General features: G+C 39.9%; 1 protein-coding gene and 1 pseudogene across 2 annotated transcripts; one reads left to right on the top strand and one right to left on the bottom strand.

Moving 5' to 3' along the window:
* LOC148015114 (V-type proton ATPase subunit D pseudogene) overlaps window positions 1–148 on the top strand; it is a 542-nt pseudogene extending 394 nt beyond the window's left edge.
* A 29,866-nt stretch (window positions 149–30,014) lies between these two features.
* LOC148015115 (uncharacterized) lies at window positions 30,015–59,581 on the bottom strand. Of its 2 annotated transcripts, XM_087665524.1 has the most exons (5): window positions 59,059–59,581; window positions 58,849–58,897; window positions 54,746–54,913; window positions 30,515–30,601; window positions 30,015–30,430 (listed from the first exon to the last, which is right to left on the bottom strand). In XM_087665524.1, exons 1-5 carry the CDS (start codon window positions 59,380–59,382, stop codon window positions 30,123–30,125), a joined length of 936 nt encoding a protein of 311 aa, XP_087521650.1. In that variant the 5' UTR covers window positions 59,383–59,581; the 3' UTR covers window positions 30,015–30,122. The 2 variants fall into 2 exon arrangements, with proteins under 2 accessions (XP_087521650.1, XP_087521651.1); XM_087665525.1 differs by lacking the exon at window positions 30,515–30,601.
* Window positions 59,582–72,089: the final 12,508 nt, after the last annotated feature.

Raw genomic sequence — 72,089 nt, forward strand, 5'->3', positions numbered from 1 at the left:
ACACCAAATCTAGCTATGTAGATCCTCCTTCATTAGAGCTGTTGAGGTTCTTGTTGAACTCGCCTCCCTGCAGATTTCCTTCCTCAACTTGGATGAAGCTATCAAATTTACAAATCGCAGGGTATACCCAGCATGGACATGGTTTTGAAGCTCTCAGTTGTTTTGAGCAGATGCAATGCCAGGGCTATTCTCTTGATGTTTTTTTCTCCTTTGCCAATGATGACTTTATTTCTATGGCCATTGAAAAAATGAGTGGGAAGATGGCATTTATCAGAGGCAAAATGAAAATCAGGGATAGCATGAGTGTCTCACCCCTCAGATTTTTTCCAAAAGCTTCAAAATTGTGAAGACTTTTGGATTGAGTTTAATGGCTTAAGCCTTTCAAGTCAATGGGGGACTTTATTTTTGCGAGCTTTTATTTTCATTCTTTTGCAATCAATCCTTTTTTTTTTAGTTGTTTCGTGCAATGTACCGATTCTATATATAAATTTCTCTATGCAATATACCCCCATGCTTTGAATTTACATGAATGCACATCAAGAAAACAAAACCAACATGGCATATTCTCAATATAACCAACCAAAAATTAGTAAAATATGCATACCATATAGTCACAAGGTACTCTCTCTAGCACAAATCAAATATCCTAATGCATGCAATCACTTAGGCAAAGTCTTCTTAGTGCTAGCAAACATTTTTCAACATGATATATCAACCACCCTCACTTGGCCTTCCACATGGAATTCAAGGCAAAGTAATGATACAGAAAGAAAAAAATATATAATCACACGCCAACCACATCATTATGGGGACTTAATGTTTCAATCTTTTGCAATTATTTAGTTTTTTTCAAGCTTTTAAAAAAAAGAAAAACAAATATAATCACACGCCAGCCACATCATTATGGGAACTTAATGTTTTAAGCTTTTGCAATTATTTATTTTTTTTCAAGATTTAAAAAAAAGATTCCATATGTAAATCTTTTGGTTAGCTTGTATCAAACAAATGTAAATTGAGTCATCGCAAACTCTCATTGGGTGAAGGAATAGAAGTAATTGTGAAGGTGATATTCTTGAGCTTTTTGCAAATCTTAATTTTGGTGAAATACCCAAAGATATAACAAAGTATTATTGGATGAAAGTGAAGGATAATTTTTGTGCTAAATTTACAGAATAAGTGGTGTTTTTTGAAGCATATCAAGAGCTTGCCATGCACATTTGGCAAAAAATGTTTAAGACTACTTTCTATGCAAAACTTAGAACTTCATGTGATATCAGAGTGTCCATACAAAAAAGAGAAATCTTTCCACACAAAACCATAGCTATAGTGACATTACTCTCATAAGATAAATATCTAAAATATAGTGAAAGGCCTCAAGTCACATCTCCAAGGATAGAAGTGTTACTCATAAATTAGGACCTTTCTCCACATGTGATGTTTGAGAGGAACTCTTGTGTAGCAGGCCATTAATCTCCATGGAAAGGAAATGGCAACCGTCCTCAGCATTGACCTACACAAGGCCACCACATCCCACAATCACATCCAAGACATAATCACATCATGATGAAGATAGAGAGTGGGAATCAAGATGAGGCCGACTTAGAGGCAAATCTGACTACCTCATGAGGAATCAGGTGACACAATGGAATTGAAGGTGGGGGAGTTCTCCTCTTTGCATAAAAGTGACTAAGTGTAGCTTGCATTAGCCCTAGAGGCACTTTCCTTCCTATTTGTTTGAAGTGTTTAGATTTTTTCCCTATCTTCCTTGTCATTTTCACCACTATTAGCATTGTTAGTTTTTAGAGGATCACTAGTGATATCATGCTCAACCTTTGTCCCTGAAAAGAAGCAAGCATTTAACTTAACTAAATTATAAGGAGACAAGTATGCAAAGAGAATAGATTAAGAATAGCATACATGTAGCCTTTGTCTTATCATTCAAGTTGTTGGAATTCTTTTCAACTTATGCCTCAACACCAACAAAGTTTTTGGAGTCCTCTTCACCTTGTGGGCAATCAGTGAAACATTTTGTTACTTCTTAGCTACACCTTGTTTAGTAGCAACAAAAGACTCCATTATAGAGGTGTACCCAAAAAATCATATAGGCCCAATAAAAATGGATTTTAGCTAGTAATAACTATAGAAATCTCTTTTATATCTCAACATCTACCGATCATGATAAAAATAATATGAAACAAGAGATGGTCACCTCTTATACGATTTAGACTTATAAATAGAGCCTCTTTTTAGCACATGTCTACAAACTTTTAAATACATGATATGAATCATAAGCTACAATTTCTTAGATGTAGGGATGATCTCTATTTTGATATTGTATATAGCATCAAAGCATCATATATGTAAACATAAGTATATCATAATATCTAGCACTAGGTGAGATATTCTTAGGTGTGGTAGATAAGATATTTGAAGGAGCATATCATAATATCTAGTGCTAGGTGAGATATTCTTAGGTAGTAAATAAGATATTCAATGGTAACTCTATGTGTGTGTGTGCATACATGCCTTAACTCAAACACAAGAGTAGACTTATCATTCTTATACTAGTCTATCTCATTATTAACTCCCATTGCAATTTTCACCACATGTTTTACAAATCCTCATCCATTACAACATTGGAGCCAAACCTATATTGATAAGTTATTAGATGCATCTTAAATTACATATCAATTGGTTGTTACATTTTTTAGTTGGTGTTAGCTTGATAGATTGTCATTGGAGAAAAATTCACCTACATTTTGGTTTTGATTTCTTGAGTCTTGCATTGAGTTAGTGAGAGACTTTCTTCATCACAAAGCTATGCATCATCAAGCGCTCCTAGAAGGATCTTTATTAGGGATATTCTATATCTCAAGGAGGCTTAATTCAACTACGTCAAGCTTTATCAAAATATTATTTGACTACTTTCCATCTCAAGAAGAGTTCTATAAAGGAAAAATCTATATTGACATTGAAGTATGTAATTATTGTGTTAATATCATTGTTCTTTCCAAAGTAACTATGTTGAGAAATTTACCATATTTGATAAATTTACTCTTGGAAACTCTACCATTAGATTTCCTAAATTGAAAGTTTGACTTGAATTTTCACCTAGCCCCATTTGGCATTGCACTAAAAAGCAAGTAGTATTCTAAATAATCATGGAGTATATTATGGAGCATTGTCGATCCATGCATTTATGCCTATTTGGTTTCTCTATCAATTTGGGGACATATTGTTAATTTCTATGTACTATTGATGATGCCAGGAGGCATATTCCACAGTGGATTCCGTAAAATTTTATTATCACCGGGGCTCATACACAAAGTGGATTCTTTGTGCGAGAAGTCGATGGGGACACCTATCCTTTTCGGGTGTTTTGTTAATTTTATGTGTACATGGGTGATTCCATAGCGGATGATTCTGCAAAATACATATTTAAATTAATAAATGTTTATGAGCTTAGAGTGCGCACTCGTAATAAATTAAGGTTAGGATTGATTTCTAACCAATTTATTTATGTAGCTGAAGACTACTAGGTATTCACTTTTGTCGGTTTAATTGTATTATTTTTCTAACAATTGTGAATGCTTCAGTTGATATGTAGAGCAAGCAGTGGTGGCAGTGGGAAGCATTGGAGGATAGCGTGTATTCAAATTTATCATCAATTTTTTATGGGCGCGTATCTTAGGCATGGCGCCTATATTTTGTCGCGCTTATTTATTAAAGTGCTTGATATTTATTTATTATTTTTGTATGCACATGGGCGCACGATTTAAATACTTGTATTTTTTTCTCCGACAAGCTTCTCTAACTGCCTCACAACTAACAAGAACTCCTAGAACAATTGCCTAGCAGACTAGCAGAATAGGGTCACTAGGATTGCTTTCTAAAACAGGTCTTTCGATGCCTGGCAATGTCTTTATAGGAGGCAATGACTACTCAGCCCTCCCTCAGATAGTACCTAACCTAAACCTTGGACTTCATGCCTTGGACGCCGGTCCCCAACAAGAAAAGAAAATCCCCTGCAAGTACACATACACATATAGCATAAAAACACAGTACTCGTAAAGGAGAGATATAACCTGGATAGGGCCACGAGAAGTCTCCGCGCGACATAGGCTTCTTCCAGGCTCTTCTTTAAACCTGTCTAGCACAGGACTAAAACAAGGAACCATTAACCAAACCCCTACTAAACAGACAACTGGCCCTCTTGGCCTAATGAAATAAAGCATTTCACTACAAAAACTGATCGGTCCTCTTGGCCCAATGAAATAAAACATTCAAAACCTTGCAAAACTGGCCCTCTTGGCCTAACGAGATCAAATAGAATAGCACCTACACATCCCTCCCTGAAATAGTATAGATATACAATAATATGCTCCTTTCCAAGAGGGAAAAATAGGGCTCGCAGCCCTAAGCTAAATGCATAAGATTATGACCCATCCCTCTTGCATATATAGCAAGAGGCGTACGCATAACATGTTGTCTAATCAGCCTATGGGTCCAGGATAACAACGGTAGATGGTTCTTGGCTACTCTTTGCATCACCCATATCAACCATCGCCTGCCATATATTGCATGCTTTGATAGCATTCCCCACAAGCGACCGGGTCCTATCTCATTATTGATAGCAATATCCAAACTAGGACCACAGTTGAAGAAAATGTCTTCTTCATAAGTAAGGTTTGCCAGTGAATCCGCAAACTGATTCCAGTAACGTGGAATCAGCTGAAGAGACACTCTCTCAAACTCCTCAAGTAGGGTCATGGTAGTTCGATGATACATACAAAGGATGGGATTCCACACTGTGTATGTCCCATCTAGCTTATTCAAGATCAACTGGGAATCCCCTTTTACTAACAACCGCCGAATATCACCTTGCTTAGCAATATACAGTCCCATAATCAAGGCTTTATACTCTGCCATGTTGTTAGTGAATCCTACCCCGAGATAAGTAGCTAACTTCATCATAACTCTACGTCGAGGATCTCGGATTACTACTCCAACACTCCCTTTTTTATTAGGGCCCCTGGATGCTCCGTCAAAATATAATGTGTACGTCCACAATGGGTTTACACAGCCTGCCATCATGAACTCCTCTATTCGTAATTATGATAGTTAAAATTTGGCATGTTTAGAGGATGAACTGACGGCTCCATCCCACCTTCTTCATTAAACTCAACAGGGATACTTGTCAACATTCGTAAGCAGTGATGGCAGAAGACTTTGATCTCCCATACAAAGGTTCCGCCTTCTTGCTCAATCACTTTGTATCCTTTGTTCCACCAGATAAGTTTCCCATGATGGTATCTCTGCTCCATATATGGGTGCTCCAAATAAGGAATTAACCGCCCCATCAACCAGCTTTAAGCTCTTTTGTAGGTCTCAAATCAGCCCCAGCATGGACCTGCAATGCATTTTTCCTTGTTAGTGTACTTAGAAATAATAAGGTTTAATCTTAATAAGATTAACCTTATTTTTAAATTCTACTCCCTGCAGATCAGCTAGTAGAGCCGAAGACTTTAAAAATAATCTGCCTCCGTACACTTCCATTGCCTCCCATGGATTGCTCTTAACATTGATTTATTATCGTTAACCTTATTTTGTATCGTTCTTAACCCACGGAAGTGTGTCTTTGGAGTGCCTTATGGGCTATTGCTAGGCCATGTAGTTAGTTCAGTAGGGATCACAAAAATTGACCCTGAAAAGATCAATGTTATAGTCGCTATGAGTCCACCACGCACTCCGAAAGAGGTACATAGCTTTTTGTCATCGGTAGGGTATTGTCGGAGGTTATTGCTAGGCTATGTAGTCAGTTCAGTAGGGATCGCAACTGACCCTGAAAAGATCAAGGTTATAGTCTTCATGAGTCCACCATGCACTTCGAAAGAGGTACATAGCTTAGCCTCTTTCGGAGTGCGTGGTAAACCTCCGATAGTACCCTACCGATGACAGAAAGCTGCTATGTACCTCTTTCGGAGTGCGTGGTAAACCTCCGATAGTACCCTACCGATGACAGAAAACTATGCACCTCTTTCAGAGTGCGTGGTGGACTCATAGCGACTATAATGTTGATCTTTTCAGGGTCAGTTGTTGCAATCCCTACTGAACTGACTACATGGCCTAGCAATAGCCCATAAGGCACTCCAAAGACACACTTCCATGGGTTAAGAGCGATAAAAAATAAGGTTAATGATAATAAATAAATGTTAAGAGCGATCCATGGGAGGCAACAGAAGTGTACGGAGGAGGATTATTTTTAAAGTCTATGGCTCTACTAGCTGATCTGCAGGGAGTAGAATTTAAAAATAAGGTTAATCTTAATAAGATTAAACCTTATTATTTCTAAGTACGCTAACATGGAAAAATGCATTGCAGTTCCATGCTGGGGCTGATTTGAGACCTACAAAAGAGATTAAAGCTAGTTGATGGGGCGGTTAATTCCTTGTTTGAAGCACCCATATCTGGAGCAAAGATATCATCAGGGGAAACTTATCTAGTGGAACAAAGGATACAAAGTGATTGAGCAAGAAGATGGAACCTTTGTGTGGGAGATCAAAGTCTTCTACCATCATTTCTTACGAATGTTGACAAGTATCCCTGTTGAGTTTAATGAAGAAGGTGGAGCCATCAGTTCATCCTCTAAACATGCTAAATTTTGACTATCATAATTATGAATAGAGGAGTTCGTGATGGCAGACTGTGTAAACCCATTGTGGACGTACACATTATATTTTCACGAAGTGTCCAGGGACCCTAATAAAAAAGGGAGTGTTGGAGTAGTAATCCGAGATCCCCGACATAGAGTTACGATGAAGTTAGCTGCTTATCTTGGGGTAGGATTCACTAACAACATGGCAGAGTATAAAGCCTTGATTATGGGACTATATATTTCCAAGTAAGGTGGTATTCGGCGATTGTTAGTAAAAGGGGATTCGCAGTTGATCTTGAATCAGCTAGATGGGACATACACAGTGCAGAATCCCATCCTTTGTATGTATCATCGAACTGCCATGACCCTACTTGAGGAGTTTGAGAGAGTGTCTCTTCAGCAGATTCCACGTTACTGGAATTAGTTTGCGGATTCACTGGTAAACCTTACTTATGAAGAAGACCTTTTCTTCAACCATGGTCCTAGTTTGGATATTGCTATCAATAATGAGACAGGACCCGGTCGCTTGTGGGGAATCTTATCAGAGCATGCAATATATGGCAGGCGATGGTTGATATGGGTGATGCAAAGAGTAGCCGAGACCCATCTACCATTGTTATCCTGGACCCATAGGCTGATTAGACAACATGTTATGCGTACGCCTCTTGCTATATATGCAGGAGGGATGGGTCAGAATCTTATGCATTTAGCTTAGGGCTGCGAGCCCTATTTTTCCTTCTTTGAAAGGAGTATATTGTTGTATATCTGTACTATTTCGGGGAGGGATGTGCAGGTGCTATTCTGTTTGATCTGGTTAGGCCAAGAGGGCCAATCGTCTGTTTAGTAGGGGTGTGGTTAATGGTTTCTTGTTTTAGGCCTAAGCTAGACAGGTTCAAAGAAGAGCTTGGAAGGAGCCTATGTCGCACGGAGACTTCTCGTGGCCCTATCCAGGTGATATCTCTCCTTTATGAGTACCGTGTTTTTATGCTATATGTGTCTGTGTACTTGTAGGGGATTTTCTTTTCTTGTTGGGGATCGACGTCCAAGGCATGAAGTCCCAGGTTTAGGTTAGGTCTGTCTGAGGGAGGGCTGAGTAGTCGTTGCCTCCTGTAAAGACATTGCCAGGCATCGAAAGACCTGTTTTAGAAAGCATTCATAGTGACCTTGTTCTGCTAGCCTGCTAGGCAGCCGTTCTAGGAGTTCTTGTTAGTTGTGAGGCAGTTAGAGAAACCTGTCGAAGGAAAAAAATGATGATGATAGGGGGAAAAAAAACCCCCGAATATCTCAATGAAAATAAATATATACAAAGGTGTGTAAAAAGGGGTTCTAACCCCTATAAAAATGGAATAGAAAAGAAAGGAAATTTTATAAGCAGTTACTCATCGCCTTGTGAAGGCCTGATAGGTTCCTAGAGACGAGTCAGACCCGCAGCTGATACCTTGTCTTCCTAGGGGTGGCGTCTCGCTGGAAAAGAAGAAAGTAAGGAAGGTTGGAGCGAAAATAAAAGTGAGCGTCAGAAAAAGATTGAGTGTCGCCTCGCGAGGGCTTGGTAGGTTCTTGGGTACCGAGACAGGACCCGAGGCCGATGCCCTATTCTCCTTGGGTCACTACGCTCAGCTCCCTCCTTTTTACACGCCCGAGTATGTGGAAATAAAAACCTAAAAGAAGAAATGTGCTAAAAGAAAATACTTCTTGATCAGGCTATAAGAGTCCTCACCTAGTAGGAGCTGTTTCCATGATTTCCAATCCCCTATGGAAACAACTATGCCAATTCCTTCAGGACAGGTTCATGCCTGCAAAATCCCCATCTCATTATCTTTCCAAGGAGTTGTTTACAGCTTCACGAATGATTTTGAAAGGCATAACTATTGATTGGAGTACCTACCTCCTCTCCAAGATGGGTCACCACTTTATCCAAGCTACTCGAGGAAATGTGACTAATGTTACATTTGGGTCCTTCCTCTATGTCTTCTTACTACATGCTGCCCCTGCAAAGGAAGTTCCTTTACCTCCAATTGATCCTCCAGAAGTTCCTCCTCCGCCTCATAATGAAGATGATGATGTGATAATTGAGGATGATGATTATCCTCCTCCCCTAGTCATTCAGAGAAAACGCCTCAAGAGGGTGCTCCTCCTCCAGTTCCAATGACAGTTCCTGCCCAGTCTTGCAGCACCTTGCCTGCATTCCTTCAAACGCCAAATCTTTTAAGAGCCCATAGAGACGGGATGCTCGAACTTACTATTCCTTCTATTCACCGCATGGTAACAGGAGATGCTATTCCGTTCCTATGCAAGGATATCTGGAGTTCTATTGAACTTTCGATGACTGCCTGTATCCAGCAATTATATTCTTCATTTTATGATGAAGTTCAGCAGTCTAAGGAGGAACTGAATAAGACAAATACTGAGTTAGCCTCTACTCAGGAGAAATTCTTTGACCTTTGTACGCAAATGGAGCAGCAGAGTAAGCTCATGGATATTCAGACAGATGAAATCTCTAAGTTGAAAGCTGAGTTGGCAGAAGCTAGGTCTCAAGTGGTTGCTGTAACAGAGGAGAGGGATAAGTTATAGAAGGAGAGTTAAGAGATGAAGGAGGTGATGGCTGCCCAATCAGAGAAGTTTAAATCCACCATAGCTATCTTAGACCAGAGCAATGCTTAAATCCAGCAACTCAAAGATCAGTTGGCTCAGTCTCGGTCTAATACACAGAGTCCTATGTAACCAATTTCTCTTTTATCCCTTGCAGACTTGGCAGCTCTTCAGAGACAGGCTACATTATGTCCCTTATTTTAGGCCAAGGTGGAAAGATTGCAATCTCGCATGGATTTATTATGGTCTTCTTTTGAGCAGTATCAAGAATATGTTCCACCAGATCATTCCTTTTTTGTCCATTATCAACAACAGAAGTTGGCCTTCTATATAAAATTTCCACGATGGATTTACTTATTCCAGAGGATGGATGGAGTGGGGCCTGGTCATCTGATTTGCTGATAGAAGTAGTGAGGATGGTTTTTGAAGACTCTGTCACTCCAGATACGATGCTTCTATCCTATATATATTTGAGGGGCGATTTACTGATTCCAGATGATGAAGATCTGGCTTGGTATGTTGGAGATGTGATATTGCAAGCTTCTTTGTATGTCCGATATTTGGAGTTGAGGATTGATGAGATGTTCCAGGGATATTCTTCAAAGGTGACTGAGTGTCCTGAGTTTTCATGGCACACTATGGTTGATGCTGTCATTTTGAATCACCGTCAAGTCAAAGCTTCAGCTCATGCCCAGAACATTAACCAACTGAGGGTGGATCTTTTAGCCTATCTCTCCAACCAACCCCCATTTGATAATTCTTTCTTTGAAGCCTATCATCGTAGATCAGCTTTAGGTCCGTCCTTACCATGCTTAACTCATTATCAACAAATGGCTCATAGGTATGATGCTTATATTTTCCTTTTTCAATCTAACCCAAAGGTCATTTTACCCCTTCTTTTTCAACCTCAAGGATCTCCTCAAATTCTTATATTTACCCATTGTTCTTTTATTGAAGATCGAGTACTCCTGATCCTTGTCCTTCCCCATCCCCTGACATTCTATCAACTTTTCCTGCTTATCTTTTAACGCCTTTCTTAACCGAATCTCCTCAATTTTCAGCAAATCCATTTTTAATCCATTCTTCATTTTATGATTTTGCCTATCCATCGCTTCATCCTCTTTCATTAGTCCCTCTTTTGTCTCCTAACACTTCTATTCCTAATCCTCCTCAGTTGATTAGTGGGTATCAAGGTTTTGATCAGAAGATTCTTCGAAGAAGAGGCTAGAGTTCAAATGATTCCCTTACTGGGCCTCAAATCAATTGGCCATTGATCCCAGGAGAATGGATAAGTGCTAGTCAGGCTTATCAAAATTATCTACATTTTGCTCAGCAATATTCTCAGTTTGCAGATCCTTATGTGCGCTTAACTGCTCATTTTACTTGGTACCTGGCATATATGCATAGGCATTCTCATAATGATTCAAAACCTATTCCAAAGTTGTGCATGAATGTCAATGTGAGCATTGATTCCCAGGAACTGGATGTCTTGTACTTTCATGCCCCCTGTTTGCCTAGCAGATACCTTGTCTTGTTGGAAAGGATGTGCTGCCTTCAATTTTTTCAAAATCCTCCCAAGACATTTGTAGATGAATCCTTGTCCATGGATCATTTTTGAAATCACCAAGCCTTCAAACGATCATCTTCATTGATACCTTTGCAATGTACTGTGGATGAAATTTAATGATAAATCTCTCTTTTTGGAGGAGTCATTCAGATGGTTGTGTTGTGTGTAGTGTTTGTGTTGTGGGTTAATTTATGTGATAAAATCGTGGTGGTTGCCTATTCGATTTGCTTTCGTGCGAGCTACATTTTTGGAGCATTGCGGTGATGGTGTTGCTGGTTGGATAGTTGAAGATGATGATGCAGAAGAAGAAACCTCTTATATCTTTTACAAGTTTGTTGTGATTTCCAGTTTGATAAGAAGTGTTAATGTATAAAGGATTTTCCTTTCGTTGTATTCTTTATATCAAATGCAGGTTATAAGTTGGGGTCGTGGTTGGATGGACTGTTTTTAAAGATTTATTGAAGATCAAAGTTGAGCTCTTGAATGAACTTATATTCTCTTTTTCCTGGGTCGCGAAGACGCTTCCTTATTAAGTGTGGGGATATGTTGAGTGTTAAAATGACCTATTTTTTGGCTAATTTTTGTTGTTTTTGAGAGCTGAATGGTTGATTTTATGAGATGATTGATTGGTTTGGAAGTGGTTTGAGAGTGTTTTGGATAGGTTGGAATGGTTTTATTAAGCTCATGATATTTATTAGTAGAGATGTGAAGTTCTGTTGATGTTCTGATATGTTCTGTTTAGTCCTGCTAGCTTTTGTTGAGCTTCTGTTTTGTTATGTTTTCTCTCTGTATGGAAGGATGGAGTATTGATTGATAGGGTTTGAGATTGTTTGAAAGCTTATTGAGTGATTTTTGATGGTTTGAAATGGTTTTGGAATGAGTTATTTGGTTCTGATGCTTTCTGTTGACCTTCTGTAACTCTCTATTGAGCTTCTGTGAGCCTCTGATGCTTTCTGTAGACCTTCTGTATGCTTCTATATGTGTTCTGTTGGATGAGAGTGTAGCTTGGGAAAGTTTTCTAGTCTTGGAAAGAGGTGAATATAAGTGCAAAAGAGCTAAAAGAAGTCAAAGAAGTAGCTGCTGAAGACTCAAGTAAAGACTGGAGTGAAGTGACAGTGGTGAGCTATGAAAAGACACTGTAGTGGCTCTGGTGCCTCTTCATATTAGACATACCTCTTGGGAGGTGCATCCACGACCTAAGAAGGATTATTGAGAGTGATTATTGAGTGATTGTAGTGAGGATATGATGTACTATTGATGGAGAGAGAGAGAGTCAGAGATAGTCAAATCTATCAAAACAGTGTGATTGTATGTGAGAGATTGAGAAAGAAAACCATGAAGATATTGAAGATGAATACTATGTGATGTATTTCCATTCAAAGATGGTGTATTCCTTTGCTTTCTTTGTTCTATTGATGGATTTTGTAAAGATGTTGGGGAATATGGTTGATTCTATCAAATCCGTGGGAGATCTACATGATGCTACATGAAGATTTGTTATGCCTGGTGTTCTTTTCTTCATTGTGATAATATAAACCCTAATAAAAAAAGCTTGTTGATGTTACAAGATAGATTTTCTTGCAAGAGAATTCCCTTTTCCTTGGTGTTCCTCTTGGGGCTCCAGGAGTGTGTTGAGACCAAACATTGCTAGAGCTATGTCAAAAAGGTAATCAAGGCTATTATTAGTCTTCAACATGAAAGTGGATAAAAACAAGCCATTATAGGAGATAAGGATAACATGAGTGAAGGAACTTTCAAGATTTGGGCTATGATCAATGCTTTGATGTTGAGTTATGCTCCTAATTGTTAATAGCTTGTAATATTGACCTCATGTGTTTCTCTTCTTTAAGAAAAGTGCAGTGCTCAATGCCAAAGCACATTAATATAATCTCTATTAACCTTTAATAAGGACTTAATGCCATATCTCCACATTGCATGAACTCACGCAAATGGGAGTATGGTGACTTGCTTAGAACATTTTGAGTAAGATGAATGAAGTAGATGAGGAGATGCAGGATTGTGCGAATGGAGGGGAGCTCTTCATCAAGCACTGGAAGCTTGGTTGTGCTCCCAATGCATAAGAGGAAAATGAATGGTGAAGGAGTTGATAGTGGAGAAGACATTAGTGAGGCTGGCGAAGAAGAAAGCAAGAAAAAGCCCCGCCTCAAGAGAAGCCTCACTTAGCACACAAAAGGACTTCTGGCCTCACTTGGAAGCGAAGCCATAGGTCATCTTAGATATACTTGTTGTGGTCCTCAACAAGAATATGGAGGATAGGAAAGGGGGTAGCACTAAGTGTGTCACCCTAAACATTTTTGGGGGGTAAAGGTGTCTCTGCCTAGCTGCCCGTGTATTACTACACTGACAGCCACCGCCACTGCACACTGCAGGTGGCGGGCGCCCATCACCGTCACTTTATTCTTTATTCTTTTAGTGACAATTTGAATAAAGGAAGGCCTGGTCACACATTATGACAGTTGGAGTTCCTATTTCTAGTCTCTCCCTTTCTTGCTCTTTCTCTCCTGCCATAGCTCTCGAGTCCAACCTTCGATCCGTCGCTCCCTTTCAACTGGTATCAGAGCTTTGCTTTCCGACTCTTGAGCTTGGTTCGTGGCATTCTCAGCATCCCATCGACTCCCTACTTGCATTGGGTCTCCTTCTCGGCAGCCATATCCGACTCCTTCGAGCTCCCGTCACTCCCCAGCTTCCCGAGCACCTTCCCACCATTTTTGGGCACCTTCAGGGCATTACATCAGAGGTATTTGATCATTTTCTTCAGAGTTTACTTCAGTTCTCAGGTCTCACAGGTTGTAAACAAGTTGTGGGCAGCCATAGCTTACACCTCTTGGAGCTTCCTTCACCTGGATCTTGCTTCCAACCTAGCAAGGCTTGGTAAGGCTTGGTGTAGGACTTCTTTGGCCCTCATTTGTGCCCCCTTCATTGTTGGCACGTGGGACAGCAGACCCCCCCAACCAGCTCACGTTTTTTTTGCACCTGTTTCAAAATCTGGCCCAAAAATCACTCTTTTTGTCATATCTCGGGCATTCAGAACCCGATTCACACAATGTAAGAGTCTAAGTTAGGGTTTTGGTATGCTCTGGACGCGATGGTGATGTTGGATTTGCCAAATTCCAATGATAGAATCTTCTGCAATAGATTTTAGGTCTGAGACAGCATGTATTTGTATGCCTATGCTTGTTTGGGCATGACTACATAACCGGTTTGATGCCTATTGCATCCCGATTGATTGGGAGATTGAAGCTACATGTAATGCTATGATTTTGGCCTGATTTTGGTGCTGAAATTCTTTGTTTTGAACAGTAAATCATTGCTGTACACAATTGGGCTGAAGTCATTTTACTCATGTATACTTATGCCTATGCTTTTCAGGCTATGTTTCGGGCATATATGATGATGTATTGACACTTGGGGCTCGACATAGAGCTTGGTTTTGATTTGGGATCATTGGTTGAGCTTAAGCTCGCTTTGCAAAGCATTTGGATGCTCCATCTTGGTTGTACTTATGGCATGTATGTTGCTTATGTCTGACCTGTCTTGACATACTTAGCCTATGCCATTACTACATACTAGTTACATTGTTTGGAGCCTATTGCTACTAGAGCTCGGTCTTGGCTTGACCTTGGATTCTGGGAGCTTACTTGAGCTATTTATTGGCTTGCCAGAGTTGTATCTTGGGATGTACTTGATGTCTTACATGCTTATGGATGCTATATACGGATGCTCTACCGCCTACATGTTCAGGATGTACTATTGATGTATTGTCTTGGACTTATGTTGTTGGCATTGTGTCTTGCCTTGGTTTGAGCTCTTGAGCTCGTACATATGGCTTTTGTGCCAGTGGAAGCATTCTTGATACTTATCAAACATTGAGCAGGCAGTGCCTTTATGTATTGAGCAGTTACATGCTATTGAGTAGTTACAGACACTTGAGACTTCGGGATTTCTTACCATTTGGGAGGATACATTATATGTCTTGGTTCATTGTATGCTTATGAGCTGAGTCTTAGATTTGGATCTGTATCTTTGTGAACTGACACCTACTTGTGTCAAGTTTTGGTAGTGGCAAAAACATTTGCCCCATTGCCTAGGGGTGTGCCTACTCACTGGCAAATGTTTGTATGACATACTTGGGTGTTGGATACATGCTTATTGACCGCCATATGCTTATGCTATGCCCGCATGATGCCAGCTTTGGTCTTGGCAGTATCTGATTGCCTTGGGATCCGATTTTGGCACTGTTAGCTCTCTTTTACTGAAATCTGAAATTTATTACAGCAAGCATATATGTATGGACTGACATGGATTTTTCATACTAAAACACTCTGAAATGATGTACTTTCACTAGTACTTGGTGGGCAGCAGCTTTGGTTCCACTTTCTTCGCCATTTTTCCTCGATTTTGGTGATTTTTTGGTGATTTTCTGCAGTAAACACAGCAAGCAGTTTTCTACAGTCTTCCAGCCTGCATTATAGCGAGTTCGTCCCACTGATCATGCTATTTTCAACATCACTAAGCTTGATGGTACAAATTACTCTTATTGGAAGAGCCAAATTTGACAAGTGTTGGTGCAGAAATCGTAGATCAAACCTTTGAGGTTAAGTGGGCATCCGCCTGCAACTATGCCAGATGAGGAATGGCTTGAGCTTGATGAGTTATGCAAGTCCACTATTGTATTGTCTCTCACAGAACAGGTTCACTATAATGTCTTTGAGGAAGAACAGAGTGCATGGCAGTTGTGGGAAAAGATAAAAAATCTCTATGACAAGAAAAGTCCAGCGAGTCAGATGTATTGGCTAAAGCAGCTTATGGATCTGCATATGAAGGAGAATGTGTATGTCTGCTCACTTGAGCCAATTCCATGCTATACTCAAGAACTTGACTTCGTAGGACATCACTTTTGCAGAGGATGTCACTTCTCTTTTCTTGCTTTGTACTCTCAATGAGTCATGGGATGTATTTCGCACTGCATTATGTGCCTCTACTGCTACCTTGAAATTATTTGATGTTGAGAGTGCTCTTTTGCAGGAAGAGGTTAACCGTAAGAATTTGGATGCCTCTCGTGTGTCTCATGCTATGACAGTTAGAGGCAGGAATGATGGATATGGAAAGCATGGCAGTGGTAGTGGCCGGGACGGGATTCTCAGAAATCTTGGTCCGTCTCGTGGGAAGTCACGTAGCAAATCCCATGGTAGGAATGTAAATGTTACTTGTCACCATTATGGGAAAAAGGGCCATATTAGGCCACAATGCCATGAATTGCGCAATGAAAGGCGCAAATATAAGGGAAAAGACAAAGTGCAGGATAAGTCTTCTGATCACAGCATAGTACCTGCAAAGTCCAGTGTTAAAATTAAAGAGATCAATGTTATGCAGCCTGAGAATGTTGATGATGATGATTATATCCTAGCAACTTCTTCTAGTGCTTCGCAGATGACAGAGATACACTCTATGTGTGCACAGTGTTGGCTCTTGGACTCAGGTGCGTCCTTTCATGTTACACTTTGCCGAGAGTGGTTTCATTCATACCGTACTGTTTCGGGTTCAGTGTGCTTGGGTGATGACAGCTCTCTTGATATTGTGGGCATTGGTGATGTTAGGCTGCAGTTTCCTTTTGGTAGCATTTTTGTTATGCAGGATGTACGTCATATACCTACTTTGACACGAAGTCTCATGTCAGCTGGACAGCTTGATGATCCAGGATATCATGTATGTTTTGGAGACTCTGCATGGAAGATCACTCGTGGTAGACTTGTGATTGCGAGAGGTGCCAAGGTTGGTAGTCTTTACCCCTTGATTGTATTAGCTTCTTCCCTAGATCATGTTTTGTCTGTGGGTTCTATCCCATATGTATCTCTTTGGCATGCCCGTTTGGGCCATATGTCTTTGAAGGGAATGAAAATGCTTTCTGGTTTGCAGTACTTATCGCCCCTTGATTATGCATGTTTTGATTCATGTGAGCATTGTCTTTATGGCAAGCAGACTAGGTCTACGCATAAGAAATCTGGTAGGCCACGCATGAGTGAGCCCTTGGCATTGGTACATTCAGATGTCAATGGGCCCATGCCTTGTCAGTCTATGGGCGGTGCAAAGTATTTTGTTACCTTCATAAATTATTTTTCACGGAAAGTTTGGGCTTATCCCATTAAGCTGAAATCCTATGTCTTGGCTGTGTTTCAGAGATGGCTTGCATTGGTTGAGAACTAGTCTGGGTATAGGATAAAATGCCTAAGGACAGATAATGGGGGTGAGTATGTCTCACATTCTTTTGAGCAGTTATGTGATGAGAGGGGTATTAAGCGTCAGTTGACTGCTCCCTACACCCCCCCCAGAATGGTTTGGCTGAGCGGATGAATAGAACCATCCAGGAGCGTGTACGCAGTATGCTTAGCCATGCAGGCCTACCACAGAGCTTTTGGGCTGAGACAGTTAGTACAATTGTGCATGTCATAAACAGATCACCCTCTAGTGGTTTGGATTTCCAGGTTGCAGAGGAGGTATGGACTGGAAAACCTCCCTCTTATGCGCATCTCCGTGTCTTTGGATGTGAGGCATTTTGCAATGTTCCCAAGGACAAGAGAAGTAAGCTGGATCCCAAGAGTTTCAAATGCATTTTCCTTGGTTATGGGATGCAGGCGAGATGGGTTATCATCTCTGGGATCCACAGGCGCGGAAAGTCATCCGCAGTCATGATGTAGTCTTCCATGAAGACAAAATGCATAAGCAGCCTGAGAGAGTTGTTGAGATCCGTAGGGTCATATTTGAGGAGGAGCTGAGAGCTCCCGCACAGCTAGTTGGACAGCCTACAGCTGCAACAGATGCTCATGATCAAGGTGTTGGATAGGCAGTTGGGCAGGCAGTAGAGCCTGCCGTGAGACGGTCTACTAGAGACAGACATCCACATGATAGATTTCATCCCTTGATGCATTATGTCTTGGTTACAGATGCAGGAGTTCCTTTCACCTATGATGAGGCTATGCGCAGGGGTGACAGTCACTCCTGGGAGAGGGCTATGCAGTCTGAGATAGACTCCTTGCATAAGAATGACACCTGGGATTTGGTATGGGCAAGAAGGCTTTGCCATGCAAGTGGGTGTACAAGCTAAAAAGTACCCTTGGACACCCCAAGCCGGCATACAAGGTTAGATTGGTAGCAAAGGGTTTTAAGCAAGAGCATGGTGTGGATTTTGACAAGGTCTTTTCTCGTGTGGTTAAGATGATCACCCTACACTTAGTCTTGGCTTTGGTTGCTCAGCTTGACTTGGATTTATACCAGATGGATGTCAAGACGGCTTTCTTACATGGGGACTTGCATGATGAGATTTATATGGAGCAGTCTAAGGGCTTTGCAGAACCTGGCAGGGAGCACCTAGTGTGCAAATTGAAGAAAAGTCTTTATGGCTTGAAACAAATACCTAGGGAGTGGTATCATAAGTTTGATGCCTTTATGCAATCACAGGGCTACAGCAGGAGTGCTATGGATTCGTGTCTTTACAAGAAGAAAGCCCGTGATGGTTCTTTATTGATTTTGGTCCTCTATGTGGATGATATGCTGATAGCAGGGAAAGCTCATGATGAGCTAGATGCTCTTAAGGCTCAGGTCAAGAAGAGCTTTGAGATGAAAGATCTGGGACATGCCGCTCACATACTTGGTATGCGCATTAGACGCGACAAGCATCAGGGACTCCTCTACTTGTCACAGAGGGAGTACATTCATAAAGTCCTTGAGCACTTCCGCATGCAGGACGTAAAGCTTATTGGCTATCCATTGCCTTCTTATGTGAAGGTATCACAGGCTGATTGTCCGCAGACAGATGAGCAGAGGGCCGAGATGTCCAAGATTCCCTATGCATCTGCACTGTGAAGTCTTATGTATGCCATGATAGCCACTCGTCCAGATATTGCCTTTGCAGTTGGTGTTGTGGCACGCTACATGGCTACACCTGGCAAGAAGCATTGGGATGTCATGAAGGGTATCATGAGGTACTTGAAGGGCACTGCAGATATGTGCATATGCTATGGCAGCTAGGATGTAGGAGTCATGGGGTACACTGACTCTGATTATGCAGGACATGCAGATAGTAGGAAGTCCACTTCCGGCTATGTATTCACCTATGCTAGAGGTGCTGTTTCTTGGATGTCCAGGGTGCAGAAATGCACGGCCCTTTCTATTACAGAGGCCGAGTATGTTGCAGCCCCACTGAGGCTTGTAAGGAAGCCATTTGATTGGGTTGTTTAGTTGCTGACCGTGGTATTGCTGCTATCCCTACATTGCATTCGGATTCTATGAGTGCTATTCAGTTAGCCAAGAATCCGGTCTTCCATGCGAAGACGAAACACATTGAGGTGAGGTATCACTTCATATGTGGGGTCGTTGAGAACAAGTCTGTTGATCTTGTCAAGATCTCAGCTGACCAGAATCCTGCAGATCTGCTCATGAAAAGCCTCTCTACAGAGCGCTTTGCCTTCCTCAGGAGGTTGATGGGCGTGGGATGAGATGACGTCTTTCCTCACCCTGTTGTACATGTGTACATGTTGTACTATCACTACAAGGATTTGACCTGGTAGCGACGGTGATTAGCGACGGCGGGTATCGACGTCGCTATTTGCGTCACTTTATAAAACGCGAAATAAAGTTGTGCTTAGTTTCGGCCCACTTTTTTTCCTATGGACCGTTGCTATTTGCGTCGCTTTTTGCATCGCAAAATAAAGCTGCGCTCGATTTTGGCCCGCTTTTTTCCCTATGGGCCGTTGCTATTTACGGTCCATAGGGAAAAAAGCGGGCCGAAACCAAGCGCAGCTTTATTTCGCGTTTTCGCGTTTTGTGATTTGAGAGCGAGAGCAAGGGAGAGAGCGGCCGTCGTGAGAGAAGGAGAGGAAGAAGACTTGCCGCCGCCGCCGTTGTTCGCGAAGGAGAGGAGGAGCCTTCATCGTAAAGAGGAGCCACCCCACACTCACCATATCTCATCGGTGAGTCTCCCTCTCTCCTTCTTTTGCTTGTTTAAGGTTTAAATCACTTTCTCTTTTGCTTGTTTAGGAGAGAAAATGAGAGAGAAAGAGAGGGAGAGGGAGAGAGAGGGAGAGAAAGAGAAAGAGAGGGAGAGGGAGAGGAAGGGGGAGAAAATGAGAGAGGGAGAGAAAGAGAAAGAGAGGGAGAGGGAGAGGGAGGGAGAGTGCATTCTCTCTCCCTCTCCCTTTTTCTTGTTTAAGGTTTAAATCACTTTCTCTTTTGCTTGTTTAGGAGAGAAAATAAGAGAGAGAGAGAGAGGGGGGAGAGGGAGAGGGAGAGGGAGAGAGAGGGAGAGGGAGGGAGAGTGCATTCTCTCTCTCCCTCTCCCTTTTGCTTGTTTAAGGTTTAAATCACTTTGTCTTTTGCTTGTGTAGGAGAGGAAATGAGAGAGAAAGAGAGGGAGAGGGAGAGGGAGAGAGAGGGAGAGAAAGAGAAAGAGAAAGAGAGGGAGAGGGAGAGGGAGGGGGAGGAAATGAGAGAGGTAGAGAAAGAGAAAGAGAGGGAGAGGGAGAGGGAGAGGGAGGAAGAGTGCATTCTCTCTCTCCCTCTCCCTTTTGCTTTTGGAGAGTGTTAGGATATATTGTGAGAGGGAGAGGAAATGCAAGAGAAAGAGAGGGAGAGGGAGAGAGAGGGAGAGAAAGAGAAAGAGATCTATACTCAAATGGATAGCTTTATGGAGATGTATGTCTACTCAAATGGACAGCTTTTGCCTACTCAAGATGTAGTCCACCTATGTGTGTATATATTGGAACGATAACATATCCATGATTATGGTAATGGTATGCACTTTGCTTTTTTTATGGGTACCATTACATCGATTCCTTAAGAGGGCTAAAAATTAGTCATACACTTTATAAAGTCTAATTAGGAGATTTAAGATGCACGATAATAGACTTATCGATAATGGTATGCAATGTGCTTTGCCATGGGCCACGTACATTGGTGACTCTTTAAGATGGCTTAAAATTGGTCATATCCTTCATAATGTCCAAATAGGGGGATCTAATTGTGATATTCATAATTCATTGTTTTTGTATTAACTTTATAGGCATAACAAATTAGAAATCATGCCAACTAGTCAACGGAAGGACTAAAAGAAAATGATACCCTAGCTAATGGTCATTATGGTACTTCATCAAAATGAACCCAAAAGTATTGCTATAGAAGAAGAATCCCTTAAATTGAGCATAGGATATTTTCTTCAAATGTTATGACTATGAGTAGAATTGATTGAAACAAATTTTATTACTATAGTTGATAAATTTCATAGATGGCATTAATTTTTATACATGGACCTAGGATTTAAAAAACCACATTTTTAAGATGCTTTTTGTTGAGACTAATTTATTATTAGACTAAGAGATCCTCAATGATGCTCATAAATGGATTACTTATACTCAAAGCCCTCTAGTACAGTTGTATAAGTAATCCTAGTAGAGCCCCTCTAAGATACTCAAAGTACATAACCTAGAGACCGTAGCTAGGTATATAAGGTATAATGGTTGTACAAGAAGACGCCTCAATAATTGATTGATCACCACTAAATCCCAAAGAAGAATTGTGTTCCATCCCCTTCAACTCTATATTCACCTCGTGAAGAACTTCATTAATCATAGCATCCTTGTCACCAATCTTTTTGTTGCAATGATGAAGTAACATATTCATCACTTTTCCTTTTAGCATCTAAGGCATTATCCAATCTTTTAGTCAAGTCTAAACATTTAGTCTTCGACTCATGAACCTTATAAACCAATGCTTTTTTTTTTACAATAATGAATAATTATCTACCGGGACAAACAAATCCTTGAGCATGGTATATGGCCGAGATATAACATCAATAAATCTCTCAACTACTATGTCCAATGCATTCTTTACATCAATCAGTAAAGCCTTTCTTATATCTTGAAGTTTAAATTTCAACACCATGGATGCATCAATATCAACCTCAATGTTTTACAAAATTTGCTTCTCAAGCTCTTGCAGAGACTAAAACCTCTCAAGCAAGAGCTTATGGTCAACTTGCAACTTGACATACATCTCCATAAAGCTATCCATTTGAGCCTTGTTTGTTATAATGTAGATAAGATGGAAAACGAAGAAGGTCTTATTGTTCAAGATCACGAGGCGTATCTTAATCAGCGTGTCCCATGTCCTTGCTCTCAATGCAAGTTGGCAATTAGACGAAAACACCGATTGTCTATAGAACATGTACGACAATTTGGTGAGTTTCAATCTGAGATCATTGATCAGGCAATTGCGGATTTTCAGCAAATGGTAATTTGAAGTTAATATTAATCATGCATTGTACTCACAAGCTAATTGAAAACCATACACAATAAGATTGGGTCTTGTTGAAAATTTTTCTATCCAGGGAGGTGATGTCTCGTCCCAAGGGGGAGTGCACCCTTTGCGACCAATCAGAAGAGTTTGCGGGCGTGCAATGGATGGAGTGCAAGAGCCAATCCACCACTCGCAAGGCCAATCTATACCGTCAATGCCAGAGGAGACAGACAACCTTCCAGACCTACCTACAATCTTGGAGCCTGAGATGGAGGCAATGATCGATGCATTGATTCCCATGGATGTCGAGACATCTGATCCGCTTAGAGAGGAAGCATCCATACCATTATATGATGGGTGCCGAGGATCTCGATTGAAGACATTGCTTGCACTCTTAAGTGTGCAAGCAAAATACGGGTGGAGCGATACGAGTGTGACCGAGTTATTCAGGTACCTTGCACATAGGCTTCATTGATTTTTTTTTGACACTATTATTACAAACATTTGTGCTTTTTCAAGGTGTTTTATGATTTTTTTCAGGTTATTGAAATATCATATATTACCACCTGCAAATATCATGCCTGAGTCTCGTGATGATGCACGACATGTTTTACGGAAGCTTGGCATGGACTACAATAACATCCATGCATGTATCAACGATTGCATACTGTTTCGAGAAAAATACGAGACTACGGAGACATGTCCAAAGTGTGGTGCTCATAGGTATCGACAGGACTTGCAAGGGCAAACCATCCCTCAAAAAGTTCTCAGATACTTTCTACTCATCCCTCGCATAAACCACATGTTTCGTACGTCTGGCATGGCGAGCTTGACAACGTGGCATGTGCAGAATAGGTCCACGGATGGAGTTCAACGAATATCAGGGGATTCGCGCGCATGGAGCCACATTGACTCTACCTTCCCAGGCTTTGCGTGAGAGCCAAGGAATCTTCGGTTTGGTCTCGCAATGGATGGCGTGAACCCATTCAGTCTGCGCTCAACTTCTTACAGTGTGTGGCCTATAGTCCTTGTCAACTACAACATCCCTCCATGGCTTTCTACGAAGAAAGGACATCTCATCCTTAGCTTGCTCGTCCCAGGCCGCTACAAAGTAAAAAATATGGACGTGTATCTTCGTCCATTAGTCGATGAGCTTAAGATTTTGTGGGAGGAGGGGATCACTGTGCAAGATATGAGCAGGCGCGATGGTCGGCGGTCAGCCAATGGACGCCCTTGCTTATTGCCCTTGTATCACACGCATAGTAGTACCTTGTAGCCTTCCCTCCTTGTTTCTCCATTGTTTTTTAGGACAAAAACTTCATGAGACAGGATGGTTTGTAACGAACCGGCCATACGGGAAAATACCAATTACACTGACGATATAAAAGATGTAAGAGGGATTCCTCAAGCATCACGGAATTATCAAGAAATCTCTCTTCCACCTCTCTTCAGCCCTCATGGCTTCTCCTTCTTCTTCTTCTTCTCTCTCTCTCTCTCTCTCTCTCTCTCTCTCTCTCCTTCCTGTCTTTCTCTCTCCTCTTCTTCTTCTCCTGTAGTCTTTCTCTCTCTTCTCTCTCTTAGTTATGCTAGCTAGGTCTCCTTCATTACTGAAAAGCATGAAATAAGAGATGTGTGAGAAATGCGGGATCTAGAGCATGGCAAAAATGGAAGCTATGGAGGATGGAAAAAGAAGTGTAGACTCATGATGGAAAGGACACTGTTTGTTACACAAGTGAATTAGGTTCCAAGATTGAGACTTGGACTCATAAACACAATCTTGTGTATGTGGACAATGGCATTGACACTTTACTGAAATGAAAAGAGTACTATCATTTCATTAAGAAAGGAAGCAAGTACAATGCTTTATAGGAAAGTAGGAAACTGCAGTAGGCACCATTGTGCATATGGGATAAGTTAGCCTGCATATCCTTGACCCTGAGATTCCATACAAAGAGGCTGTTTGAGTGTGATTGCTGATTCTCAACACCCCTCCTGAATCACAACTAGAAAAGGCACAAAGTGTGTAGAGGCTGTAATGAGAACCACCTGCAAAGTGTGGGCATACCACAGACATGGCAAAACACCAGAGGCTGTCGCAGAAAAAGCTAAGTGTGGGTACCATAAACATGGTGGACATCCAGAGGCTCTAACAGGGGCCTCACAAAGTGTACAGGGACTGTAATGCCAAGTTACATAAGGAGTTTACAAAGCTTATGGCAGGAAGCATTAGGGCAAGGAAAATACAAGGCTATTAAAACAGTCTATCAGAATTATGAGAGTACAAGGACTGATGAGTCTTGTCCTTCCGATCCTGGTGGTCTTCATCTTCATCTTCTTCTTCCTTTGCTGCATTTTCTTCTTCTTCTTTGACTGCGACTAGATAGGCCTTTTGGGATCTCTTTCTTGCGTGGAAAAACTTCTCGGTGTGTCCGGTCCTTTTGCAGAAGTCACAGAAGAGCTGATCCTTCTTGCCTTTGTACCTGTTGCCAATATATAATGCATGCTCATCTCTAGAGGTACTTGGTTCTTCTTTAGTTTTTAGCTTCTTTTCTTCTTCTAACAGTGATGCCTGGATATCAACAAGTTTAGGATTTGGCATGTTGATTAAAGTTGTTGATACATTATTATATTCAGGAGGCAAACTCTTAAGTAGAACACCGATGCAAACATCTTCATCCATTTTAATGTTGATTCCTGCAAGTTGGGTTAGGAGTCCTTCCATGTAATTAAGATGTGTGGCAAGTGATGTGCTGGACTTCATTTCAAGCCTGAAGAATTCAATTAGGAGACCATACTTTGATGATTTAGATTGTGCACCGAACAGGGTGTCAAGTCTTTTCCATGTATCCTGTGAGGTCTCACAGTTATCCACATGGTGGATATAACTGTCGTCTAGCTCCAGTTTGATAATGGCATGAGCTCTGTCATCATTTTTTTGCCAAGTAGTTGCAAGGTCCGCGTCCCGAGGTTTCTTCTCTTTGCCATTTGTGATGGCCCAGAGACCCTTTTTCATCAAGATGAGCTTGATGCGGGTTTGCCAGGTGTGAAACCCGACTCCTTTGAATCGAGCATTTGGAGAGTCTTTGCCCATGTTAGATTTACGAGAACAGTAGCAAATCAACTTCAGACTTATTAGATTTGAGCAACAGAAGAATTGGTTGAGAGATACAAGTGCTAAAAAACACTAACTGAGTGTCAATGAATACCAGATGTGCAAAAGTCTTTTACTCTTTTAAAATCCAAGTGATCTTCCCCTTCTTGATTTGATGCTGATGCCTTCAGATCTGAGTGACAGTACTTTAATGAACTTCAAAGAGTATTGCTCAGTGATTAAAATCACTGTTGATAACTTCAGTGAGAGAAACAGTGAAAAATGTCAGAATTTCGAAGCTTTGGCTATGGTGGAATTAGGGTTTCTGAGACAGGGGCCTGGTTTTTTGCTGATTGCAGGAGCTACAGTGGATCATTTTCAAAAAATTTTATATGCCTAGGAAGCTGATTTCATGGGCTACCAAAGCCCTATCATAATCGTCAAAATCGTGGACAGTATGCAGCACGTAGGGGGCGCGAACAGAATCGGCGCAGTCTGGGGCAGCGACGTCGAATTTGTGCAATGCCAGAGCTGTAGCTTGCCAATGTGGTTATTTGTTGTGCCAGGATAAAGCACCTTGAGCAGAGGAACAACTCCCTAGAAGAAATTGTGGGCTGAAATGGCCTGGTTGAAGAGTTATGGAAGCTCCAAGTAAGGTAGGTCCTGTCTGGCTATGGCAGACACAGAGCAGAGATTGAGGATTTTCACAATGCTGAGCTCCAGATGGTCCAATCTCCTGGATTGATGTGATACAGGGAAGCTTTGTGAGTTGGGGAATACTTTTCCAGAAGGAAGCTCCAAGAGATTTGACCTGTGGAGTGAGATATAAGCAGCTCAATCTGACAGGGTGCTGCTGGCTATGGCTGCCATGGAAGCTTCAGTGAGAGTAGAGTTGGGAGATGAAGTCATGAGCTGACATTGAGCTAGACTGAGGTTGAAAGGAATCAAGAGAGGCTAGACAAGCAATGCCATGCCCAACTGGGCTCTGATACCATGTGAGAAATGCGGGATCTAGAGCATGGCAAAAACGGAAGCTATGGAGGATGGAAAAAGAAGTGTAGACTCATGATGGAAAGGACACTGTTTGTTACACAAGTGAATTAGGTTCCAAGATTGAGACTTGGACTCATAAACACAATCTTGTGTATGTGGACAATGACATTGACACTTTACTAAAATGAAAAGAGTACTATCATTTCATTAAGAAAGGAAGCAAGTACAATGCTTTATAGGAAAGTAGGAAACTGCAGTAGGCACCATTGTGCATATGGGATAAGTTAGCCTGCATATCCTTGACCCTGAGATTCCATACAAAGAGGTTGTTTGAGTGTGATTGCTGATTCTCAACAAGATGACCAGTCTTTTATCCCAAAAGATGGGCCAGATGGCCAAGAGGGATGGACAAAATATAACTCTAAAAAAGTGTGTAAAAAGGATGAGAATGAATTGAGCAAGCTATTCATGTGTGTGAAAACTTTGTGCACTTTCCTTCTTGCTTTCTTTATTAGAGAGGATGTGAGGGTGAGAGTGAGAGATTGAAAGAAAGAGAGTGAGAGTGAGGGACAAAGAGGATAAAGCTCTACTATTCTTCTCTCCAAGCACTCTCTCTTGCCATGCCGATGCTCAAACTTTTGCACGTGGAGGTCGTAGAGGGTTGGCGGTCGAAGGAGCATTCACTTGAGTTGTGGCGCTTGCATGTGCATCCATCATGGTTGGTGGTATGCTACACAATGCTCACTACAAAATAGGTTTCAATCCACATGCGAGTGTCTAGGTAAGATATAGCCCAAGGATTTTGTGTGCTGAGGCTCTTGAAGTAATCAGAGTGTGTCCAATGGTCCCAAGGCTTTGAGTGCCAGTTGCCCAACACATATGTGCATAATCAAGTGCGAGTCTCCCATAGACTCAAGAGTATAAGCTCTGTAATAAAAAATATCAAAGTTCTCCCATGAAAGTGAATCTAGAATGGTCAAGAGCCAAGCAAAGCTCAATATTTAAACCTCATAACATCCTAGTGCCCAATGACATGAATCAATACATTCGGGAGCATGTACCTACAAATAAGCCTTCAAGCCCATAATCAATAAAAATTAAATGTAGGTGGACATTGCCCAAATGCAATCAAACCAGCTCAAATCTAAGATGCAAAGCTCAACATAAACATATTTGGGAATAAGAATCAATGCCAAACATCAATACATACATGCACCATCCCTGAAGCATGTGTAGGTATGAATAGCATAAACCTTCACTATGAATTCTTATTATCCAAAACTTGTTAGAGTAGTAAACCCTACAATAATTGAGCTAATAAAGCTCTAATATATGCAAAAGTAAATTTTAAGTATTAATGCATCATTTGAGGGGGAAAAAAAGTGCCCCATAAACATCAATAGATCATAAAACAAGTAAATGCTTGTTGTCCAAACAATGAACAACATACATGCCTTGAACCATTGGTCAATGGTTGACCTTAAAACCCTTCAAGAAGTGTTTAAAAACCCATAAATTCCGAGGAGGATGCTAAGCAAATAACTGATGCCAAAGTAAGTTAAGAGCTAGAGCAAGTTAGAAATGATTGAGGGCAACTAATTTGGAGCAACTAGGACAACTAGTGTAAATCATGCTAGCTATCCTAGAGGCTTCTACTGGTGCTACCACTAACCACAATAGGTATTTTTTGGAGCTCAACTTAGTGTTGGGAAGGTCCTACGCAAGGCTAAAACAAACCTTCAAGAATGGAAGCTCAATGGGATTGATTCATGCCTTGTTTTGTGGCTACCATGAAAGCTTCATGTTAAGCTCTCTTCCTAGGCTGACTCTATTGTGGATGAAGCTCCTTGAATGCTCACTTTGATACCAGTTAAAAGATGGATCAACACTGAAAGTAGAAGAGGAAGTAAGAGCTATGGAGGTTTAAGCAAGAGGAGAGAGCAAGAAAATGTGTGCAAACTCCAACATCACAATGTGTAACCTACCTTCCCTTATTTTATCATCATAGAAATAATAAAGAATAGCATGACAGTGATGGGTAGCCACCACTTGCAATGTACATGTGTGTAGAGAATAAGTAGTAAATGTAGGGAGCTAGGCATATGTGGCCTTTCACCCCTAATATAATATGTATGCAACTTTAAGTAAATTGATTCCACATCACTTGAGGATACTCTAGTGTGACGGAAATTGATGTGATTTTTTTGGTAGAGGAGACTTTCATACAATCTATTCTTACAATGCAGCTACATCATTAGATAGCCCATTTGGCGGATGAGATGCCTACATGTGGCATAATGCATTCCTAATGGATATTTTTTCTTGAGCACTTTTGAAAATCTTGAAGGAATTCGTGAGGAAAAATGAAAGGCCAAAAGGAAGCATGATGAGGGTTGATTTCGTGAAAGAATTACTTGTGCAAATCTCTAAATTTCTTATCAAAATGGACTTATCACTCTTGCACAATATAATCAAACTTCTTGATGTCTCTCTTTAGTCCTTGCTTTAACTCACATATTTGAACTATCATCTTTTGGTTTGACTTTCCTAGCTCCAACTATGTTTCTCAAATTTAATGCTTGGTTAATCTAGCTAGGGAACACCTTAGATTTGTATTTTCTCATTATTCACATGATAGACTATGTGTTCATATATATCTTCCTTGCTCAATGAAAGCTATGAGTATATTTTTTGAACACATATTGCATATAATGTGCTTTGCATATGCATGTACTATAAATCATGACTCTATCATATTAATTATTGTTTAAGGATATTCAAAGTGAGTTACCAACCACTTGAAATGGGTAGAAACTACATCTATGAGCAAACTTTGAGTGGTTATTTGAAAAAAAAAACCGTTGTGTGTGAAACATAGAACTCTATCAATCCAATATTGTCATTACATGGACTTACCCAAGGCATAGAGCTCTAAAGCCTATCTACCCCAAATTATAGTTATATGGACATATAAAACTTATTGTTCTCTTTGTCTAAAGCACTAAACACTCCTCAATCTAGAACAATATGCAAAAAAGATAGTTGAAATAATGGAGGATTGTCAAGTTGTCGACTTTATGCAGAACTTCTATGGGATGCTCATCAACACTAAAGAGATAAAATGGGCTCCAGAAAATCTGAATAGAGACCCTATTTTTTACTTTTATGGTATACCTTCACTCGCACATTCCCATGGCTGTTAGAGGACTCTGGTACCATGTCATGAATGGGATATGTACCATGTGTGTAGACCTATAGATTGGTGGATGGGAGAATTGTGGGATCTATCTTGAATATGGAATATTTTAAAATGATTAAGTACACCTTATATACACTATTTTATAACTCATGCATGGCTTAGCAATGTAAAATGTTTTCTATTTATTAACCATGCAATACTAAGACTACATGTGCAAGCTTAGAAACCGTATTGATATATGCTTTAGAATAGAAAAAATTTATTCAATAAACAAACCCATCAACTATCACCAAGAAATTAAGTATTAAACTACATTTGTAGAGAATTTACTATTTAACAAGCAACCCATAAAGTATGTCTAAGCTGTAAAATCAAACATCTAAAACCTTTATTAGGAACTTTATAGATACCAACCAACTACAAAAGAAATCAAATGAAACCAAAAGCATAATGTTAAATGGGCTTCTTAACACACACACACACACACACACACACACACACACACACACACATATGCAAAAAAAACATTCAATGAAAATGAAAATTACTACATTAAGGATGACGTAGATTATGTCAACCATTTATATGATGAATTCATTTGTAAGGTCTTTGATACATATGACACTAGAATTTTCTTAATAATGGCTAGCCAAATATGTAAACAAGTTCATCAATAAAAAGTAATTAAGATAGCATGTTATATTGTCATGCATGAAATTCATCAAAGGGAAAGTCTTTGATTAACGTGCCACCTAACCACATTTAGTTTTCCTAATCTCTTGCCTCTATTTCTACTATTAGAAGCATGTGAATGAGTCCTTCCACCCCTATTACAAGTATTGCACGTAGTGATATTCTTCTTTGTGTCTTCATCCATTTCTTGTTGAGTTGAAGAAACATCATGTGGAACAACTTGATAAACAATTGAACCATCCTGATTGTTGTCTCCTACATGTGCAATTTGCTCCTCAAATTGGAAATTGTTGCATCCTTGGTTATCTCCATTAAGTAGCCAAGAGTTGTCAATTTCTACAAATTTTTAAACCATAGTCATTAGCATTGTAAATTTTTTTAAAAGACTAATTTATAAAAGGAAAAATTTTGTGGTTTTACTTGCTTCTCCATCAATAGGTTCTTTGAGTTGCACATTTTCTACCACTTGTACTGCATCTACATGTTGAAACTTATGGTCCTTGCCAACTAAAAGTTAGGCAAAGATTCAGATAATTAGTTTTTATGATTGAAATCAAATGACCAACGTTTTTTATAGGTAAATTTAATATACTTCCAAAGTCTCAAAAATGTAGTAAAGCCACACACAGAATGAGTGAAATCATACTTTGATAACAATCACATGATTTGAGTACAAGGAGGTCTCATGTTCAATGCAACCTTTTCTCAGTAATACCATAGGGAATGTAACCATCCATATGTTTAGTTTTGAAATCCTCTAGTGCACAAAAAGGTGTGTGACACGTGTTGCAAATTTGCAATATGACATTATACATAAAATATAATGCAAAGAGGGACACATCTAGAACATTTTGCATGAAATGGGGCATCATGAAAATGCTTTGGGTTATCTAGTGCTATATGAAATATACATCAACCATTGAGCCTCATTTGATAGAAACTTGGGTTGGCATGTATTGTGTTTGTTGTATTTTGGTGCTCACTATCTTAATTTGTACTTGTCTATTGTGGTTAATGGGCTGTATCGAAGTAGTTATGTCTACTATAGGTTATGGTCTATACCTCTCACTAGATTTAGGCACTTGCTTACTAGCTTTCTAAATAAGCTAATTATATTAGTAATTTTATTCCAAGTAAGCTAATTAATTTTGTATCTACATAGAATGAATAGTATTATCATTTTCTTCAAAGAAACTAATAGGGCATCATATGGGTGGAGGTGCTCTCAAAAGTGGATGGAGCAATGGAAGTGTAGAAGACTACTATAACAGATTGCATAACAAAAGATAAAATGTAAAATATAAGAAAAAGAACACTAGAAAGGGAGAACTCCAAGATATGCTTTGGAAATGGAATCCATACCATGCAAGAATTGCATACAATAGTGAGTCATTGGGATGTATAGTATTGTCATCGCCTCCCTCTCTCCAATAGCACATGCACTGAGAATTCGCAAGTGAATGATGATGATCCAAATTAAGAAGGAGGGAGATATATATACATATTATGCAATCTAGATGTCACCAATGAACAACATAAATATGTAGTCAACAAGCAATAAATGGCTCAAATCAATAGAATGATGACAATATAAAATGCCTAAAATACTATAGAATTCCCAACCCACAACTACACATGCCGAGATTCACTCATCATTTGACTAAACTGCTAACACTCGCTCTCATATCCTAAGTGATCTGATATAATACAATGATACAAGGATAATAAATCATCATATGTTATACAACAAGGCCATCAAAATAGGAACATGGATATCCAAGTCACGGGGGATTCACTAGTAGTAATAAGGAGACATCACCTGCGTGCAAGGAATATATGAAAATACCCCTTATCTACCCCCTATTTATGGTACCTTACCTTATAAAATATACCTTCCTTCCCTTAAATAACCCCCCTCCCTTACACTCACGTGGTACCATATAGTAAACCCTAGTGGACCCCTTGGGATCCAAGTAGTGGGTGATCAAGCCACCACACCAAGTTTCCTCATAGAGGACCTAATGTCAATGTTGATCATACTAGAACTTCAAAATGGAGAAGAATCATAGCATCTCTTTATGTTTGTCAAACAATGCTTTGTAGTAGCATACATGACCATCCTATCAAAAATACCTTTGAGCATAAGTAAAGATAAATTTATTGCATTTTGCTAGACCAACAAAGTGCTCCCTCATGTGAGCTTGAACTAAAAGCCAATCTTGCTCTTTATGAACCCATCATGAACTTGGATATCAATCCTAGATCTAGGATTTGAAAACTTACTAGAATTTCATCAATGCAAAAGGGAAATCCTTCTCTAGATCCTTTGTACTTTTTGTTGAGAGTTAGGCAATCACACCCATTTTTATGCCTCTTTGTATGCAGCATATAGGCAAGGGAAATGCAAGCAACTAGGAAAAGGTGCCCAAATCCCATACTCACAGTGAGGAAGAGTGCTACCATCATGGAACTATAAAGCTATGTACTTGACTATCATTTCAATGCAATGCTATTGTACCTTATCCTTCTTGTCTCTTTGTCATCTCAAGATTGTGGTTAGTCTTAGCTCTCATGCTTCTTGTTAATCCATATCCATCATGATTCTTGTTTGTGAGCTTAAAGCTCCATAGCATAGCTGTGCTCTAGATCCATGTTTCTAAACATGATATGGAGCCACGGTGATCATCGCTCAGATTTGCAAATTCTTTTCTTATCTCCTCTTTGCCCTTGTCCTGCTGATGATTCCATCTCTCACTTCATTTATGCCTTCTACCTCTTGATAGCCATAGTCAGCATGCACCCTACCTCCTTGGACCTTTTGGATCTCTCAAAGCAGAGCATATCTCTATAAGGTTTCTTTTAGGGATACCTTTTTTACTTCAAGGTTCAACTTCTCATCATGTAATTCCTTGATATTGAGCACTCCACAACCTGACATTACTAAAATTAACCATCGTTGTCTGAACTGCACTACTTCCTAGTCATATGATTGAGGCTATGCATACAGGATACCATTTGTCTTGATATGTTAGGGTTTTCCAAGCCTACCTTATAGGCTTCTTCCCCATTAAAATCTTGTGGAAAATGATCACATCTACATGTAGTGCCATCAAAAAAACCAATCAATTGTAAACCCTAGCAGAAGCTCCATAGCCATTTTTGTCACAAGCTCCTTTCCCTTTTCATTCTCTTGCCCCACTTGCCTCAAGCCAAGTAATTGCCACTCTAAGTCACTAATTCATTGAAGTTCCATATCAACATTTTCACATTAAATCAGCAAGGAGGAGAAGATCTGGAAGACTCAAGCTCGACTCAAGAAGATTCAAGCTCAACATTTGCACATCAAATCAGCAAGGAGGGGAAGATTTGATAGACTCAAGCTCGAACAAGCATAATGTATGTTGACACTCATCTAACACCTCTTGGCACTTGTGTCCTTTGACACAATTAGCTCACTATTGGTCTAAATCTAAGAATTTTGGTGCCGATTTGCTGCTATTCCAATCACTCACATGAGGAAATGTAAGAAATGTGGGATCTAGAGCATGGCAAAACCGGAAGCTATGGAGGATGAAATGAGAAGTGTGGACTCATGATGGAGAAGACAAAGACACTGTTTGTTACACAAGTGAATTAGGTTCCAAATTTTAGACTTGGACTCATAAACACAATCTTGTGTATGTGGACAATGACATTGACACTTCACTGAAAAGAAAAGAGTATTATCATTGCATTAAGAAAGGAAGCAAGTACAATGCTTTATAGGAAAGTAGGAAACTGCAGTAAGCACCATTGTGCATATGGGATAAGTTAGCCTGCATATCCTTGACCCTGAAGCTCCATACAAAGAGGCTGTTTAGTGAGTGTGATTGCTGATTCTCAACACCCCTCCTCAATCACAACTAGAAAGGCACAAAGTGTGTAGAGGCTGTAATGAGAACCACCTGCAAAGTGTGGGCATACCACAAACATGGTGGATATCCAGAGGCTGTAACAGGGGCCTCACAAAGTGTACAGGGACTGTAATGCCAAGTTACATAAGGAGTTTACAAAGCTTATGGCAGGAAGCATTAGGGCAAGGAAGTACAAGGCTTTTAAAACAGTCTATCAGAATTATGAGAGTACAAGGACTGATGAGTCTTGTCCTTCCGATCCTGGTGGTCTTCATCTTCATCTTCTTCTTCCTTTGCTCCATTTTCTTCTTCTTCTTTGGCTGCGACTAGATAGGCCTTTTGGGATCTCTTTCTTGCATGGCAAAACTTCTCGGTGTGTCCGGTCCTTTTGCAGAAGTCACAGAAGAGCTGATCCTTCTTGCCTTTGTACCTGTTGTCAACATATAATGCATGCTCATCTCTAGAGGTACTTGGTTCTTCCTTAGTTTTTAGCTTCTTTTCCTCTTCTAATAGTGATGCCTGGATATCAACAAGTTCAGGATTTGGCATGTTGATTAAAGTTGTTGATACATTATTATATTCAGGAGGCAAACTCTTAAGTAGCACACCGATGCAAACATCTTCATCCATTTTAATGTTGATTCTTGCAAGTTGGGTTAGGAGTCCTTCCATGTAATTAAGATGTGTGGCAAGTGATGTGCTATACTTCATTTCAAGCCTAAAGAACTCAATCAGGAGACCATACTTTGATGATTTAGATTGTGCACCGAACATGGTGTCAAGTCTTTTCCATGTATCCTGTGAGGTCTCATAGCTATCCACATGATGGATATAACTGTCGTCTAGCTCCAGTTTGATAATGGCCTGGGCTCTGTCATCATTCTTTTGCCAAGTAGTTGCAAGGTCCGCGTCCCGAGGTTTCTTCTCTTTGCCATTTGTGATGGCCCAGAGACCCTTTTTCATCAAGATGAGCTTGATGCGGGTTTTCCAGGTGTGAAACCCGACTCCTTTGAATCAAGCATTTGGAGAGTCTTTTCCCATGTTGAGGTTGCAAGAGCAGCAGCAAATCAACACCAGAATTTTGAGATTTTATCAGTAGAAGAGCAAAATGCAGTGTGTCAAGAGACACAGTTAATGACAGTGTGAAAACACACTATGTCAGTGTTGATGTTTGAGCTTGGGATCGTTCGGTCATTCTTCAATCTTCTCAGGTCCTTCCCCTCCTTGATTTGATGCTGGATCAATGGATTAGAGTGACAGAGGCTTGGGTTGAGTGTCAGGAGAAAGAAAAAACTGAGAAAAAAAAGCTTGAGAAATTTTGGCTATGGTGGAATTAGGGTTTCTGAGACAGGGGCCTGGTTTTTTCAACATTGCAGGAGCTATACTTGATCATTTTCAAAAATTTTTACATGTCTAGGAAGCTGACTTCATGGGCTATCAAAGCCCCATGATAATCGTCAAGATCGTGGACTGTATGCAGCACGCAGGCAGCTCGAACGAATTCGGCGCAGTTCAGGACAGATTTCCGCGATTTCTGCAATGTTGGAGTCAGGGCGTAGTAATGTAGTCGATTTTCATGCCAGATGAAGCGCCTTGAGTAGAGGAACAACTCCCTAGAAGAAATCGTGGGCTGAAATGGCCTGGTTGAGGAGTTATTGAAGCTCCAAGTAAGGTAGGTCTTGTCTGGCTATGGCAGACACAGAGCAGAGATTGAGGATTTTCACAATGCTGAGCTCCAAATGGTCCAATGTCCTGGATTGATGTGATACAGGGAAGCTTTGTGAGCTGGGGAATACTTTTCCAGAAGGAAGCTCCAAGAGATTTGACCTGTGGAGTGAGATATAAGCAGCTCAATCTAACAAGGTGCTGCTGGCTATGGCTGCCATGGAAGCTTCAGTGAGAGTAGAGTTGGGAGACGAAGTCATGAGCTGACATTGAGCTAGACTGAGGTTGAGAGGAATCAAGAGAGGCTAGAGAAGCAATGCCATGCCCAACTGGGCTTTGATACCATGTAAGAAATGCGGGATCTAGAGCATGGCAAAACCGGAAGCTATGGAGGATGAAATGAGAAGTGTGAACTCATGATGGAGAAGACAAAGACACTGTTTGTTACACAAGTGAATTAGGTTCCAAGATTGAGACTTGGACTCATAAACACAATCTTGTGTATGTGGACAATGACATTGACACTTCACTGAAAAGAAAAGAGTATTATCATTGCAGTAAGAAATGAAGCAAGTACAATGCTTTATAGGAAAGTAGGAAACTGTAGTAAGCACCATTGTGCATATGGGATAAGTTAGACTGCATATCCTTGACCCTGAAGCTCCATACAAAGAGGCTGTTTAGTGAGTGTGATTGCTGATTCTCAATAGGAAAGACTCAACATCCCATGGCTTTAAGGGAGTCCGATTTCACACCTAGCAAATAATGATAAAAAATATCCTAATGAAAAAGGTCTTATGGGCAATCACCAATGGCCTAGGATAAGAAGCCTTGATGCTGCTCTTGCAATAGCTTGGTAGAGGAGCAATGACAAAGCTCAAGCCATCATAAAGCTTGAATTGGATGATAGCTACGTCTATCATGTGGATACTTTTGAAACCTCTCATGACACATGGGGCTTGCTGGAAACCTTGTTTGGAGCTCAATCCAAATCCTCTAAATATGGGCTATTAATTGAATTCTTGAGACTTGATATGAAGAGAACTACCTCTTTGGCTACTCACTTAAATTACATGGAAATTATTTTAACTCAGCTTACGAGAATTAAAATAAATATTGATGAAGATGTATGCATTGGTGTTTTCTTGAAAAGTCTTCCTCCTAAATATGGTAATGTTTCTACTATGTTAATTAACATGCCAAACCTTAAATTGGTTGACATTAAGGCCTCTCTATTAGAAGAAGAAAAGAAGATCAGAAGTAAAGAAGAGCCAGGTACTTCAAAAGATGAACAAGTGTTGTATGTAAACAACAAGTACAAGGGAAAGAAAAACCACTTAGTTTGTGAGTTCTACAAAAGAACTAGACACATTGAGAAGTTTTGTCTCACTAGTCCTTCTATTCCCACTATTTTGATAGAGTCTTTTAAGTCTTGTATGAACTTGCCTTACTACTCCTTTCATAATCTTTGTAAAACGCCTTTTGTAACTTTTGGCACTATAGCCTCTATACATTTTGTGAAGCCCCTGTTAGAGCCTCTAGATGTTCAACATGTTTTTGGTGCCCATACTTAGCATTTGTTTGCAGCAGCCTCTGGTTGATCACCATGCTTGTGGTGTGCCCATACTTTGTAGGTGGTTATTCACTAAAGCCTCTACACACTTTGTGCCTTCTTGGTTGTGATTGAGAAGGGGTGTTGAGAGCTAGGCAATCACACCCATTTGTATGCTTCTTTGTATGGAGCATTTGGAGAAGGGAAATACAAGCAACTAGGAAAAGGTGCCTCAATCCCATAAGCATAGTGAGGAAGAGTGTTCCCATCATGGAACTATAAAGTTGTGTGCTTGACTATCATTTCAATGCAATGCTATTGTACCTTGTTATTTCACTCTTCTCTCTTTTTCATATCAAGATTGTGGTTAGTTTTAGCTCCCATGCTTCTTGTCTAATACATATCCATCATGCTTCTTGTTTGTGAGCTTCAACCTCCATACCATAGCCGTACTTTAGATCTCTGTTTCCCAACATGGTATCAAATCCATACTGAGCATGGATCAGCTCTAAAAACTCTTCTTTCATCTCCTCTTTGCCAGCTAATGAATCCATCTCTCACTTCATCTACACCTTCTACTTCTTGGCAGCCATACTCCGCATGCATCCTGCCTCCTTGGACCTTTTGGATCTCTCAAACCAGAGCATATATTTGCAAGATCTATTCTAGGGATACCTTTTTTACTTCAAGATGCAACTTCTCATCATCTAAGTCCTTGACATTGAGCACTCCATAGCCCGACATTATGAAAATCAATCATCATTGTTTGAACCACGCTGCTTGCTAGTCGTACGATTGAGGCTGCGCATACATGCTGTTATTCCTCTTGTGATGTTAGGATTTTTTGAGTCTACCTTATAAGATTCTTTCCCATAAAATATTGTGGCAAATGATCGTGTCTACATGCTCTGCCATCACAAAAACTTGTCAACTATAAACCCTAGCAGAAGACTCCATAGCCATTTTTGCCACAAGCTCCTTTCCCACTTCATTCTCTTACCGCATTTACCTCAAGCCAAGTCATTGTCACTATGGTTCAATGATTCTCTGAAGTTCCAACAACATTTGCACATCAAATCAACAAGGAGGGGAAGATTTGGAATACTCAAACTCACAGCTCAAGAAGATTCAATCTCAAACAAGCAGTGTCTGTTGTGACCCTCATCTAGTGCCTCTTGGTACTTCTCTCCTTTGACACAATCAGCTCATTATTGCTCTAAATCTAAGAATTCTAGTGCTGATTTGCTACTATTCTAGTCATTCAACATGGGCAAAGTCCCACAATCCTACGGTTTCAAGGGAGTCTAGTTTCACCTAGCAAACAATTATAAAATTTATCCTAATGAAGGGCTTATGGGAAATCACCAACTGTTTGAGAGAAGAAGCCTCGTTGTTGCTATTATAGTAGCTTTGCAAAAGAGCAATGACAAAGCTCAAGCTATCATAAAGCTTGAGTTGGATGATAGCTCCATCCATCATGTGGATACTTGTGAAGCCTCTCATGACACATGGGACTAGTCGGAATCCTTGTTTGGAGCTCAATCCAAATCCTCTAAATATGGGTTGCTACTTGAATTCTTGACACTTGATATGTAGAGCACTACCTTTCTAGCAACTCACTTCAATTACATGGAAAGTATTTTAACTCAACTTGCAAGAATTAAAATAAAGATGGATGAGGATGTATGCATTGGTTTTTTGTTGAAAAGTCTTCATCCTAAATATGGTAATGTTTCTACAACATTAATTAGCATACCAACCCCTAAATTGGTTGACATTAAGGTCTCTCTATTAGAATAATAAAAGAAGATCATAAGCAAAGAAGAGCCAAGTACTTCAAAATATGAACAAGTGTTGTATTTAAACAAAAAGCACAAGGGGAAAAAAGACCACTTGGTTTGTGACTTCTGCAAAAGAACTGGACACATTGAGAAGTTCTTTCATACCTAAAAAATGTCTCTAAAGGCCTACCTTGTAGCTATGAAGGAAGAAGAAGACCATGGAAAAGAAGAAGAAGAAGAAGAAAAAGAAGACCAAAAATAGAAGGACTTTGCATCACTAGTCCTATTCCCACAACTCTAATCGACTCTTTTAAGCATTGTATGAACTTTCCTTAGTGCTCCTTTCATAATCTTTGTAAAAAATCTCATGTAACTTTTGGCACTATAGCCTCTATACACTTTGTGAAGCCCCTCTTATAGCCTTTGGATGTCCACCATGTTTTTGGTACCCACACTTAGTATTGTTTGCAATAGCCTTTGGTTGGTCACAATGTTTGAGGCACGCCCATACTTTGTAGGTGGTTATTCACTAAAGCCTCTACACACTTTGTGCCCTCTTGATTGTGATTGAAGAGGGGTCTTGAGAGTTATGGAAATCGTGCCCATTTGTATGCCTCTTCGTATGGAGCATATGGGCAAGGAAAATGCAAGCAACTAGGAAAAGGTACCTCAATCCCATTGGCATATGGGCAAGGAAAATGCAAGCAACTAGGAAAAGGTACCTCAATCCCATTGGCATAATGAGGAAGAGTGCTACCATCATGGAACTATAAAGTTATGTACTTGACTATCATTTCAATGCAATGCTATTGTACCTTGGCCTTTCACTCTTGTCTCTTTGTCATCTCAAGATTGTGGTGAGTCTCAACTCTCATGCTTCTTTTCTAATCCACATCCATCATGCTTCTTATTCATGAGCTTCAACCTGCATAGCATAGCCCTGCTCTAGATTTGTGCTTCTCAACACTTATATACCTGTATAGAGATGAGGCTCACTAGCCCCACCTCACCAACCTCTCACATTCCCTCTCACATTTCTAGCATGACCTCACCACCATCCCACATTCCCTCTCACCATCATTTGCACTTATATACTTGTATAGGTGAGGCTCACTAGCCCCATCTCACCACCCTCTCACACTCCCTCTTTGGCATTGGAGAGTCATGGAGGATGACTACATTATGTGTGCTAGAAAGAATTAGAAGGAGGGGCTACTAAGCTCTTCCACAATTTAAAGAACGTGACCCTTTCCATGTCATGGACTTTCACTTGGCCAAGGATATGAGTTCCTATTAGAGGAGGAGGATGACTCATATCTTGCTTCTCCTTCTCCTTCTCCTTCTCCTTCCTCAAAGTTGCTAGCTCCTTATAAACATTATACAAATGTCCCTTCCAACTATAGTGGTAGCATTGCGCCTTTGACGTATTCTTCCTACCACCCGTATATGAATTTTTCATAGTATGAGTCATCAAGAAGAGAAAATTTGGGAGGTTGGCAATTCTCAATAGCCCCAAAAAAGCATGCACCATAATCACTTCTACCAAAACTATACTTTCATAACATCACTCCATGTTAAGCTATAAGAGTTGTGATATTTGTGATCAACAAAAAAACAGGGAGGATTCATCTAGAGATGATAGGAAGAGAAGATAAAGAATAGAAAGAGTGTATAGCCAATCAAATACAAAATTTACTGCACAAATGATGAGTTCACATGTAGTGGAAATAGGAATTGATTAAAAAACAAATGCAAAACCTGAGATAATCAAGGTGAAATTTTTTAGAAAATTTTGACAAAAGAATAAAAATGATCACTTAGCTTGCACAAGCATTAAATGCAAGAAGCAGTAACCATAGATCAAAATGTAGATTTATAAGGTATGAAATGAGTCATCAATGTTAAATTAATGTAGAAAATAAAAAAGGCCAACACCTACGATGAGATGTAGGCGTGAGGGGTAGAAACTCAAGTTGATTTATAGTAGGGATTGATCACTTGAGCTGTAATAAATAGTAGAGGATAATTAGAAACAAAAGAGTGCGAGGAAAGATTGTCCATAGGAAGAAATATCACCCAAAGCCCAAACTTGGATGACTAATACAATGTCATAAGTTGATGCAATGATGGAACCATACAAGACTACTGTAATAGATTGGAACACAAGAAAACATAGAAAAAAAAGGAAACAAAAGAGCATTGTATAGGGAGAACTTGGAGATATGCTCAAGAAATGAAACTCATATATCAAACATGAGACGATAGTGTATAGTAGAGTGAGTCATTAGTATCGACTTATGAGTGAACATTGATAGGAAGATGAGAATAAATATGATAAAATTTTGAAGATTTTAATGTAAATTTCAAATAGAGAATAAGAGATGTAACAAGGGTAGAAGTAATAATGATAAAAGATAGAGGTATATAAAGTTGAGGTTATTGGATGGAGCAAGGAGAGTGATAAGGAAATCCCTAAGGAGGAAGACGATATCCAATGACTTGACATTGGAAGTAGACCATGATTTCCTTTTTCTTTAATCTCTCAATCTCTCTCTCTAACTCCCTTCTCCCTCTCTATGTATATATATGCATACATACATACATATAAATACTCTCTTTCCCTCTATCTCTCTAGCTTTCCACAATCTCTCTCTCTCTCTCTCTCTCTCTCTCTCTCTCTCTCTCTCTCTCTCTCTCTCTCTCTCTCTCTCTCTCTCTCTCTCTCTCTCTCTCTCTCTCTCTCTCTCTCTCTCTCTCTCTCTCTCTCTCTCTCTCTCTCTCTCTCTCTCTCTCTCTCTCTCTCTCTCTCTCTCTCTCTCTCTCTCTCTAACTCTAAGTATCACAACATATTAATAATGAGTGTGTGTAGTATAATCCTTAGATGCCTGCTTATATAACCTTTGCTTACTTTTTTACTTAGTGTGCTTTGTTCAAATACATTCTAGCTTTTTGTTGTGTGTATTCTTTACTACTCATCATAATAAGTCAAGCCAATCATGACCCTTGGTTTCAAGTTTGCTAAGCTTTGTTTATCAATGACATAGATAGTGATTTTTTTTCAATGACATCTCTTTGAAAATTGATCATTATTTGATGACAAGGTCCTCAACTTGAGAGACATCTTATCACACATTGTTATATCCTTTTTATGAAGATCTATGGATAACTATACTTTTCCTCTTATAAAAGTGATTTTAGGCAATTAAAGCCCAATTTTTATGCCAAAAGTTTTAATATTTGGCAATCATTATGATTTTAGGAGATTAAAAATGGCCCTAATTTTCACCTATGTCCAAGGACCCATAATTTTAGCCTAAAAAGTGAAACTTTTTCTTTTTTAAAAATACTAAACAAAGGTGATGATGGAGGTATAGTTGACATTTACAATTATAAAAGTTAACATTAGATGGAAGACTTGACCTTGGTCTACAATGAGATCTTGTATGGTTACATATTCAATGATGAAAAAATAAGAAAAAAACATCCATATACATATTCCATATATATGCCTATATGTAATACTTTTAACACATTTTCTAGGTTCAAAATTGGTCTTCAAAGTAGTTTGATTATTCATTATTTAGTTTTATTAATTTAATCAATAACATACGTGAATCAAAGTGAATCAACACCTCACTTGGCTCATAATAAGTGAGAAGTGAGAGGGAGTGATATGTGGCAATCCCTCTACCCATAGGGTATATACTCAACTCTCCCATTCCCTAAAACAACATTGATCAGGATCTAAGATGACACACTAGTAGTCAAGCACTTGGCCTTTTCCTAATTCTAGCAAGGAAAACTCTCAACGCACCTAAACCACCCATCCAGTAGGACAATAGACCCATCGAGGTTCCACCCTCTTTTGTTTCTCAATGGTGTATTTTAGTTATTTAATTAACCTAACACATTTATGTTTGACATGCAAAGACTATTTCCTTAATTAGCCATTAAACATTGGCTCTTCACATAATTTATTGGCACATATATAAAGAAAATATCAAACAATCCTTTGAAACTAGCTACTAAATAATGTATTTATCATGTACCTTCTCCAAGGTGCAATGCTACCCTAGCATTAAAGCCCTTAATCTAGGACTTGTGTCCAAATCTCATGGCACATGATCCACTAATCCGTCCCTATCTAGCATCAAGACCTTCTAGGAAGTTCATCCTAGGCTTGTAGGACTAAGGTCAATCCTTGATAGATCCAAGGGATTTACAATCAAAGCCCCCCTGGCACCCTTATCACCGCCTAGCCCAAGTTCTCGACCTCTCGCATCTAGGGCAAATCCTAGCCTCTAGTGTGGTCAAAATAGCCCCTCAATGAAGGGCTCTTGGCACTAACCTTGGAAGAGGTTTAGTGCATTAACAAAAATCCATCCATGAGAGCACAAGAACTTTTTCACTCATATTAGAAGAGGTTTAGTGCATAAACGAAAACCCATCCATGAGAGCACAATAACGTTTGCACAAATACACATTCAAGCAATAAATCTATCACCATTAGCTAGGAAAACATTCATTTTCTATAACATCAATCTACACAATTACTTTCAATATTCCATACAAATCAACCCACTAATCTTGGTTAGGAAGGCCATCTCTTCCCCAAGACAATAAGTCTTATATGAAAATATAAATTCAAAAGACCAAATAATGTCCTTGAATACTTCATAAAAATATATAATCCACAACTTAAATTTGTTTAGAGTACAATCACAAAATGATACATGCTATTCTCTTAGTACTCAAGTCACATGCTAAATAATACATCTCTAGTCTTTTCTTTATATTTTCTTTACATCACAAACTATTTTCCAAGCTCATTCAATACTTCATGCACTACTCAAGTGTAACCTTCCTCATTTAATTTCCTATGGATAATCTTTACTTTCAATGAGTGGTCGTTTCTTCATGTGATAGTCGTGGACAATCTAAAACCATTGTGACTCAAACTAAATATAAGAATCATTAAAATCAGAAGACAACTTTTCTTCCTTTTCCATTCAATCATGTTTAGGATTTTTGAGAATAATAGGAGCATAACAAGTACCTAGGGGTCCTTTGTGAATCGTGGGTCTAATGTTGCTTGGTTCGAGGGAGTAGCAAATTATAGGTCATCCTCATGTTGTCGTCTAGAGCTTCAAACCTCAAGAGTTCTTCCTCAAGGCCCCAAAGTGTGTATATAAAGCTTGCCCTTCCGATATTCATTACGAGACCTACTCTCTTATCCTCTTTCTCCCTATCTCTCTCTCACGCCCCTTCTATCTCTAACACTCGCTCACTCGCTATCTTCCTTATGTCTCTATTTCTAATTCTCTCACTCACTCCCTATCTTACTTCTCACTTTCTATCCATCCCTCTCTATCTATTCCTCTCTTTCTCTTTCTCTACATCTTTTACTCTCTCTCTCTCTCTCTCTCTCTCTCTCTCTCTCTCTCTCTCTCTCTCTCTCTCTCTCTCTCTCTCTCTCTCTCTCTCTCTCTCTCTCTCTCTCTCTCTCTCTCTCTCTCTCTCTCTCTCTCTCTCTCTCTCTCTCTCTCTCTCTCTCTCTCTCTCTCTCTCTCTCTCTCTCTCTCTCTCTCTCTCTCTCTCTCTCTCCCATGCAGCAATAAAAAATAAACTGGCCTCCTTAGCCTTATGTTAAGGCTTATATAGGCTTATGTAAGAGCTATTGGACTATTGCTTCTCCTCGAACTGTCACTCCCTCTCTCTTAGTGATGCCTTTGAGGGAATTTTTTGTTAGCAATCATATTTATCATGTTGTGTCATCTCTTGCCTATGAGCTTCAATCTAAGTCAATCTAAGTCAAATGAGGAATTTTGGAGCTCTAACAAGTGCATCACGGGTTTTTGATGGGGAGGCTACTCATGCTAGAGTGGCCATCTATGTGCATTTCTATGCATTGCCTTCGATTGTCAATTTTGAGTGTGCTTTTCTTGTGCAATTTATACATTTCTTAGGTTGTCCTTACCTATCAAACATTGTCCATGCCTTTTGAAATTTTGGATGTGCCATTTGTAATTTTTTGACATTTTTACTAGCACAACCATTAAATGTTGTTCGACTAGATTTTCGGCATCCCTTGGGGTAGGTCCACCAAATTTGGGGATTATTGGCTATTTATAAACTGCCTCTCTCTACTCTTCACTATCATCAAGTGATTTTCCTTGCTTCTGTCAAGTGCACACTCTAACTACATCTTTGGTGTTGCCATAATCATTAGCCTAATCTGGTTCCCTCACTAAAGATGTGGGGTACATGTAGGGACTGATCAATCCTCCTTCTATATTCAGCATTTGTTTCTTATTTAGTGCTTGTAGGTTTCCTTTCTTCTTCTCTTGCATAATGTCTCTCTCTCCTCCTTTGTGTTTAAGTTCCATCTTCTGTTGCCCACTCTCACATGGTATCATTGCCAAAAGAGAGGACACAAAGCTATGTGGAGCTGCAATAAACCATCTATTGCTAAGGTGACCACTTTAGAGTGTAGGCAACCATCCTAGACTACTCTAGAGACCTCACAAATTTGTGTTTTGCTATCATAGAGCCAATTCCCCTATAGGCGGCCTATTTTCTCCCACTTTTTTTGTGTTTTTCTACTAGCTATTGTCTACATCAGCAAATGCAAACTTTGGTGGCATGGGTGACTAAATAGATTTGCAAGCATTAGGTTTTTGCATCCTTGTTTTAAACAAACCTAGCCTTTCTGTGTGAAGGGGAGAGTTATTTTCCTCCAAATGGACCATCTATATTGAATCGTTTGTGTTTCTATAGTTGATTTCCATTATATAAGGGCCTGTCTCATCCCAATGTAGTTTCTATGGGTGTTTGTCTTGCAAGATATCAAAGATGTCTAATCACCCGTTCTTGTTGACTTAGAGGAAAAGGTCTATATCCCTTCCTATGAAAGATGGAGAGATTTTCATGCTAGTTCATGTCATGGATGGAGGTCACCTAGCCTATTTGTTCGGAAACCCTCTCCTCCCGATTCTCTCCTTATTTGATAGAAGGCCTATTCTGTTGGACTTCATATGTCTTCCATAGCACCCTCTATACAGGTGCACATACTCCCTTCTTTACCCAAAGAGGACGGCTTAATGGTTCAAAGTACTCACTCTAGTCATATAAGGTGGAGTGTATCCTTGAAACCTTCAATATTTGGGAGTCTGTTAGCCATCCTATTCCATGTCCAGTGGAGGAACTCACCATTGGATCATCAATGGATTGTGCAACTTTATGGGATCGGCTTAACTCTAGAGTCCAATCTTTCCTCTTTATGAGCTTATAGGATTCTGTCCTAGTGCATGTGCGCAGGTTGCGAAAAGAAGAAAAAATGTGGACAAAGCTTGCTTCTTTGTACCATCACAATATATTTACCCACCGGATTACTCTCAAGAAGAAATTGCATATGCTTGTTATTGATGATTTTACTTCCATGAAGGATCATATCAATAGGTTGCAGAACATGAGGGATGAGCTTGGCTAGTTGATAATGGAGCTTTTGCTCATATGACTCCACAAGGTGATTTGTTGCAAGATCTACACCCTTCTGAGGATTAGCCACTAGTGTGACATTGTATCGATGCCTATTGGTGGTGTTGGCACTTTGCCTCTCCAAGAGCTCCCTCTTAGAGACCCTTTATGTTATGGACTTTGGCTTTCCCCTCCTCTCTATTTATGGCCTTACTAGGGTTGGTACCTAGGTTATCTTCACCAAGCACACCATTTGTATTGAGGATTCTTCTACAGGGATTGTTATCATGATAGGTTGGCACGAGAGTGGGCATTACGGGCTCCATTTCTCTTCTCTTATGCACAATTTTTTGAGGCAATTGCCTATTGCTACACCCATTCTCACCTTGTGCACCATCTTTTCCATGGGTTTCTTCCCATCCCCCACCGTCTCCTCCAATGCTTCCCTCGTACCCCCCATCCCTTTTAGAGGGGGACGATCTCAGTGATGTGGCTGTGGATTTCTTGGCCCCTAGTGTTTCAAAGGGGGTTTTCTAGGATCATGAAGAGCTTCTTTATTGGCATTGTTCATTGGTGGGGACTTCATCGACATTAGCATTCCCCTTGCCATCCCAAGGTGTGTTTCCTCCTTAGCCTTTCGTCACATCCAGGGTTTGAGAGGGGGTGTTAACAGTCCTGTTTGTCATGCCTTGTCATCTCCTACCTATGAGGTCATACAAGGACTTTTGGAGCGCTCATAGGTCTATCATCTGTTTTTATGGGGGAGGCTATTCATTCTAAAGTGGTAATTTTTGTGCATTTCTATGCATTTCCTCCAGTTGTTGGGTTCTAATGTGCATTTCTTATGCAATTTCTACATTTTTCGAGCTGTCCTTGCCTATTCAACATTGTCCATACCTTTCGAAAAATTTTCTATGTTTTCTGGCATTTTTACCAGCACAACCAACATTCAATGCTAGTTAGCCAGCTTTTTGGCATTCGTTTGGGGCACGTTGGTTAGATTTGGGAATTATTGGCTATTTATAGCTTGTTCCTCTCCACTCTTCATTTTCATTAGGTCATCTTCCTTCCTTCTAGCAGGTGCACACTTCGACTCGGTCATCTTCCTCCATCTTCACTGCTATCATCATCATCAACCTGATCCAATGCCCTAACTAACGCTATGGGTTACATGCTAGGACTGCTCAGTCCTCCTTGTGTGTTTAGCATTTGTTCCTTGTACAGTACAAGTTTCTTTTCTTCTTCTCTTACAGATTATATATCTCTCTCTTTCTCTGTGTTTGAGTTCCTTCTTCCATTGCACATTGTCACAAATTTTCTCATCACACGTGTGTGGTTTGATGTATCCAAGGTGGCATTCTTATCGTTGGATCCAAGAGGGAGAGGTAGTAAAAAATTTGAGGGTAATGATGTTGCTGACATCGCCTGACTGCAACTCAATTTCCTTTTTTTCCTCTTAAATTTTTTAAAATAAAAATTTTAATTATTTAAATTTCCCCCTCCCAAAACCCCCATTTGCACATGGAGATGGGAATATTACAAGAAGGTAGAGCTATTTTTAAAGACAACAGACCCTCCATTGCAATAGATGGAATTAGTGAAGTTACTTGAATATGGAACCAAAGTAATGGGTCCAAAAATAGATTGGTAAGATGCCAAGGATGTTATTTCTATGCTGAATAAGACACAGATGTGGCACACTGGCTTATATCTTCCCCTATATCTACTCCCATATCTTCTCTAAGAGCTACTCCTATGCCTTTATATATTTTTGTGGTTAAATCACCCATTCCTTTGGCTCCTCCTACGAAGGATAAGGGTATGGATGAGCTAATCAAAAGTGTGAGGGATATCAATTTGAAAAGGGAAAGGGTGGAAGATCAACTGAAGATTGCAGGTCTCTCTACAACACCCAGGAGTTCGGGAAGAGAAGCTTTCATGCACATATGCATGTGGTGTAATAGCACCGAAGATGACTGCAAGGATTGTGAGCCCTTTAAAGAGGCTCATAAGCAAAATTTGATTTTTTAGTAGGATGGGAAGTTTTGCTCTATTGAAATGAGACAACCTATTGTCACAAACTTTGGGAAGGAGGCATAAAGAAACTTTTAGAATTTTGCCTATACAAATAGCTTATGTAGCAGCATATGCATTGTAGCTAGAGAAAAAGAAGCCAAAAGTAAAGAAGACAAAACTATGGTCATTTGACAAGCAATATGTTTATAGAAAAGAAAAAGAGTCAAGAAGACATAGCTTATTGCAGGATAATGTGGGCTATCATGTATAGATATTATTACAGATATTTCAGCTGTGTTAAAATTAGAATTACAAAGAGGTTCTAGTTTCTTGCAAGTTCATTCCTTGGATATGTACCATGAGATTGTTGATTATATGCAACAAAAAGAGTTGGGTGTTGAGTTTTGTCAACAAAAAGAGTTGTCTTTTGATTTATTTCATAAAAAAGAAAAGAGGGCTAGATTATTTCAATCAATAGAGTTATATAGGGTTGATGTATTTTAGCCAAAATGGTCAAAATCTAATTTAGTTTCAATGAAAAGAATTTAAGGTTGCTAAGTGAAAAGAAAAGAGAAACAAATCATTTCAGCCAAAAGAGTTGCAAAGGGGTGATGTATTTCAACCAAAATTATCAAAAGTTGATTGAGTTCAACAAAAAATAATAATCAAGGTTTCTTTTATAAAGCAAAAGGGAAGAATGCTAAATTATTTTAACTGAATGTATTGCAAGAGACTAATTTATTTTGGATTTGAGGGTTGATTCAGATAAGTACAAAGAGTGATTTATTGATTTATTTCACCAAATAGGGAAGAAAGCTAATTTACTACAGTGAAAAGAGTTGAATTATGATTATTTATTGCAAAAAGAGTCATTTTTAATAGCAAAAGACATGACAGATCTAGTGATAGAGGAGGATGGTTTACTTAAGGAGCATATGCTAGCCATTGATGTTTTTCCCAAAGAGGTCACTGAGCCTATTAAGGTGTTAGAGTCAAGGGAAAAAGAGGAAGAATAGAAAGAGGAGTAGGGGCGTGCTACTTTGAATGCGGATGATACTTTGATTGAGGTTGTCCATATGCAAGATGTAGAGGAGTTGGATGATAAAGGTTTGTGGATGCAGATGCTATACAGTTTGCAGCCAATACAACCAAAGATTACCATGACCTAGGATGAAAAAGAAGACGATGCATATGACAAAGAAGAGTGCAAAGAAGACATTGACCAAAAATCTCCACTTTTTCTTGTGCCAAAGACTTTCAAAGGTTTTTTTTCCAAATGAGACGCAAAGACATATGCTATGAATTTCAATTGCAAATTGCAAAGCTACTGGGAGCAACATTACTCTACCTATGCTACAAACTTGGATGTTGGACTAAGGCGAAGTATGCTTTCATGTATGTGCTAAAGGATTATATGAGTTTCAAGAATTTGAGCAGATTGCCAAAGTGAAGCAAAAAACCTCACAGTTATCTTATGATCCAAGGGGATCTATAGGGTATAATATGTTCATGAGTACCTCTACCATTTGATCTAGGAGGGCCTGTGGATTCTATAGAGTAGGATGCAGGTGGATACATGTTACTTGGAATTGATCTTTTTGATACACTATAATCCAAGAGGATGATATGGCTATAGGTTATTGCAGTGGATAGATAGGGAAGATTTGAATTTTTTGAGAAATGTTCTAATTGGAATAGGATTAATGGTGATTAATACATCTAGAATGGGCTTTGATATCTAGGGAAGAGGCATACAAATTTTGGTCCTCATCCAAGTCCATGTGCGAAAGTTACAATTGCAGATTATGCAAAAAGAATTAGAGGCTAAAATCTTAGGAATTTGGTGTGTTCAATAAACTTGTAGATCATAAGTGAGGCTATATTCTTTCTTTTTAAATCTCAACAATCCAATTTATGCATCAAAATATATGTACAATTTTCTATAGGGTGGTCCTATAGGATAGTTTTTAGAATGGAGAGAAACTAAGTATGATGGATGTAAATTATTGCATGTGACGTATGCTTTGTCAGAAATGATTGAGGTGGACTTGAGGGAGACTATGGTAGGGAAGAGGATCGCGATATGCAAGAAAAGAGATATAGAAGAGGTGTATGTATTGGAGAACCTAGTGAAAGATGAGCAAATTGAAATAGATGAATAAGAGGAAGAAGGATATGAGTCAACATATGAACTTTGGATACCATATGATCTAGGAGGATTTATAAGGATTAGGATGATGTAGAGGTCTAATGAGCTATCATTACTAGCGTTGGGTGCAGAGAGATACATGCTAGTTGAGATGTGTAAGATCTTAATTCATTATAATCTAGGAAAAGGTAGTTTGATTAGTTACATGATTGTGAGGATGACATGTGTTTGTATTTTTTATCCCCATGGAAGGATGATTGTGTGCATCATACTTTGAGAAATTCATATGTGGCCTTTTGATCCCAGTGGACTACACTCTATGGCCCATCCGAAGGATGTATAGGTTTGGAGGGGGTGGATGGCATGTGGTTACATATTCAGTGAAGGAAAAATGAGAAAAAGACATCCATATACATCTTCTAGATATATGCCTATGGGATACTTACTCACAATCCTTAACAGATTTTATAGGTTCAAAAGTGGTCTCCAAAATAGTTTGAATATCCAATATTGAGCTTTATTAATTTAATGATAGTTTTGGGGAGATAAAAATAGGGAAGGAATTATCTTGAGTGCTACAAAGTGTTTAGGCCTAAAAATACAAAAAACAATGTGTTTTGCAAAAAGTGGTTTTTTTAACTATTCTAGGATGATTTTCAAAATTCTGCCTATGCTATCTTGTAGATCAAGTTGGTTCGGGTTGATTTGAGTATCCTGACGACCATATTATGGGTTCATATGGAAAAGTTAGACTAGAATCAAGTTGTAGGGAAGCTTCCCACAAGATTGGTGTCCTCTAGATTTTGATATAGGGTTTCTTCCTTAAGGCTTGTAGTTGGCTACTAATAGAGAATGATTTACTAAGTAATTTATAGGTTTCTTCTGGTACTCGATTCTATCTCCTACCTTTTTTCTTTCCTTAAAACCCAATGGTTTGTGGATTGACACAGATCCCCCTTAATAGTGCAAAGAACTAGGTTGGCATATGTTGTTGCCATTCCATATACATATTCTCACATTTCAATGTAGAATTTTAAAGACTTAATGGCCTTGCACAAGTACAAGAGAAAGAAAAATATTTTATTTAAATATCTTGACAACCTTTTAGATTTTCCATCCACTATATCCATTCAAGGTTTAATTAGAATTTAGGGAAGACAATCGACAATAATGAAGTAATACATAGTGTTTTGCATCCATCACCTTTCACGGTACAACGAAGAAGGGTCATAAAGTCCATTTCAGGTATTCATAGATTGTTTCCTCCATATAAAGTCTAGGGAATGCATGGCCAATGTAAATATAACTTGGAATATAAGAAAATGCTTTCAAGTTTCATCATTCTCGTACAAATTCATTAGGCATTACTTGCAAAATGGATCAAAGGGAATTTCTTCTGAACCATATTTTATCTCATTTTAATATTTGCAAATAATATCTAGGTTTATACCTCAATTTCACTTTTGCTCTAATACTAGGTGTATTGTGTCTATGTAATGGATCCTGATGGCATGTATCTTTAGTAGTCCATCAAGAGGTAATCAACATAATTGCCATTTAGAACTCCCTTGAAATAACCAAATAGCTATAACCTTTGAACTGCTTAAGTCTACCTCATAGGGGAAGCTCCACCTCAAGCCCACAAGGATTGACTTGAAATGGGGCCTAAATTAGTACTATGGTCTCCTACCATAATTATTTAGCCTCAAGTTTGAGGTGAGTGCTTTGCTATCATCCCTCAAATTGAAGTAAACCATTACTGCACTTGTTTCAAAGAGAGTGAGAAATGAGGGGGAGAATCTCTACCATAAGGGGAGACCCTTTACCCATAAGGTATAGTCTCAACTTCAACCCCCTAAAATGGTATTCGTTGGGGTTTAGGACAATATACTAGGACAGTCAATGTCCTGCCTTTTCTAGCTTATCCTCCTAATCTAGCATTTGAGTTTTTTTGGAGTCTCTTGGCTGACTAAGACTACCTTGCGATAGGAAAGATATGTCAAGGATCTAACCACGTGCTTCCCTTTAGGAGTATTTTTAGTTTTCTAATTATCCTAACATATTTCTAGCTTGACACATAAAGACATATTCATTACTTTATCCCTTAAACACTACCCCTTCACATAGTTAAGCATAAACATGAATACAAGAAAAAGTGATCCTTTCCAAAAGTAAAATATTTATTCAAAATTATTTTTATTCCAATATCTATTCCAACGCATATTAGAACTTTTCTTGAAGGCTAAAATAAATCCACAAATCCACCCTGAGCTAGCATCAGGCTTTCTAAGAGATCTATCTAGACTCATAGAGGACAAGTTAGTCCTAGAATGCCCAAGGAATTATGGCCATTGCCCCTCTAGCTACTTTTCACCTTCTAACATACAATAAGTCCCTATGAAGAGATCTCTTGTATGTCTAGTGGAGTCCTAGCAATCTTGAGTGGTAATCTAGCTCCCTTGGTGAAGAGCTAGTGCGACTAACCTTTGGAGAGGTCTAGTGCACACATCCATGAGTTATCATTTTTTGGATAAATTACTTATTAGGATCCACAAACAATACAAACATTTCTTTCAATGAGATAAGAAATATGATAAAATGTAATTGCCCATAAGTGCTCATCTAAGCCCTAAGCTTACAAACATAGATTCTAATTAATTTAAGTCATGGTCCTTTTTCTCAGGTCTTGGGTTTCACTGATGATGTGCCTTTCGTTGAGCTATCTCATTCCCAATCCAAGTAACAAGAGAATGCCTCTATTATGAACATCAAAGATATTATATTTTAAAAGGGTCAAATGTTTGAATATAGCTAAATTATCATTGTATTTCAATTCCATGGAGATACCTTACTAGACAATTCTCTAGCAAAGGGGGTTGATGTTTTGCTAACCTGTACTAGTTTGAGAGATTAATCTCTCTCTACTAATTGATTTTGTATAGGATAACTAGTAGTTTCTAATCGACATTCATTTCTTCTTAAATATGAAAATTAATTATAATATTTGAGAAATTAATCATTCTATCATCAAAATTAATAAAAATCCCATAGTTGAAAAGTTAAAATACAAACTAGTTACCATCATGGGAGGGGCATTCCTAATGAATTTCCTCCTGAGCACCTATATTTCTCATCCATCTACTTGACTATCAACTATCGACAAGGATCCTAGGATATCAAGTAGTTAGGATTTATAACATTATTCATCTAATTTCTCTATTACTATTTTATCAATATTACTTTTCAAAACATAAAAACAACACTTGCACTTGAGTTGATACGATAGGAACATAGCTTGTATGTGCTACCTCTCATCCAACTCTAACATTCCTTCTATTTGGGGCAATCTTACTAGTATCTTCCTTTGTATTATTTCTCTTTTGTTCCTTTTTAAACTTGCAAACCCTCAAATCAAGAAGGGTAGAAGGATAAGTTCTAAGGGTTTGGTTTAGTTGGAAGAAGTTTCAGCGAAGAATAAGTTCTAAGGGTTTGGTTTAGTTGGAAGAAGTTTCAGCTTATGAGGAGTAAGCATTGGTAGCAAGATGATAGGAAATATGGAGGATTTTAGGGGAGTTTAATTTAATCTTTGAATAAACTATAAGAGACATAATAAGGCTAAAAGTAGCAATAATAGAAGATAGAGAAGGATTGGTATAAGAAGTTGAGTTTTTGGATACTGGCTTGATATGAAACTCGACCACGACCCTCTTCTTCTTCAATCTCTCACTATCCCACTCTAACTCACTTATCTCTCTATCTTTCTCTCACTCTCCTCTATCTATGTCTTAGGTTCCCCTTCTCTAACTATCAATTGAGCTAATCGTGATTGTGTCTTAGGTTCCCCTTCTCTAACTATGTCTTAGGTTCCACACTCAAAAAACATATCATTTTCATGAAAGCATGAACCAAAGGCCCAAAACAAAGGTGTGCATTAACAACACACAAGGGTCAATCATATATACATGATTTCTTACTTATATAAAATAGTAATAAATTCCTATCTCTTTTCCATAATAATAAAAGGAGTTTTAATGAATAAAGATCACAAAGGGTATCTAGGGTTTTAAGAAAGAAGGATATACTTCTATTTTCTAATTTTGAATGCTAAAAAATGAGTACCTTGAAGAACTTCTTGTAATGGATGCTTGATAGCTTGCTTCAGTGAATCATCACCTTGTCTCATGTCACAAAAGGGCACAAGTCTCATGTGCTCCAACACCATGTCTGTGTCAACAAGTTCTTCATCCTCCCCATATAAGAAGTTCAAATCATTAATCTTCACGTCACCTAGTGAGTACACCTCTTCATAAGCAATCATTATGCTTAGAAAGAATGTCTTATATAATGATAATAAATATCTTCTAACAATACTAAATTATTTTCCTTAAAAAATAACTAAAGTACCAATTGTTGTTAAAGCCATGTATAATTATAAGAACAATGTTTAAAAACTCCCATGCAATGAAACCAAGCAAACCAATTCACCATAATATCATTAAAGCGACAACAATCACACTATCTTTCCTAGATAATAGCCCCAAAATGAGCTATAAATAGTACACTCCTCCTTTATGTAAGAGTCTAAACTACAAAAATTTGAGGTACATCTTAGACTTAAAAACTGAGTTTTCAAGAACTAAAATTTGACTCTCTTAAGGTGAAGATATTAAGGTATAAAATTTAGAATACAATGACTAAGGGGAATAAAAACCAAAAGTTCTATCGTGCAAGAATTAAAATTTTGTTGCAAGAATACATGTTGGAATAACCATTGATATGTGAGTTGATACATGCATTGATAAGTGTTCATTAACACACGACATGTATAGAGCATGACTATATTGACACAATTTTAAAAAAATTATAAATGTGTATTCTTACGCTGGTAAAATCAACTAAAGTAAAACTTACCTATGCTCTACTGATTTTGCAAAATGTTTGTTTAGATAAAGATAAGCTCCATAGCTCCTTTGCTTCTTACCTTTTCTTTGTTCTTCTTCTTCTTATGTGTTATGGTGTTTGGTCCATGTATACCTCTTTGAGACACGTTATCTCCAAGCCAAGAGGTAATATTCAAAACAATGTTCTCTATTTCTCCTTGTTCTTCACTATAGTAGTTTAATTTCTTTACGATTTTTTTAAAAAAAGAGGTAATATTCAAAACCATGTTCTCTATTTCTCCTTGTTCTTCACTACAGTAGTTTAATTTCTTTGTGATTTTTTTAAACAATGAGAGAGTATGTTATGCTTTTCTTTTTCCTAATTTCAATAATTTTAAGTGTTTACTAGAGAGAAGAAAAGGAAGATAGGAGATGGGAGAGAGATCTAGTAAGAGAGAGGGAGAGGGGGAGAGAGAGGGAGAGGGCAAGGGAAAGGGATGTATATGTGTGTATTAAGAGGGAGAGACAAAATGAAAAAGGAAGAGAGAGGGTGAGAGAAAGAGGGTGCTAGAGAGAAAGAGGGAGAAAAGGAAAGAAATAGAAATGAAGAAAGAAGGGAGAGAAAGAGAAGAACTATTTGACAATAAGGAGAAAGAAATTAAAAAGAGAAAGGAGCTACAAAGAGAAAGAGAATTTAAGAGAGGATGAGAGAAATAGAGAAGAAAAAGAAAGAGAAAGAGAGAGATTAAGAGAGAAAGAGGGAGAGAGAAAGAGAAAGGGAGAGATTAATAGAGAGAGGAAGAGGGGTGTGTGTGTGTGTGTGTGTGTGTGTGTTCCTCTCTCTCTCTCTCTCTCTCTCTCTCTCTCTCTCTCTCTCTCTCTCTCTCTCTCTCTCTCTCTCTCTCTCTCTCTCTCTCTCTCTCTCTCTCTCTCTCTCTCTCTCTCTCTCTCTCTCTCTCTCTCTCTCTCATAACTATGCATTTGTAGTGATATATAATGATATATGTATTTGTTTATGTCTCCAAATCCTAAGTCTCACAACTATGCAAGAGAAATATTTCAACCTTCTATAAAAACCTCTAGAAGACCCATTGGAAGTTCCCATGACATTAGATATCTTGGCACTTGTGCCATTAATTGTATGTGCACTTACATTAGTATCTATCTAGCAATCTACACGAACTAGCATAGGCATGGCTTTTGAGCAACAAGCCCCTTATTCTTACTAATATGTGTTGTAAGGCTCCTATGACAGATGTCCTTTTCTAATTCCACTCTCATGCTCTAGTCTTGTTGTTTGCTCTAATTTTGTGATGTATATCATTCTTAAGTCTTCTTCCAGTTCTTGCATTGCACTCTTTTTCTATCTTATATGTAGTTCTTGTATATGATTCTTGTATACAAACCTTGTCCTTCAATCTTAGTATTAATCAATGTGACTTTCTACACCCCTTGCATAATGTATACCACATGTTCTACTTTTGACCAAGTATATTTCTTTAACATCTTGGCCATATAACTCTAACTTCCACCTCCTACATATAAACAACTAGAGCTATAAGAGTCTTGTGTTCTATATAATCTTGAAAAGAATTAAGACTAGTCAATAACATAGGATTGAGGTTTGCTAATGCTCAAGATATAAGGATGATCAACATTCTAGACACTGTCAAACTACTTTGTAATACATGGTTCTTAAGGTTAAAGAGGGTGAAGAGAGGGACATGGTAGAGAAATAATGGTTAAGAGCACTCACTCGAAGTGTCACTCCAATTGTCTTAATAAACTGAAAAGTTATATGTCATACTATCCTTAACATTGAGTAGTTACATGCTTTTTATGTACAAAGGGGATCCTTGATGTATGTTATCATAAGGAGGGATTAGGTTTGGATTGCTTACTACTTTCATCCATAATACTCTTTGAGATCCTTGCAAAAAAATCTAGTTCCTTTATTGTAGTATGTAGTTGTCTTGTTTGTTGGTCTATTCATGCTACAATCTAAGTAATCATAATCTACATACGTTATACTATTTAGGTTAAGCCTTAGACCACCATTAAGAAAGGACATCGTCCTATTTGAACTTGATGAATCCTAAAGAACCTTTGTAATGATAGACTACTTTATCTCACAAAGCTCCATGTAGAACCCTCACATATGATATAAATAAGAGCCATAAGCATAAAAGTGTACACTTCATTGATATAAATTTAAAAGGCATATCCATTTTATTGCAGGATCTTTGTTTTAGTTGCTTCCCTTTGACTTTAAGCAACCTTCTACAAAATATGTACTTATATGTGTCCTCATTGTATGTAGAGGTTACAAACTTGCAATAGTATCTATTTAAAAAGGGCAATCATCCTAAATATTATAGGGCATATTTGTACATCATATAGATTTGGGTGGGAATAAGGAGATTGTTTTAGGGTTTTAGGTGTGAACCAATTTATTATCATCTAACTTTGATGACATGTGCTTCAATGCTCGGTCTAGGGTTTCAAGTTTCAGCAAATTTATTGTTGCCTTCATTCCATAGTAAGAAGACCTAAACTTCAATTTTTTTCCATCTTTCAAACTTATGTGACCCAACCTTCCAATGTACGTATACATATCACGATATATGAATATTGCTCAAAACATAGTGTACACATATAATATGACTATCGTAATCTTGAAGAGATAATTACTATCAATCCCTAATTTATGGTGAACACTCGAAGTCAACTTTAGAGTGTAAATTGGCTTGGTGGACATTTGGGATCCACTTTTAGGGTTTCAATTGTTGGCCAATTATTTTGGTCTCACTTTCAAGTTTAGGTATCGAAAGGAGGAACAACCTACATCATCGAAAGGAGGAACAACCTACATCATCTGTGAGGTCAACAATAAAAGTTATCATCTTTTAAGTGTTTTTACTGCAAATAGTTGGATACCCACATTAACACATTGTCCACATGCGATGCGCATGGAATAACAACACAAGCGATGGCTGAATAATCTCATCTCAAGCCCATGGGTGGAAGCGCTATGATATTCATAGAGACACTATAACCAAAGGCTCAAAGTAGAATGGTACCCCCAAAGGCTCAAGATATGATATTCATAGAGACACTATCACCAAAGGCTCAAAGTAGAATGGTACCCCCAAAGGCTCAAGATGTACCATTGGTGTACCCAACACTTCTAATGTGGCATGGCAATAAAGGGAGTTTAAACTTATTGAATTGCAAAGAGCCAAAAGACCTTGCGAGGAGCCAAAAACCACTAATGGTGTCTAGGGTTTTGATAAAGAGGGGTGAATGGCTACATCCTAGTTTTGAATCCTCAAAAACCAGTACCTTGAAGTGGTTTTTGAAGAAAATGTCCCACAGCTCCTTCTGAGGAATCCTGATACAAAGAGAGAGAGAAGCCAAGTGACAAAGGGGTGAGTGCTGCTGGTACAATTGGAATGAAGCAAATTGATCTCTTTCCAAGCATGGCAGCAAGGCATTCCATCATCAGAATAAGCAGGCGAGAAATGAGAAAAGGGAGATTATAAAAATCAGTACCCTTCCAGTCGTCACGGGGCCGCCATGTATTAGCTGATGATCTGGGTCGATATCCTCTTCCGCCTGCCCGTCCCAAAAGCCCATGTGAGACAAGGGCACGAGCTTCATGCGATCCAGCACCAGGGCCATGTCGACAGGCGCCTCATCCTCCCCGCCGAAGAATTCCAGGTCATCAGGCTCCGGGTGTGAGGGTGGGCAGCCGCATGCCTCTTCATCGATGGAGTCGTCTTCTGCTTCTTCTTTATTTTCAGGAGGCTCCAAGTGTGTTTGTGCGGCTGCGCGCCGTTCATAGTCGTCGCCAAACAAGTGCACTGGCCGCTCCATGTGTGTATATGTGAGACACACACAGACAGACAGACAGACGGGTACACAGAGAGAGAGAAAGAGAGGGAGAGAGAGAGAGAGAGAGAGAGAGAGAGAGCTATGGCATCGCAGTGTGTCCGTTCGAATTAGCTAGCCCTTTAAGAGACGACTCGAGCGGGGAATCGAGGGGTTTGCAGCTGCCCGATGCACACGACGTGCCATTTTTCTATTCGTGCATAAATACAGTAACGGAGCCATCAACAAGGCTATTAAGCATAAAACTTCGTAAAGCTGGATCAAAGGCTTTAGGAAACTTAGACTTGCTTTGTTAGCCTTTGGTAGGTTCTCAAATGACACCAAGATAGATCCTCAACGAATGATAGCTCTCCTTGAATACTCGATCTCGCTTGAATTTACCAGTACTTGTCATTCCACTTTTCTTGTCTGATGTTGTGCAAATGGCATCATTACAAACAAAAAAGAACAAGAATTCTTATATCACTTTTGTAAAATTTTATGCATGTCTAGTATGTAGGCTGCTCAATGCCACGCAATAAGCATGGTAAGGAGTTTGCATAATTCTCTCAGAATTTCACAAAAGACAAGGACCTTAGCTTCCCCTTTTAACCAAGCTATATGCCTTCATGGTATACACTAGGCACTCCGTGCCTAGATTCTCTCAGCGCTTTCGCTGGTTCTCCCTATGGTTTGCACTAAGGTACGAAAGCATGCTTCATGTGAGAAGAGGGTTGATGGGAGATTGATACATGAACATAATTTGAACTTCAAAAGATTTGGCAACATCAATTGATACAATATTGAATGCATAAAAATGCAATATATGGAAATATGGCACTCATTGATATATATGGAGTACAACACCCAAATTAACCAAGATTGTAACGTGTCCGCTTGTCTGCTTGTGGGACACGTCTTAGTAGCCCATCGGGAGGAGTTTCTAGAAGGCTCCGCCTGGCACTCGCAGGGAATGACACAGGGTTTGCGATCTAGGTCTTCCCGAGTCTGCCCCCAGCGGAAGTGTCCAGCCGTTCCCACTTGGGATCGACCTAAGGTCAGGGTTCCTTTTATATCAGCAAAGTCTCTAGGAAGAAGCTAGCGTCGAGCTCCACATGTACCATTTTGCGTAGGAATAACAGAGTCAAAGCGGATTTATGCTACGCTTGGTTCATGGAGAATGGGAAACGAGAGGGATGTGAATGTCAATCTCTCTACCATACGGCATAGTCTCATTCCTTTCCCCTAAAACGGAATAAATCGAAAATTCTACATCTACTAACACTAGGTCTTCATTGTCTTATTATCTTATCATTTAAGAAAAGTTCCCAGCTAATCGGGATTACCCTTCCATAGAACGGACCTAAGTCACGTCCACCGCACTTTCCTCTGTTTACTTTAGTTATCTAATTACCTAACACATTACGTTTTGACATGCAAAATCAGCTTGCTTAATTAAACAAATTAATTATGGGTTCCTTCACGTAACTTAGGCATTGACACAAAAACAATGCCAAGCAAGTTCCTTATTCTCCAATAACTGCTATTTATTTATCAAAATCCTGGAGTACATCCAATATCACGCCCAAAGGCTATCCGAGCAATCTACAGGATTGCTACTCCAAGTTCTGCTCTTTGACTAGTATACGGGCCTCGAGAGCCCATCTTGAGTCACGTCGGCCTCTTGTGCGGGATCCGGAGGCAAGGGATTTATAGCCAGAGCCTTCCCTAGCACCCAAGCATCCTCCCGCTCCAAGCAGCACCCAAGGAGACATCTCTCGCGGTGGGTTAGGTCCATATACCCGGCACAGCTAACAACCCCCTTGGATAGGGCCAAGCAGACAGACGGAGCTAACTTTTCCTGCCTCTCCCTCCAAGCTTTCAACCTGAAGCATTAAGTGTTTTCCTTGAATTAGTTCCTTGAGCAAAGAGATCAAATAATGTACCTAAGTACAAGCACAAACATTTCGGAGGTCGTTTGTATGACCGACTGCTAAGGTGTGACTCCTTTTTTCCCGGATGCTCCCAGCATCCGATCTTGGGTCTTTTCGCGACTTGGCGAGATCCCAATAATTTCAAACAAAATTACGCAAGCAAATGGTCTTGGTAAGTTAACTTATTTTTTACTTGCTCTTTTCCCTTGGGTTTTACTTTAGGGTATCTTAGTTCCTCACTCAAGCATTAGCTGGTCAGTCAAGGAAACGGACATGCCTTATTCGCAACTCAACCAAGGGTCTTTTAATCTCTAATTCCAACCAAGCTCAGTTAACACACATGGCAACACATGATTCTTCATTTAGACTTTCAAGATGCAGTCTAGATGCATGCGATCCTTCCAATTCTCTTAGTGTGTTTCTATGTAGGATTTTCCAATCAACCTTAACCATTGTGCGTTTAGTATATTTGTACCACCTAAACAACTTTTATCTCTCTTTATTCCTAGCAACGAGTACTTTTTTCTAATGCATCGGATCACATGTGACTTGCGTCTATGAAAGTCTAGGGTTTTGTCTAATGATGCAAGTGTATCTCATGAATAGAAAGTAACATTTCATGTGTTTCTTTTAACCATAATTGTGAAACATAAATTCTAAATGACTATTCATGCACTGAACTGGTTAAAAAGCTATCATTTTATGTGAAGTAGGGTGATAACCTTATCATTTTATGTGTGTAAAAGCTATCATTTCATGCATAAAATCTTATGCGAAATTCAAACTCTACCGTTTCGTGCATGCAACTTAGTACTTCGAGTAAACAGAACCCTAAGACTCATTCTTGTTCCATGCACGCCACCAATCCTTTCATCTCTTCCACGAGAAATAATACCTAATTAATTTTAAAGCTTAGAACTTAGGCTTGATTCGTGTGTGCTGCGTTGGTCGCTCCGCTCGCCTCTCCAACATTACCGATAGCTTGGGCGCCTATGCTTCCCGCGACTTTCTTCTTGGGAGCCATTCGCCTCGCGGAGATTGGGCAGTCTGGACCTTAACAGTTTTTGGGTCGACAGGTTCGGGTAGGAAAGACCGCAGGATGGGGTCCTTCGCCGAGGGAGTGGTTTGGGTGTGGCTTGTTGCGGTTACTCACCAACTCTCACTCCCTCTCCTTCTTTCTTTCTCTCTCTCTCTCTTCTTTTTCTTTCTCTCCTCTTCTCCTTCCCTCTCTTTCTCTTCCTCTTCTCTCTTCTTTTCTCCTTCTACCTCTTCTTCTTCTTCTTCTTCTTCTTCTTCTTCTTCTTCTTCTTCTTCTTCTACTACTTCTCTCCTCTCTCCTTCTATCTCTTCTTCTTCTTCTTCTTCCTCTCTCCTTCTTCTTCTTCTTCTCCTCTTCTCTCTTCTACCCCTTTTTTCTCCTTCTTCTACTTCTCTCTCTCCTTCTCTTCCCTCCTTCTCCTTCTCTCCTCTTCTTCTCTTCTCTCTCCCACTCCTTCTTCTTCTCTCCTTCTCCTTCCCCTTCTCTCCCTCTTCTTCTCTTCACTCTCCCACTTCTTCTTTTCCTCTCTCCCCTCTCCTTCTCTTCTCTCTCTCCCTCCTTCTTTCTCTTCCCACTTCCTCACCTACTTTACGTCAGGCGTGCAATTCACGGCAGGTGAGGGTGTTGCCAGCTGTTATCAGGGAGGGGGGAAAGGTGGGTTGAGTCGTCAGCTTGGGTGGTGGCATGGTTGGCTAGCACGTCAGTCCACGACTGCCGTTGTAGCGGGTCGGAAGGGAAAAACGCCAATCGGAGGGCCCCAGGGGGGTGGTGCAGTGCCTGACGATTAGGTGGTGGGGGTGGCTACGGTCGAGAGCCCAGGGGCCTGTTTCAGCAGCAGGAAAGTGGGGAGGGGGAGGGGAAAGGAGCCCCAATCGGAAGTCCCAGGAGAGGGATGTGCAGTGACGCCAAGCGAGGAGGGGGGAAGCCTTCAATCGGAGGCCCAAAGGGCCCTACACAGCAGTTGACTGGGGGTGTGACATAAGGAAGGGGGCGTAGTCTCTGTTTGCCGCCGCCGGGGGAGGGGAGAAGCCTCTCCTTATATAGGGGAGGGGAGGAGGTAGGTGGCATGGCCACCCCTCCCACCTTGGGGGCTGCATGCCCCCCAGCACCATCACTCCCTCTTTCTCTCTCCTCGCGTGCTGTCGGCGGGGAGAGAGAGGGGGGCTAAAAAATTTTGAACTAGTGAAATAAAAATTTCCTTGAAATTAAAAAAAAAGGGGGTTCCTATGGGATGTTACATCCTCTCCCCCTTAGAGGAATCGAGATGTCCTCATCTCGAAAGAACCTAGGGGTATTGTTGGTTGAGAGTATCTTCGTCCATCTAGGTGGCATCCTCTTCGAGATAATCTTTCCAATGGACGAGGTATTCTCTCAAGGTCCTTGACCTCAACTGCCTCTCCTTGATATCTAGGACTTTATCAGGCCGTAGCTCAAGGACTCCTTGGCTAGGCATTACAATTTGTTGATCATCAAGTACATGATTTGGATTCAATAGGCTAATGTGGAATACATTATGAACCTTTAGGGTTGCGGGCAGCTGTAGTCTGTAAGCATTAGGTCCTAGGCACTTAGTGATTTTATAAGGTCCACAATACCTTGGACTTAGCTTCTTGTACTCTCCAAAGGACAGTGAACTCTTTTTAGGGCGTACACAGATGAAGACCATATCAGCTTCAATGGAGGATCTGTCTTGCCATTTCAAGTCCGCGTAAGCCTTTTGTCTATCCTTGGCAGCTTGGATGTCCTGTCTTATTGACTTGATTTGATCATCCATGTCTTCCAGCATCTGCCTTAAAGCTTCTACCCTCAAAGTTGGATCCGAGAAGCTCAAAGGAGTACGACAATTGTGCCCATACAATGCTTGAAAAGGGGTCATCTGAATACTTTGTTGGTAAGAAGCATTGTAGGCAAACTCAACCAGTGGCAAATATTGAATCTACTTTTTGGGTTCGCCACAACAGTATGCCCTAAGCATATCTTCAATGACTTGGTTGACTCATTCCATTTGACCATCAATTTGGGGATGGTAAGCTGTACTGAAACATAGTTGAGTCCCAATAGCCTTGAAGATAGCCTTCCAGAAGTGTGATGTGAAGAGAGAGTCACGATCACTAATGATTCTTCTAGGTAACCCATGCAGTTTGAATATTTCCTTGATGAATAATCTTGCGATGTCTAAGGCTTTATAGTTTGTCTTGACAGGGATGAGATGTGCAACCTTGGTGAGCATATCTACTACAACCATAATAGAGTTGTATCCTCCCTGAACTTGGGTTAGGCCAACAATGAAATCCATACTAATGAATTCCCATTTCATTTGGGGAATGTCAAGTGGTTGCAATCTCCCTGGCATTTTGACATGTTCTGCCTTAATGCGTTGACAAGACAAACATTCCATGACATATTTGAGAACGTCACCCTTGAGCCTATCCCAATAATAGCTCTTCTTGACCGCATTAAGGGTCTTGGCATAGCCAGGATGTCCTGAGAAAGGGGAGTCATGGGCTTCCCAGAGAATCTTCTGCTTCAGAGTATGGCTTGCAAGGATACATAATCTTGTCCTAAAGTAGACAAGTCCGCTAACTGACAGAGAATTCTTGATACTTCGTCTTTAGCTTCGGGTCTTGATCCTTGATGGGGATCTCCCTTAGCAATTTCTGGTAGACTGGGTCATGGCACGCCTCTTCTTTAGCTAGCTCAAGAATTGGGTTGTTTGGCATTGATACCTTTGTGGCTAGAGATCTTGCTGTTGATGGATCTTGCAAAATAAGAGAGTTTAGAAATGCCTTGCGACTGAGTGCATCGACAACTACATTCTCTTTTCCAGGCCTATATTTGATTTCAAAATCATATTCTTCCAGCACTTTGATCCATTGATGTTGTCTCATATTGAGCTCATTCTGGGTGAAGATCCATTTAAGACTCTTATGGTCCATCACTAAGGAAAATTTGTTACCTAATAAGTAATGTCTCCAAATTTTGAGAGCATGGATGATAGCCAATAGCTCCAAATCGTGGGTAGCATAATTCCTTTCATGGCTCTTCAATTTCCTTGAAGAATACGCTATGGGATGACCTTCTTGCATAAGCACACATCCTAAGGCAAGTGCGCTAGCATCATTTACCAATTCAAACTCCTTACTAAGATCAGGAAGTTTCAGGATGGGTGCTGATACTAAGCTTTGCTTTAGCTTGTCAAAGCGGGTCTGTTCTCGGCAGGTGACCATACAATTGCTACTTGCTTCTTTAGTAGATCAGTTAGAGGCGCTGCAATCAAAGCATAATCCTTGATGAAGATCCTGTACCATCCTGTCAATCTAAGAAAGCTACGTATTTATTTGACAGAAGTTGGTGTTGGCCATTCCAGAACGTCTCTGACCTTAGCTGAATCCACCAAAATTTCTTCCGCTGATACAATGAATCCCAGATATTCAATCTGTCGCTTGAAAAATGCACACTTCTTCTTCTTGGCATAGAGCTTGTGTGCTCTCATTGTTTCAAGAACAATGCGAAGCTGGGATTTATGATCTTTTTCCTGTTTAAAGTAGACTAGGGTATCGTCAAAGAAGACGAGTACGAAGTCATCAAGATAGGGCCTAAAGATATCCTGCATTAACCTGTTGAAGGTAGCATAAGCATTCGTTAGCCCGAATAACATCACTAGGAATTCAAAGTGTCCATACCTTGCTGAATGTAATCTCTGGGGTATCTTCTTCCTTGATCATTATCTAATAATATCCATATCTGAGATCTATCTTAGAGAAAGTCTTCGCTCCTTGAAGAGGGTCAAGTAATTCATCTATTCTTAGAATGGGGTATTTATTTTTTATGGTTGATTGATTCAACCCTCAGTAGTTAATGCATAGCTGAAGCGTTCCATCTTTCTTCTTTTGGAACAACACTGGAGCTCCCCATAGCAAACTATTAGGACGGATGTAACCTTGGTCTAACAGTTGCTTGAGTTGCTCTTTCAGTTCAATAGCTTCCAGGATGGACATCCTATACGACCTCTTTGCGACTGGTGCAGCTCTTGGCGCCAACTTGATTTTGTGGTCGACATCCCTTTCAGGAGGAAGTTATGTCAGCTCTTCAGGAAATACGTCTACATATTCCTTTAACCACGAAGGTTCTTCCCTAGATTCCTAATTCTGATCTAGCTTATTCAGTTTAATCAGATAGACAATTGTAAAAATCTTGTTCATTCATGAGGGCATAGCCCTTTGAGTATATTTATTTTGGGAAAGTAAAACAAGCTGATTGCTACATCAGTTTAGGGAAAATAGGATTGTGTTACAATTGGCTACAGGGACTGAGTAATAATATGGAGTGGGGTCATGGATTTTCAAGAAATGATAAGTCATAGGAAGCTTGGGGTATCCCTTCCTTTGATACCCGTTCTTCTCATAGTGCCCTAGCACTTTGATTATATCGGCAGGGATCACCCGAGTCACTTCTTCATACACATACTTGTTCTGCTTGACTTGCCGACCGCCAACGTGTAGGGTTGCGCCTATCAGCAAAGTCTCTAGGAAGAAGCTAGCGTCGAGCTCCACATGTACCATTTTGCATAGGAACAACAGAGTCGAAGCGGATTCATGCTGCACTTGGTTCATGGAGAATGGGAAACGAGAGGGATGCGAAGGCCAACCTCTCTACCATATGGCATAGTCCCATTCCTTTCCCCTAAAACAGAATAAATAAAAAATTCTACATCTACTGACACTAGGCCTTCATTGTCTTATTATCTCATCATTTGAGAAAAGTTCCTAGCTAACTGGGACCACCCTTTTGTAGGACGGACCTAAGTCACGCCCACCACACTTTCCTCAGTTTGCTTTAGTTATCTAATTACCTAACACATTACGTTTTGACATGCAAAATTAGCTTGCTTAATTAAACAAATTAATTACGGGTTCCTTCACGTAACTTAGGCATTGACACAAAAACAATGCCAAGCAAGTTCCTTTTTCTCCAATAATTGCTATTTATTTATCAAAATCCTGGAGTACATCCAATATCATGCCCAAAGGCTATCCCAGCAATCTACAGGATTGCTGCTCCAAGTTCTGCCCATTGACTAGTACATGGGCCTCGAGATCCCATCTCGAGTCACATCGGCCTCTTGTGCGGGATCCGGAGGCAAGGGATTTACAGCCAGAGCCTCCCCTGGCACCCAAGCGTCCTCCCGCTCCAAGCAGCACCCACCGAGAGACCTCTCGCGGCGGGTTAGGTCCATATACTCGGCGTGGCTAATAACCCCCTTGGGTAGAGCCAGGCAAATAGTCGGAGGTACTTGTTCCTGCCTCTCCCTCCAGGCTTTCAACCTGAAGCATTAAGTGTTTTCCTTGAATTAGTTCCTTGAGCAAAGAGATCAAATAATGTACCTAAGTACAAGCACGAACATTTCAGAGGTCGTTTGTACGACCGACTGCTAAGGTGTGACTCCTTTTTTCCCGGATGCTCCCAGCATCCGATCTTGGGTCTTTTCGCGACATGGCGAGATCCCAATAATTTCAAACAAGATTATGCAAGCAAATGGTCTTGGTAAGTTAACTTATTTTTGACTTGCCCTTTTACCTTAGGGTATCTTAGTCCCTAACTCAAGCATTAGCTGGTCAGTCAAGGCAATGCACATGCCTTATTTGCAACCCAACCAAGGGTCTTTTAATCTCTAATTCCAACCAAGCTCAGTTAACACACATGGCAACACATGATTCTTCATTTAGAGTTTTAAGATGCAGTCTAGATGCATGCGATCCTTCCAATTCTCTTAGTGCGATTCTATGCAGGATTTTCCAATCAACCTTAACCATTGTGCGTTTAGTATAGTTGTACCTCCTAAATGACTTTTGTCTCTCTTTATTCCTGGCAACGAATACTTTTTTCTAATGCACTGGATCACATGTGACTTGCATCTATGAAAGTCTAGGGTTTTGTCTAATGATGCAAGTGTATCTCATGAATAGAAATTAACATTTCATGTGTTTCTTTTAACCGTGATTGCGGAACGTGAATTCTAAATGACTATTCATGCACTGAACTGGTTAAAAAGCTATCATTTTATGTGAAGTAAGGTGATAATCTTATCATTTTATGTGTGTAAAAGCTATCATTTCATGCATAAAATCTTATGCGAATTCCAAACTCTATCGTTTCGTGCATGCAACTTAGTACTTCGAGTAAACAGAACCCTAAGACTCGTTCTTGTTCCATGCACATCACCAATCCTTTCATCTCTTCCACGAGAAATAATACCTAATTAATTTGAAAGCTTAGAACCTGGGCTTGATTCGTGTGTGCTGTGTTGGTCACTCCGCTCGCCTCTCCAACATTACTGGTAGCTTGGGCACCTACGCTTCCCATGACTTTCTTTTTGGGAGCCATTTGCCTCGCGGAGATTGGGCAGTCCGGACCTTAACGGTTTTTTGGTCGACAAGTTCGGGTAGGAAAGACCACTAGATGGGGTCCTTCGTCGAGAGAGTGGTTTGGGTGTGGCTTGTTGCGATTACTCACCAGCTCCCTCTCCTTCTTTCTTTCTCTCTCTCTCTCTTCTTCTTCTTTCTCTCCTCTTCTCCTTCCCTCTCTTTCTCTTCCTCTTCTCTCTTCTTTTCTCCTTCTACCTCTTCTTCTTCTTCTTCTTCTTCTTCTACTACTTCTCTCCTCTCTCCTTCTATCTCTTCTTCTTCTTCTTCCTCCTCTCTCCTTCTCCTTCTTCTTCTCCTCTCCTCTCTTCTACCCCTTTTTTTCTCCTTTTTCTACTTCTCTCTCTCCTTCTCTTCCCTCCTTCTCCTTCTCTCCTCTTCTTCTCTTCTCTCTCCCACTCCTTCTTCTCTCCTTTTCCTTCTCTCCTTCCCCTTCTCTCCCTCTTCTTCTCTTCACTCTCCCACTCCTTCTTTTCCTCCCTCCCCTCTCCTTCTCTTCTCTCTCTCCCTCATTCTTTCTCTTCTCTCCTTCTCCTTCTTTCCCTCTTCTCTCTCTCCCTCCTTTCTCTTCCCACTTCCTCACCTACTTTACGTCAGGCGCACAGTTCACGGTAGGTGGAAGGGTGTTTCCGCCTGTTATCATGGGGGGGGGGGGGGGGGGGGGGGGGGGGGGGGGGGGGGAAGGTGGGCTAAATTGTCAGCCTAGGTGGCGGTGCGGTTGGCTAGCACGTCAATCCACGGCTGCCGTTGCAGCGGGTCGCAGGGGAAAAATGCCGATCAGAGGGCCCTAAGGGGGGGGGGGGTGCAGTGCATGACGTCCAGGTGGTGGGGGTGGCTACGATGGAGAGCCCAGGGGCCCGTTTCAACAGGACGGTGGGGGGGGGGGGGGGGGGGGGGGAAGGAGCCCCAATCAGAAGGCCCAAGGGAGGGGTGAACAGCGCCACCAAGCGAGGAGGGGGGAAGCTTTCAGTCCAGAGGCCCAAAGGGCCTTGCATAGTAGCTGATGGGGGGGTGACGTAAGGAAGGGGGCGTAGCCTCTGTCTGCCATCACCGGGGGAGGGGAGAAGCCTCCCCTCCCCTTATATAGGGGAGGGGAGGAGGTAGGTGGCATGGCCACCCCTCCCACCTGGGGGGCTGCATGCCCCCAAGCACTATCACTCCCTCTCTCTCTCTCCCCGACGTGATGTCGGCGAGGAGAGAGAGGGGGGCTAAAAAATTTTGAACTGGTGAAAAAAAAATTTCCTTGAAATTTTTAAAAAAGGGGGTTCCTTTGGGATGTTACAAAGATGAACCCTAAATTGTATTTCTAAAGCACCCTCATGACCATTTCTCAAAGTTTCTTAAAGGCACACATATTTAATGGTGATTTCTATTCACATTGAGCCTATCATGGTGTGCATGTTATCCTCACACATTGATCTACAACATCACATAATTTGGACAATCCATAAGCTATATCGAGAATTTATTATTATTATTTCTCAAAAACACACACACATACTTAATAATTTATCACATTTGTATGTAAATATATATGTATAATATTTTAATTGATATACAATTATGTATCTCTTATTAATAATTAATGATTAATATCTAACCAATTATATTGAAATATTAATTAATGTAATATACCATATAATTTTTATTATTAAAAATTATATATAAAGAATAATTATATATAATCATTATTATTTTAAATAATAATATATTAGTTAATATTTTAAATCATAGATATATATACGTATATACATTATATATATACACTCATAATTCAATTATTATATACATATATATTATACATCTTTATTAACAACTCATTAATGTATTAAGATGTAAGAGACTTGTACACTTTTTATTTTTTATTCTAGTATTTCTCTCTCCTCGTCAGCCTTTCTCTTCTATTTTCTCTCTCTTCTATACTCTTCTCTCTTCTCCGTAGTCTCTTTCATGATAAGTGGTATCAGAGCATTGCTCCTTGATATCATTAGTCACATCCTAACTAAGATGGTTCCATTCAGATAATCAATCCAAGGTTACATAGATACAAGTTGTACAACTCTTGACGGAGACTAGTGCATAGACCAAAAGTCCCTCAAGTGAAGAATACAACTTAGTTGGAGCTTATTCCAAGACATGCAGGCAAAGTTGGAGGTAGGATAGATAAATTAGCAAGTCATTATCAATAGGCATGCCATTTTGGAAGGTATTTTGGCTAAAGAAGAGGTTATTGAAGTTAGTCATGACCTAAGTCTCAGTTACCTTTTGAAAAGACCCTCTCTCACATATTTCTTCAAGCTTCTTCTCAAGCTATCATGATAGCTAGCCTTCAATCTTTTCTCTTGAGATTAGTGGATACTCCATTCTTCCATCTAATCTTAGGGAAACTATAATCAGTTGTCCGAGCGCTACTGCCACAGGATAGACAACATGCATACTCAGAATTGTGACAGATGGACACTGACATCACTTTCAATAGTCAGCATCCAAGTTAGAGAGCAAGGCATAATCACAGCAACAAGATCAAACACCAAGTGTACTCAAAAATCAATCCAAAATATATTGATGAAATAAGAGCAATACAACTATCAGAGACCGATACAGTCATAATGCACGATTTTGGGAATAGCTAGTGTAGGATCATAAGTACTAAACAGCTCTACAAGATACAAGACCAAGGCAGTACTACTACTTGATGTAGTGATTGCATAAAATACAATATATGTTGTAGTGATAGAGAGCACTCCATATGGCAGCCAAGAGAGACTAGTAGAAGGGGCTCAGAAAGGATGTGGAAATGAAGCAAGAGAACCCTTTGATACTTGACCTCTAGGGCTGTGCATATGCTCAAACAACAACAACAATGACTTGCTCCCTTCCTTTATATAGGCCGCTGCCTACAATGAGACATTCTCTCTGTCCATGTGTCGCGCAAGGTAGTCTTTATTGCTTTTACACATCCTCTCAGTTTCTTAATGTATTGTTGGTGACTCTTGGCTTTAAAGGCCGCTAATTACAACCTCTAGCATTGGCATGCACAGTGGACTCGAACCCACAAAGTTAGTCTTTGTTAGCAGTGCTTGGCATATGTCTCGGGCCTTGTCCCTATATTTTTTGAGCATCATAGGCTTGGGTGTCTGAACACTCAGATCGCTAGTGTCCTTCTTGCATACAAAAGGAGTAATGTTGCAAAGGGCTGAAAATTCCCTCGACCTCTTCCATCTCTACCACGCCCACCATAGCCATTGCCAAGTTGCTAGTAGTCCTAATTTGTATATACCATAGCTGGGGTAGGAACCTGATTGGCTTGGAGGTTTT

Source organism: Lygodium microphyllum, chromosome 24, assembly GCF_053477565.2.
Source record: "Lygodium microphyllum isolate KBCC chromosome 24, Lygodium_microphyllum_v1.1.10, whole genome shotgun sequence".
Classification (NCBI taxonomy): Eukaryota; Viridiplantae; Streptophyta; class Polypodiopsida; order Schizaeales; family Lygodiaceae; genus Lygodium; species Lygodium microphyllum.

Bases quoted from the DNA above. Each gene is read 5' to 3' on its own strand.
- LOC148015115 (XM_087665524.1), bottom strand. From the start codon at position 59,382: ATGGAGCGGCCAGTGCACTTGTTTGGCGACGACTATGAACGGCGCGCA. The intron at 30,602-54,745 runs GTACTCATTTTT...CCTAACTTTTAG, and splicing joins ATTACAAGAAGTTCTTCAAG to TTGGCAAGGACCATAAGTTT. The intron at 30,431-30,514 runs GTAAAACCACAA...AAAAATTTGTAG, and splicing joins ACCTATTGATGGAGAAGCAA to AAATTGACAACTCTTGGCTA.